Raw genomic sequence first — 71926 nt, 5'->3', positions numbered from 1 at the left:
AACCAGCCACTTATGATGGACTGTGTTTTTTCTCATTCTCCTGACAGACTCTTTAATCTGGACCTTGTTTGTTTTTCCTGAGTGTCCAATGATTGGCTTAACCTGAACTGACAGGAAAACGGTTAAAGACCAATCAGGAAGCCTCCTCCCCTCCCGCGGCCAATCCAAACAGAGTGTCAGCCGTGTGAGGGACTGCATGACGGCAGGTAGCCTAGTGGTAGAGCGTTGGGCCAGTAACGGAAAGGTTGCTAGATTGAATCCCCGAGCTGACAAGGTAAAAATCTGTTGTTCTGCCCCTGAACAAGGCAGTTAACCCACTATTCCTAGGCTGTCATTGTAAATAAGAGTTTGTTCTTAACTGACTTGCCTAGTTAAATAAAAAATGACCTGCCTTCAAACATCAATGTGAATCGAATGTAGAAATGAATCTGCCCCCTTTAACCCTCAATTAGAACMGAGGGCCTTACCCTGATGCAGAGTCTGTAACACTGAGGGGTGGGGGACATGCCCCTCTGTCTGCGTACTTTCCTTATGCACAATCATAGGCTTCATGTGAAGAATGTGGAGCTATGAGTAACAATGAAGATAATGTGACACTGAGGTGTGATAGACTAACGTCAGTCTGTCTGCACCACTTCCAATGAGCTTCAAGCCCACCCACACAGCCCAGAATGCCCTTGCTCACACCGTTACACGTCATGCCCTGCCCTTCATCCTTACAAAGAGCAGTGGAAATGTAGTCCCAACCTTCCTGGACTCCTCAACCCCTATGGTCGTTATAACATCTCAGGGAGCAGGTCCATGGGGTCCATGCCTGTGATAAAGTGCCTTGTCAGTAGTCGACACGCTCACTCATACTGGTTGGACGACCAGGGGTCATCCATCAAGTGCAGCCTGGTGCAGCCCGGATCTGTGCCGTGGGCCATTGAACCCCCAGCTACCCCCCATGGACCCCCCCTCGTTCTCGTCCTGTCTGGCTGGACCGTATATGCATTCCAGGGGCCCAAATCAGTACAGACCCAGGGACGGACTAGCACCATCTGTCATCCAGGTTAACATAGCTAAAGGTCTGGCCCACCTCCGTGATTGGGGGCTCCGATCATAAGTAGTTCACTACGTAGGGAATAGGGTGCCATGTGGGACACAGCATGGAGCCTCCATCCTCCATAGCCAGGCCCCCAGGTCTGGTCTGCCAAGGTCACAGAGCCCTGATGGCTGGTGTCTTTCTTTACGACTGACCTGCAAGTTCCTAATGACAAATGAAAAGGTACCGATCACAGGCTTTGAACGTTTTATTAATTTTCGTTCATTCAAGAACGACAACACACGTGAAAAAAATAACAGCATTCAAAAATGTTGTGTGTGTTAAAGAAAGTGTGCCATAATCGTTCAAATCATTCCATTGGTTAGGCACAAAGTTCTGATTTAAATGGGAATCCATCCGTGAACTCACAATGCTGTCAGCCATACTTGGATTCCAGACAAGGTGTGCTTATAGCCTCATATAGAGTAAACTAATGTTTAAAGTGCATGCGTCATTTACTCGGCTCATTTCCAAACCCTAGGCATGAAATTCACTTTCCTTAGGCTGATTTTCAGGAAGCCAACATAAATGACAGACTGGCTGGCCCTGAAGGTCAAAGCCAAACAAACACACCACTTTCTTTCCAGCTGCGACAGCAGACCAGAAAACCCACTCCCACAACACTTTCTCCCTACATGACTACATATTTAGTACAAGGGGGTGTCAGGGGTGCCATTTGGTAGCCATTATGGTAGATGGAGGAAATCAGGGAAGTGGTGTGGTGGAGGATAACACAGGAAGCAATGCTGGAGACTACCTCCATATGCAAACCATTACCCTGCCTGTTGTCATGACCCTGGCAAGAAATCCAGGTGAGATTTAAAAGATGTACTATGCAGAAATCGCTCCGCCATTTCCTGTTTGCACAATTTTTTATAGTTTGCTTAATTTCAGTTTATGTGACAAAACAAGCAAGTATAGTGTAGAGAATCATTGTACCATCTAAACCGCTGTGAAATATATTTTCCATAACCAAAAATATTGTATTTTCAGCTGTTTACAAAACCGAAAGTAAAAGACGCAAAAACTAAACATAATATTTTAAGTAAATAGTAGGGAAGCCAGATTTCAGACACGGCCATAGTTTTTTCAGATGTGTGTATTAAATCTCTCCTGTACTTCTTGCCAGGGTTACGATGGGACTGTCTGAAAAAAGGCAGGCAGGGTAATGGTTTTCATATGGAGGTAGTTTACTGGACTGCTTCCTGTTTCCTCCTGCCCCCCCCCCCCCCCCCCTGACTATTTAGGAATAAGTAATGGGTATTTGGACACGGCCACTGTGGATCTTTGAAACCTGTTGCTTTTTAACGAGTCAAACGTTGTGCTCAAGAGAATGAGTTATACCCCTCCTGCATGTGTGTTTAATTTCTCTCCATCCACCATTGCTGTATGCGGTCTAGGATTCAGCAAGACACAGTGACAGTGTTCGATGTAGTGTGAGAGCAATTTCTGCAGCAGTTCTGTCTGTGCTGTTACACCCTGGTCACATGCTTCAAGTGTTGCTGTAAACACTACCCCGCCCCCTCTCTAAGTGTTCAGGATACCCCAGCACATTAATACAGCCCCTGCGGTCTTCTCCACTGTCCAGATGTGTATATCTGTGTAGATGTGGGAATGTATTTATTAATACAAAAGACATTGAATGTATGAAATATGAATGAGCTTGTATGTGATGTGTAATTGATGTGTGAATAATGCATGTCCTGCCTGTATTTCAAATGTTGTGAGGTGTGGGCATGGGTAAATAACTAGTAGTCTTGGAGAGAAATACAGTGAGCACAGATAAGCCGGTTGCCTTGTGCTTCAATGACTCATACCTCATTCACTATAGTTGATGCCCAATTTCCAAGACAGCAGAAGAGCTTTTGTACAACAGAGGAAGGGACGCTCTTGAAACAGTGGTTGAGGTCTCCACGACGAGGTGTCCCTTCCCGCAAGGGACATTTAAACGACGTACCGGAGCAGACGAATCCCCTATCTCCGGGGCAKCAGCAACTGAAATGCCTCATTAGAACATGGCGCAGCCAGGGAAGCCATAGAAATTAGGCATAGAATGGAAAGAGGACAGAAATGGAAAGTTGGGAAAAAAAGAAAGAAAAAAAAACATATAGTCCACTGTTTTCCTTAGCTTCATCTGTACCTCATACATCCACCATTTCTCATGAATCAGCATTCAGGACCACGTCATGGCACCAAGCTTAAGGTTCTATCGATGACCTGCATAATAATGATTACTTGGCATTCGACTCAGCACTTAGCATCAAACATCCCCACCCTAAAAAATGTGGGTCGTTCATTTTTCAAACCTTGATTACGTTTGAAAAGTATCCTTAACTAACAAGGCCCTCCTCGGTCTCCCGCCTGGCTGGCGGCAGCCCACGCAGTGAAGTCACCGTTATTCCATAATCACCTCTGGAGCCTCCAGGCCTGAACTAATGAGATGGAGCAGTCCCATACAATGTGTCTGATATGCCGACACATAACTCTCCCAAAAGGCACCCTATTCCCTATCAATAGCTGGCTCTGGTCAAAAGTAGGGCACTTTATAGGGAATAGGGCGCCATTTGGGATGCATCAAACGAAGCAGTGACGCCACTCTCTCCCTGGGCCTGTATACATGTTGGACAGGGTGGAGGCTGGATGGAGCATCACAGTGCTGGAAGTTGAAAACAAGGAGTCAGATTTCATATTAAACTTGAAGGAATGGAGTCATTTTCTTTCTTTTGAAAGAGCTTTAAGAGGGGTTATGAAGCTGCAACTACTCATATAACACTAATGAGGCAATGTTTTTTAGGATCAGATTTGAGGAATTATCACCACATCAAAAACCTACTCATTTTACCATGGCCTGGGTTTTTTACCCAGGATCAAATTTTGTAAATGTCACAAAGCTCTAATCTCCCTCCACCAAAATATTATATTCATGGGGAAACTATAGTATTCAACTGAAWWWWWTAWATAAAAATATACATCTTCATCAGTGTATGTGGCTCTGAGGTTTATCATCKGAGACACTCATTAATTGATGAAGTGTTTGATGTTTCAAAGAAATGCTGAGGGAAATAATAATGAGTCCAATCTCCTTCATTTCAGTGAAAGTCTACTTGCTATTTTTTTYCTACATCTAATCAACACACACTGCATAAATAGGGCAACATTTGAACTGCAGAGTCTGTGTTCAACATGAACAGAATAAGTGTCTGGTCACTCAAGATTATCTTCCATTTGGTAATGCTGTTTTATAACGCAGCGATTTTCACATCATTCCTGTCCATCATAGCCAGTCTCTTCTGCTAGGACCTTATAACGGGGATGTAAGGAATGAGGATATTAGGCTTGACTCTGGCTATTCCCCCAGATACAGACATTATGGCCTCCACAATCTACAAAAACAAAGAATCACCTCTGAGATCATCACCTCTAMCACTATCAGAAAAATCCTGGCACAAGACCCCATAGCATATCTGGACAGAATAGATTCCTAGAAACTAGGTATTACATACGTCAATGTTGTTTCTCACTGCAATATGCTGTATGTCTGAGCACCAAAGAAGACTCGAAGAGGGATAGATATGTAATATGTCTCCTCTCTCAAGTCCTCTTTAAAGATATCATTTCTTTCTGTTTGTTTTCCTAGATCACAGTGGTTCCTAAGAGGATCCAACCAGAACAGCAGTATGAGAGCCTCCCAGATTTGTATGAGCCCTGACAGTGAAGTGCCGAGAGAAGATGTGAGAGAATAGAGAAAAGCAAAAGTGATTGAAAGAGTAGAAAGATGAAAAGAGAGAGGAATAGATAGAGGGACAGAGAAAAAAGAGAAAGATGAAGCGAGAGATGGAGATACAGGGCGATTCCACGCCAGCGTAGAAAGAAAAKATTTTTGGTATCTCAGATTGTTCTGGCCATTCTCACATAGAAATAATATTTTGGAATCTAGACATACTCCATATTTGAGAGCACACTATAAGGAATATAATGACTCCAAGATGTCCGTATCATGTATGTTTCACAGATCATATAGGGTCTTACCCTAAGGTATAGGTCTAAAAAGGGCCTAAAATGGCCACTTTCATCACGACTTTCTCAAAAATGGTATGTGATACAAATGTAAAAAGCATGTCAAACATTCTTACTCTCAATGAAGTTTACGTGAGAATTGCCAGAACAATCTCAGACAGCTAAAATATTTTCCACCTACGCTGGCGTGGAATCGATCTATACAGAAAGAGAGAGGAAGAGAGAGAGCGAGAGARAGCGAGAGACAGAGAGAGACTGCTATCTAAACTGGGCTCTTCCTATTAGTCTGACCGTAGCCTTGGTCCTGTGATATGGACATAACACAGATGGACAGATGTGTATTAAAGGCCTTATGATTAATGAACAGAACCCAGAGAGCAATAATAGAGAGAGAGGGAAGGAAGAAGAGACCTGGTTAGAGCACTTGTATGCATAAATTGTCATCTTTGTTGTTGCGCTCCTTAAAAGGTATTGAAGTGTAAAGTATTCCACCCCCAACCCTCTCCCCCACATTCTGTATAGCTTGTTTCTATGGCAACCTTGTCTCTCAACATTTTCAAAGGGGAAAAGTTTTACCAGATAGGATTAATAGATTCACGGTACATTTATCAGATGACACTTCAGTCTTTAGTGTGTCGCAGATACACACTGCTTATGTTTGTCAATTGTTATTTGGAGCTTTCTCTCCTCTGTTTGTTCACCTACCAGTAGGTATGTCACTGAAATGAATAGTCTGCACACAATGTGACACAGAGCCAGACAAATGAGACAGAGAAGATGGATATGGAATGGATGAATGTGAGTGTTGTCACAGAGGGATGGATGTCACCTAGAGCTCTGTGAAGGTCGGGGTTGTTAGTCCTCTGTCACCGTCTGTCGTTAAGAGGAGTCCTACTCCTGTGTCCAGTGTGGTGACTGACTTGCAAAGGATCATAAATCCATGATCTGATGTTCAGTTAAACCACTGTCTGTGACCTAAGAGGAGTTAGAAGCTGACCCCAGCACGTTGGGGTTCTCTAGTCATTCAATCACACCCGTCTGCCATACTCCCAGAGTGCACTGCTCCGACATCTTAGAGCGGGCCCCCTTCTCCCCCCTCAGTCACTCGCCCATTCTCCCTGCATCCGTCAGCTCATTTGGAAGGTAAAGAACAAGACAGTCTGAGCCGAGGGAGCTAGATCAGATCCCTATCTTAGGGCGGCCAATATGTTGCCATGACACTGGTGGAGCAGTAGATCTGGTTTAATCCTGTTTTCTGATCCTCATCAGTCCCCGGACCCCAAAGCAATATGCATCAAATTGGCCAGTAACTGGTTTTGTATCAGCGGGCCGGGCCAGCTGAATTGGCCCAGCAGACCACTCAGTCATGCATTATTCACTATGGGGAGGCATTCATCCCTTTTGAGTGAAGGTTAAATAATTAACGGCAGGAAATTTGTTTGGCTTATTTTTGTTCCATTCAGGGTGCCAGCGGCTTGTGTCTTGGCAAAATGAATGAAGTGGGAACAGCGACGGGCGCCAACAAACATTTTAATGAGGAATATCCCTTACAACTCAAACACGGGAAATCGAATCAGGGGTGATGATGGGTTGTTTGGAAGCACTTCAATTATGTCACTATCTTTCTACCGCTCTCTCCTCAATTTCTCCTCCTGTTTTACACTCTTTTCAGCCTCTCTCTTACCCTGTCACAGTGAAAATCTCTCTTAAATTCAACTGAAGAGCATCAAACACACCACCACCTAATATGTTTGTTAAGCGGTCTAATGGGAAAAACGTGGGAAAAGAGAATAATAAAAATGTCACTCTGGGGAATAAGAGTCAGGCTACACTCATCCTATCTTCCAAGATATCACCAGGAGACTTATATCCTTCCTGGTCTTCCAAGATATCACCGGAGAGATTATATCCTTCCTATCTTCCAAGATATCACCTGGAGAGATTATATCCTTCCTATCTTCCAAGATATCACCTGGAGAGATTACATCCTTCCTGTCCTCCAATATATCACCTGGAGAGATTACATCCTTCCTATCCTCCAAGATATCACCTGGAGAGATTACATCCTTCCTACTTCCAAGATATCACCTGGAGAGACTACATCCTTCCTATCCTCCAAGATATCACCTGGAAGATTACATCCTTCCTATCCTCCAAGAATCTACCTGGAGAGATTACATCCTTCCTGTCCTCCAAGATATCACCTGGAGAGATTACATCCTTCCTATCCTCCAAGATATCACCTGGAGAGATTACATCCTGCCTGTCCTCCAAGATATCACCTGGAGAGATTACATCCTGCCTGTCCTCCAAGATATCACCTGGAAGATTACATCCTTCCTATCCTCCAAGATATCACCTGGAGAGATTCATCCTTCCTATCCTCCAAGATATCACTTAGGGAGATTTGGAAAAATGCATCTACTGTGACATTAACTCACTAACACTGGCATGCAGCATGAACCATACTGTATAGGACGCAGGGCTATAGCAATAAGCAGACACATTTTAACCAATTAGGAGCTGTAGGAGAGAAGAGGGAGCCAGAGGGAGGCATAGCTACAGACTGTAACACCCGATAGTGTGATTTAACCCCACAAATATTTACCATTATACTGGTAGTTACAGGTGTGGCTATACAAAACGTTGGCTGATATTTTTCAACTAACCTGGTATTGGTGATACTATCTTCGTCTTCAGTTTGTGGAAACAGGAGTCTCAAAATGTCTGTGCAGTTRCAGGGGCTCCGTTTTGAATTTAGAAAATKCTTCGTTAAAATATATACACTACTGTTCAAAAGTTTGGGATCAATTAGAAATGTCCTTGTTTAAAATTACATAAAATTGATCAGAAATACAGTGTAGACATTGTTAATGTTGTAAATGAYTATTGTAGCTGGAAACGGCTGATTTTTAATGGAATATCTACATAGGCGTACAAATCAAATCAAATTTTATTTGTCACATACACATGGTTAGCAGATGTTAATGCGAGTGTATGCTTGTGCTTCTAGTTCCGACAGTGCAGTAATATCTAATGAGTAATCTAACAATTCCCCAACAACTACCTAATACACACAAATCTAAAGGGGTGAATGAGAATCTGTACATGTAAGTATATGGATGAGCGATGGCCGAGCGGCAAGGTGCAATAGATGGTATAAAATACAGTATATACATGTGATATGAGTAATGTAAGATATGTAAACATTATAAAAGTGGCATTATTTAGAGTGGCATTGTATAAAGTGACTAGTGATCCATTTCTTAAAGTGGCCAGTGATTGGGTCTCAATGTAGGCAGCAGTCTTTCTGAGTTAATGATTGAGATAGAAGCTGTTTTTCAGTCTCTCCATCCCAGCTTTGATGCACCTGTACTGACCTCGTCTTCTGGATGGTAACGGTGTGAACAGGCAGTGGCTCGGGTGGTTGATGTCCTTGATGATCTTTTTGGCCTTCCWGTGACATCAGGTGCTGTATGTGTCATGGATGGCAGGTAGTTTGCCCCCGGTGATGCGTTGTGCAGACCGCACCACCCTCTGGAGAGCCTTGTGGTTGAGGGCGGGGCAGTTGCCATACCAGGCGGTGATACAGCCCGAAAAGATGCTCTCGATTGTGCATCTGTAGAAGTTTGTGAGTGCTTTTGGGTGATAAGCCAAATTTCTTCAGCCTCCTGATGTTGAAGAGGCGCTGTTGTGCCTTCTTCACCACACTGTCTGTGTGGGTGGACCATTTCAGTTTGTCTGTGATCTGTACGCCGAAGAACTTAAAACGTTCCATCTTCTCCACTGCTGTCTCTTTGATGTGGTTAGGAGGGTGCTCCCTCTGCTGTTTGCTGAAGTCCACGATCATCTCCTTTGTTTTGTTGACGTTGAGTGAGAGGTTGTTTTCCTGACACCACACTCTGAGTGCCCTTACCTCCTCCCTGTAGGCTGTCTCATCGTTGTTGGTAATCAAGCCCACTACTTTTGTGTCATCTGCAAACTTGATGATTGAGTTGGAGGCGTGCATGGCCACACAGTCGTGGGTGAACAGGGAGTACAGGAGGGGGCTGAGCACGCACCCTTGTGGGGCCCCAGTGTTGAGGGTCAGCGAAGTGGAGATGTTGTTTCCTACCTTCACCACCTAGGGGCGGCCCTTCAGGAAGTCCAGGACCCAATTGCACAGGGCGGATTTGAGGCAGGGCCTCCAGCTTGATGATGAGCTTGGAGGGTACTATGGTGTTGAATGCTGAGCTGTAGTCGATGAACAGCATTCTTACATAGGTATTCATTTTGTCCAGATGGGATAGGGCAGTGTGCAGTGTGATGGCGATTGCATAGTCTGTGGACCTGTTGGGGCGGTATGCAAACTGAAGTGGGTCTAGGGTGGCCGGTAAGGTGGAGGTGATATGATCCTTGACTAGTCTCTCAAAGCACTTCATGATGACAGAAGTGAGTGCTACAGGGCGGAAGTCATTTAGTTCAGTTATCTTTGCCTTCTTGGGTACAGTAACAATGGTAGCCATCTTGAAGCATGTGGGGACAACATACTGGGATAGGGAGTGATTGAATATGTCCGTAAACACACCAGCAAGCTGGTCTGCATATGCCCTGAGGACGAGGCTAGGGATGCCGTTTGAGCCAGCAGCCTTGCGAGGGTTAACACGTTTAAATGTTTTACTCAAGTCAGCCACGGAGAAGGAGGGGAGGGCACAGTCGTTGTTAGCGGGCCGCGACGCTGGCACTGTATTATCCTCAAAGCGGGCAAAGAATGTGTTTAGTTTGTGCTTTTCTTTCAAAAACARGGACATTTCTAAGTGACCCCAATCTTTTGAACGGTAGTGTATATTTTTTATTACGGAGAGGAGATGACTGTAGAGGGAAGCGCTGTGGTGAAGAAGAATGGCGTCATGTACAACAATACTCCRGTAGCWCAGAAATTTAACCTGATGAGAGTGAGGATGAATTACCTTTGGTGGCAGGTGCCGTGAAGACCTCCGAGTTTGAGCCTCGGGATGACTAAGATGATTCTGGACCAGTGGGAGTGAGATTTAGGGAGAGAATGGATCCTTTGCTTCTGTCTGATCCATATGTGGTGTCAGGTTGGGTGGAGAAGAGGTTGGGGATTGTTGAGTTTGTGAAAGTAACTCAAAGTGGACTCGTGATGATTTTTTGCGTTTCAGTACAGAGGGAGTGCGTACTTCATACCACGTGCCTAGGGACAAGAACTATGAATTGCTGTGCTCTCTAGAGCAGGGCGCCATTGAAAGTGAGTGATAACTGGGGTGGCGTTAAGTGATGAGGAGGATCAACTGAAATGGAAGATTCCTGGTGTCTGTGACGACCGCCGTTTGGTGCGACAGAGACCCGGTGGCGAGCGTGGTGAAACAGAGAAGACATTGTCTGTCATTCTGAGTTTTGATCCGGTCTTTACCCGACAAAGTCAACCCGACAATGCACACTGTTGCAACATGACCATAAGCTTGGCACCTAACACACTAATGGGTTTGGGACAAAAGCTCTCACGGGATAACTGACACATCCCAACTTGACTTGCTGCAGGAGGGCATGAGACAAAGGAATGTGTAGTATCGGGGGAAACAGTTGTGTGTGTTAACTGTATAGGTCCTAAGAGGCTCCCTTTGAGTAGGCTGACGCCAATAGAGAGCAAAAGGAATAAAGGAATAAGGAATAAAGAAATAAAACTTGTTTAKAAAAGGGCCTTTGTAGAACTTGATTTGCACAGCTGTTTGCATAGTCCTGGATACACACGGCTGCTTTAATTTAGGCCAATTATTGTGTTTTACTTTGCTTTAGCTTTGCTGAAGATGAGAGGTACTKTAGTGTGTAAGTGCAATATGGTAATGAAGTCTACATTTGCAATCTCACAAGAGACTCACGAGGTTGGTTTCTTAGTGTTGTGGTACATCAACTGTACCACAGAAATGGAAAGTAAATCACAGAAATGAGATGTTGTGGTGGCAGCTGCAGAGAAGTACTTGGGTGTACGATATTTTACTGCAGAAGAGTTACAAGGTGTGTTGAGCGATAGTGTCCCATCCCCGGGCTGCTGGCCTGGCGTAGGATCAGATAAGTAGTGGAACAATGGTTAGGTTTTAATGGGTTTAGGGTTAGTTGGTAGGGCAATTTTTATTCCCTTCCTTTTTGTGTCACAAAGTGTAATGAATTCACACTCCAGAACAGTGAACAGAAACACAGGGCTAGATGAGAGAAATAGATCAATAGGGAGGCCGTGACCGGCCTCACACTCCAGTACAGTAGGTGGCGTTGTAACCACCTTTCAGTGTGTTGCGATCAGCCAATATACATTTAAAGAAGAAGAAGCAGCAGTTTGGTCCACTCCAAAGTGCCGCATGTCATGAGGACAGACACCTGTCTCAATGAGAGAAGACTTGAACTGCAACTGGACACAGATTTTTTGAGACTCCTGTTTCCACGAATCAAGGACAAAGATAGTATCGCCAGTACCAGGTTAGTTGATAAATCTCTGCTGACGTTATGTATAGCCATACCTGTAACTACCAGTATGATTGTACATTTTTGGGGTGTTAAATCACATTATCTGGTGTTAGTCTGTAGCAAGGGGAGGCAGGGAGTCCCTCTACCCTCTTTCTGAGGAACCTGCCTGTGGTGACCTACTGGGCTAAATCATCGAAGGATCTTTCCTCCCCATATCACTTTCCAATTATAGTAGAAGACAGTCTGCCAAGCGTAATCTTACGGTGCGGTCACAGCCTCAATGTCTCATACTGTAGATTGTCATTTACTCACTCAAGGGAGTTATCCAGGGCTGGTAGATATACGGAGACTATAGTGACAAAAGATCTTGCGAGTCTGAGGTTCTACTGGGCATTGCTTTGGGTCCTCATTGGTGTTGAACTCAATGTAGCAGCACACACGAAAGCTTGGACTACCATAGACTAGAATGRCATTTAGCTAAACCATCCAAACTTGGATAAGGAAGTCAATCTAATCGTGACTTTACCAAAAATGCATCTCTGTAGCTACTTAGCAACTGTAGCTTGTGATATGTTTTGGTACTCAGTTTTGCATGGATGCATACCTTTCTTAGGTTTGAAGAGAGTTTCACCTTAATCAGGGCTCCCGAGTGGCGCAGCGRTCTAAGGCACTGCATCTCAGTGCTAGAGGCATTATTACAGACCCTGGTTCGATTCCAGGCTGTATCMCAACCRGACGTGATTGGGAGTCCCATAAGGCGGCGCACAATTGGCCCAGCGTCGTTAGGGTTTGGCCCGGGTAGGCCGTCATTGTAAATAAGAATTTGTTCTTAACTGACTTGCCTAGTTAAATAAAGGTCAAATTATATAATACAAAAATTGTTTGGTGTGCTCACCTGTCAAGGTTTGTGAGAACCCAGGTAGAAAACAGGCACCCTTAAACCTGCTTTCTAGTGGATCATAGAGATCAATAGAGAGTGTGTCTACCACAAAGCACAGCATCCTCCTTCCATCTCCTTGTCATAGACTTGGGGAATTCAGAACATATCTATACCAYGAACCATGGAGGAACGCTAAACAACTTCTGTATTGCAGTATTCAAAAGGCCCATGTAACATGCAGTCAGTTTGTAGCTAGAGACTATACTGTACAAACTTTGTCTGTCTGCTTTAATACCCATGTCTGGTATTGATTTACAGTAAGGGTTAAGTCAGGGCGAATCAATAAATATTATAGCCTTCCGGACTTATGACATGGCATGCTGTGATTGGAGGCAAGGGTTTTCAATTATGAAACGACCCTTCCGTGTGGTTTATGAGTCCATAATAGAGACTTTGTGTGTCCAAAATGGCACTATATAGGGCTCTGGTCAAAATTTCTCCACTATGTAGGGAAAAGTGTGCCACACAATGTATTTTATGGAATTATAGCTAGAGAACTGTGCTTTGCACTGCATTTCCTATCAATTGATCAGCATTATGGGGTGTTTGTAGCCCCCTCTACACTGACGTAACAAATAGCTTAATTACCTGATTACCATTCAAGTCAAGTTTATGATGCGTAACCAAATTGCTAGGTGTGTGGGAGTACTTGATTAAGTTGGGAATAATGATAAAGCACTGCCATCTAGTGGCCTTCAGCAGTCTTTGTTTACAGTTGAGTTGTACACTGAACAGAAATATCAACACAACATGGAAAGTGCTCCTCTCATGTTTCATGAGCTGAAATAAAAGATCCCAGAAATTGTCCATAAGCACAAAAATACTATTTTGAGCAAATTTGTTTACATCCCTGTTAGTGAGCATTTCTCATTTTGCCAAGATAATCCTTCCACCTGACAGGAGTGGCATGTTAAGAAGCTAATTAAGCAGCATGATCATTACACGTGCAATAAAAGGCTACTCTAAAATGTGCAGTTTTGTCACACAACATAATGTCACAGATGTCTCAAGTTTTGAGGGAGCGTGCAATTGGCATGCTGACTGCAGGAATGTCCACCAGAGTTGTTGTCAGAGAATTGAATGCTAATTTATATATCATAAGCAGCCTCCAATGTCGTTAACGAGAATTTGGCAGTGCGTCCAACCGGACTCGCAACCGCAGACCACGTGTAACCACACCAGCCCAGAACCTCCACATCCAGCTTCTTCACCTGCAGGATTGTCTGAGACCAGACAGCTAATGAAACTGAGGACTATTTCTGTCTGTAATAAAGCCATTTTGTGGAGAAAAATGCATTTTGATTGGCTGGGCCTTGCTCCACAGTGGACCCACCAATGGCTGCACCCCTGACCAGTCATGTGAAATCCATAGATTAGTGCACAATGAATGTATTTCAATTGACTGATTTCCTTATATGCACTGTTAACTCAGTAAAATCTTTGAAATTGTTGCATGTTGCGTTTATATTTTTGTTCAGCACAGATTGTTATCACCTGCGCTGTTATCAATATTTGAATGGTGTGTATTCAGGCCTATATTTAAACACTGTGGTCAGAAAGCATACAGGTGTTTAATAAAACAATACAATGTGATATGCATTAGATGCATTTTAATGGGGTGAAATTAAGTAGGTGGGTACTCAAATACCACGATCAATGGGATTATCCATACAGTAAATTCATGATTCAGGTCATGATGACCGATTTAAAAACCCATGATTTGAAGTTTGAGCAAAAAACACCTTTAATCATATCACAAAGATGCCTGACAGAGAAATAGCCATAGTATCTCTAGATGTAAACAACTACTGTGCATTTTCATTTGTCCCCTTCTAATAGTGTTTGACTATATAACTATAAAGATCCTACTAATCAATATTATTCTAAACATAAGGCACAGCACAAGGCATTATCATGCATGTTTTTGGCCTTGTTAAACTTTATCAGTATACAAAGTTGACATGACTAATTTCACAAGACTTACAGATCAGTTTTGGTATAATATAGTGCTGCATGTCAGTGGGGTATAGATTATGGTAAATGCGGATGAATACATCATCACTAAGGTTCATTCATGTGGTACCAACTAAGTACTGAGAAACATGAGCATAGATGTATCGTAAGAGGATGGCCGTTAATGTTAAGCCTCCATCTCAGCCACGTCCTCAGTGAAGAAGGCCTTGACCTCGTTGCCCCCGGAGACATACTTGATGCACTCCACCTCCCCTCCATAGTTACTGGGCTTCTGGAAGTGAATCTCCAGGTGATCCTGCAGGTCCTCCTCATCCTGGAAGTCTGCAATCCCGTACAGGAGGATGGTGCGCTTCGGAGTGCCGCAGAACGTCTGCAACAAAGGTTAAAGTAAAACACTCACAGTTGATATGCATGTGTCAGTCAACTCTACACATAACATCTGAAACAAGACAGCAGAAAAACGTTGGTAAAGAACCATCCTGTTCATTTGTGAACACATATGTTAGCAGTCTGTCACAAGAATACCACATAGGCACATGTCAAAGTTCTGCTCCAGTAGAGACCAGAGCTAGGTGATATGGACAAAAATCCATATTGCGATAAATTGCCTGAGTTGATCTGATAACTATAAATAGAACGATATGTTTATAACAATGAACTACAGTTTGTGTTTATTATCCTTTAAAAACTCAGCAAAAAAAGTAATGTCCCTTTTTCAGGACCCTGTCTTTCAAAGATAATTCGTAAAAATCCAAATAACTTCACAGATCTTCATTGTAAAGGGTTTAAACGCTGTTTCCCATGCTTGTTCAATGAACCATAAACAATTCATGAACATGCACCTGTGGAACGGTCGTTAAGACACTAACAGCTTACAGACGGTAGGCAATTAAGGACATAGTTATGAAAATGTAGGACACTAAAGAGGCCTTTCTACTGACTCTGAAAAACACCAAAAGAAGATGCCCAGGGTCCCTGCTCATCTGTGTGAACTTGCCTTAGGCATGCTGCAAGGAGGCATGAGGACTGCAAAAGTGGCCAGGGCAATAAATTGCAATGTCCGTACTGTGAGACACCTAAGACAGCGCTACAGGGAGACAGGACGGACAGCTGATTGTCCTCGCAGTGGCAGACCACGTGTAACAACACCTGCACAGGATCGGTACATCCGGAAATCACACCTGCGGGACAGGTACAGGATGGCAACAACAACTGCCTGAGTTACACCAGGAACGCACAATCCCTCCATCAGTGCTCAGACTCTCTGCAATAGGCTGAGAGAGGCTGGACTGAGGGCTTGTAGGCCTGTTGTAAGGCAGGTCTTCACCAGACATCACCGGCAACAACGGCAACCCACCGTCGCTGGACCAGACAGGACTGGCAAAAAGTTATCTTCTCTGACGAGTCACGGTTTTGTCACACCAGGGATGATGGTCGGATTCGTGTTTATCGTCGAAGGAATAAGCGTTACACCGAGGCCTGTACTCTGGAGCGGGATAGATTTGGAGGTGGAGTGTCAATCATGGACTGGGGTGGTGTGTCACAGATTCATCGGACTGAGCTTGTCATTGCAGGCAATCTCAACGATGTGTGTTACAGGGAAGACATCCTCCTCCCTCATGTGGTACCCTTCCTGCAAGGTTATCCTGACATGACCCTCCAGCATGACAATGCCACCAGCCATACTGCTCGTTCTGTGCATGATTTCCTGCAAGACATGAATGTCAGTGTTCTGCCATGGCCAGCGAAGAGCCCGGATCTCAATCCCATTGAGCACGTCTGGGACTTGTTGGATCAGAGGGTGAGGGCTAGGGCCATTCCCCCTAGAAATGTCCAGGAACTTACAGGTGCCTTGGTGGAAGAGTGGGGTAACATCTCACAGCAAGAACTGGCAAATCTGGTGCAGTCCATGAGGAGGAGATGCACTGCAGTACTTAATGCAGCTGGTGGCTACACCCTTTGTTCAGGTACACATTATTCCATTTCTGTTAGTCACATGTCTGTGGAACTTGTTCAGTTTATGTCTCAGTTGTTGAACCTTGTTATGTTCGGACAAATATTTACACATGTTAAGTTTGCTGACAATAAACGCAGTTGACAGTGAGGACGTTTCTTTTTTTGCTGAGTTTACTACTACTACTAGTTTGTCCCATTTAACAATCCCCCATATTAGAAAACTTATTTCATTTCAAATTTCACATTTCTCTAGTATAGGCTAGAGAAATGTGTTGATCATTTTGGTTTATCGTCCCAGCTCTAGTAGAAACTATATAACCTAATACAGCAAGCTGTGGCTCCTGACTTGGAAAACCCAACATATTTGAATCTGTCATGGCAAAGTCCAGACAGCTTTGATCTGATTGGAAAGTCACAACAGGACAATGCTTAGGAAGGGCATACTGTATGTAAACAAATGACAGAGAAAAGATGAACGACTGTTTTAATCTTTGAATCTCACCTGAAACTTCTTCAGCGTGTAGTTGTAAACAAGGTCAACATTCACATTCACCTCACGGTCCATATCCACGCTGTACTTCCTTTTCAGGGCCAGCCTCTCTGCAACTAGAAACGTAGACACAAGTATTTAAAATATGAACTCTTCTCTGATTAAACATATTGAATACGGCACTTTCCAATGAAACAAATAATGTTCTGACACTGGCAAACAAACACACACAATAGATGCACTGTACCTCCAGTGTTGAGGAAGGTGATTTGTCCTTTCCCAGTGTGCTTGTCATAGTCCACCCTCTGCACCTCTCCTCCCCCTCGACTGGGCTTGGAGAAGCTGATCTCCAGGCGGTCTCTCATTCGTTCCTCTGACAGGGGGAACGGGACATTGGAGTAGCTGAGTGTCTTTGTGGAGACATCAAGGTGTATCTGCACAGCAACAGCCACATAACTTGGTTACAGGTGTGTCACCTGGGCAATAGCAATGCAGTGAATCATCAACAATACAAGCCATTATAGACACCATTGTATCAATTGAATGGTATAGTTTTCTTGAAAGAATCCCTAATTCCTTACTGAAAGTTGATTGGAACACACCTTTACACTTTGCAGTAAATAAGATGACTCTATTCTAGAAAACAGACTCCATAGTAAACTAAATCATTATCGGCTGGAGGCGGTTATCTTTAACGTTTTCAAGGTACTTAATTTAACTTGACACATTCATTGTGTAAAATGGTGTACCTCAAACTTGACAAAGGGGTCCAGTGTAAGGCTTTTGGGCTTCACATGCACCTTGTCTTTATCACAGGACACAGTACACTTGGCCATCTTCAGGATCTGGGCAGCCACTGAGAGAGAGGGAAGGAGAATCCCAATATAACACATTCAAGATAATGACTCACATTCAACATAATGACTCGCATTCAACATAATGATGAGTTATGTAGATGAATGTGCACTGTCTTTATGAAGCCACAAAGATGGACATCCTGTACCTTTCTCCTCCTCAAAAGTGATGAGAGCCTGCCCCCCCTTCAGGAGCACTGATGGTCTCTGGGCAATGGTGAACACCCCCTTGATGTGTTGACCGCTGTCATCGCTGTCCTCCTCCTTACGGGTGAACTTCACCTTCTTTTCAGGGATCTGGACATGGATCTGGAACCAGCAGTAGAGTGTGAGTGTTGTCCATGCCAGAATTGCTTTCTTTTTAGTCCTCTCAAAATATTAGAATTTCATATTTAACATCTGTTGTTACATTACCTACCTTAAACTTCTGCTGAAGTGTAGCAGACTCTGTCTTCTTAGCCTGTAGCTTAGCCTGGCTTTTCTTCAGTTTCTCCATCAGATCTTTGTTACCATTCTCAAGCATCGAGATATCATTCTGTGTAACAATACCATGCATGTGGTTACATTTGAAAAACATATTTGAATCATCCACCACAGCATCAATATCTATCTGGGTGACTATACAGATAAAACTACAGTAGTAAATGTAATATAAATATGCATTGAGTGAATGTTATTTTAAAAGGCGTTCAGCCACGGGCAGGTAAGTGACTACCTGTATCCCTTTCACAGTTTGAGAGAACTCCTCCTGACGTCGCTCCCCCTGTTGTTGAAGGGCTATCAAATCTTTTGAAGCCTCTTTCTTTGAATCTTCTGCGCTCAGTTTTGCCAACTGCAGCCTAGATTTTTCGTCCTCTGCCTTCTCAAGTTGTTTCTGCATAATAATAGGAAATAAATATTTATGTAAAAAACATTAATTTGACAGATTAATAGCTAAACTCTGCAAACAGGCCTACCGTCAATWGTTTCAGCTCTTCCTTAGCTACAGACAGTTTATGTTCTTCATCGTCGACGTTATCCATCTATTTATAAAAAGAGATGTAATGTATTTCGGAAAAAAGAATAGTCAATGGAAATTACTGTCCAATTGGCCTACATGAATTTACGCTACCTTTCCATTCACAAGCGGCTTGGCGGCGTCAGAGTCACCCATTATCTGCGTAAAAGTCTAACAATTATTATTGCGATCATGTTACGTTTTATATGACAGATTCATTCATGGTCAGTTGCAAGTAATGTTAACTTACCGAATCGGCTTGAGAAAATACGGACTGATACGGTTTCCTACAGTCAAATATCACGACGAATTGATTACCTTTTGTAAGGTTTCCTACAGTCAAATATCACGACGAATTGATTACCTTTTGTAACCTACTCAAGTTCCTCGAAGTCACATGGGGTCGAAATCAAAAGTGAAAGTTACTACAGAGAGCAACGCAATGTAATAGCAAGTGATTTTCCATAATAACCGGAAACAAAATATGTGTTTTACAACAGGAAATCGAAGTTGCTGAAAGAATTGACACATACAAATATGCTGCTTCAATCGAAGTAGGACAGTACGACAACTGTCTGAACATAATGACTGAAAAAACGCTGGTATTGGAGGGTCTGCCAGACGACATAGACAAAATCAGACCCAAGTTGGATTTGCACTTTAAAAACAAAAGAAAGTCTGGAGGAGAGACATTACAAATTCAAGACTATCCCGGGGACAAGAGGAAGGCTTTGCTCGTTTACCATGAAGATGCAGGTAATTATTCCAATTTGTCCTAATACAAAATATTTAGGCCTATGAATAAACACACATCCATAAAGGTCTATTTAMGCAATAAGGCCCGAGGAGGTGTGGTAAATGTCCAATATACCACGGGTAAGAGCTGCTCTTAAACACGACGCAACGCGCAGTGCTGTGGTATATTGGCCATATATCACAAACCCCCGAGGTGCCTTATTGCTATTATAAATTCGTTACCAACGTAATAAGAGCAGTAAAAATAAATGTTTTGTCATATCCGTGGTATATGGTCTGATATACCACGGCCTTCAGCCAATCAGTATTCAGTGCTCAAACCACCCAGTTTATAATTAAGTACAAAAGTAAAGTTATGAATTATTTCAATGTCCTTATATTAAGAAAACCAGAAGCACCATTTTCTTATTTTTWAWWWWTTTTACGGATAGATAGGGGCACGCTCCAACACTCAGACAATTTACAAACGAAGCACGTGTTAAGTGAGTCGGACAGATCAGAGGCAGTAGGGATGACCAGGGTTGTTCTCTTGTGTGAATTGGATCATTTTCCTGTCATGCTAAGCATTCATAATGTAACGAGTACTTTTGGGTGTCAGGCAAAATGTATGGAGTAAAAAGTACATTATTTTAATTAGGAATGTAGTGAAGTAAAAGTTGTCAAAAATAGAAATAGTAAAGTAAAATACAGATACCTCCAAAAAACAACTTAAGTAGTACCTTAAAGTATTTTTACTTAAGTACTTTACACCACTGTATGAGACCATATACCAGGGGTATGACAAAACATATTTTTTATGTTCTAATTATGTTTGTAACCAGTTTATAATAGCAATAAGGCACGTCCGGGGTTTGTGGTATATGGTCAATATACCACGGCTAAGGGCTGTATCCAAGCAATCCGAGTTTCGTCGTGCTTAAGAACAGCTCTTAGCATGGTATTTAAGTGATAATGCCTGAGAAGCCGGTGTTTGGAGGATATATTGGCACGGGTGTTGTTAGGCCCGAGACGAAATCGAGGGCTGGCAAACCGTGCCAATATATTCTCCAAACACCATTTTCGAGGACAGTATCACTTTTACACAACGGGTTACCAACATATTGAAATAATGATTGACTTATTTAAATTAAAAACCTTATTTGGATGAATTTATTCATACTATTTCTTCCTTCCACAAGATATAGTCCCGACACAAATCTAGGGTTGCTACCCAAGCCGGCTGGTTGTTTGTTCTATCGGTTTGGTTGCCATAGGCGTGACCCAGTCATTCAGTGATTTTGTTCTGTATCTATGGATGCGACCCAGTCGTTCGTTCTAAATGTCCCATTTCCATAATGGCTGCCAACGTTCTTATCCCTTTCTAGCCAGAATAACAACAAAGTAGCTGCATTTGCATTAGTTTAAGCTGTTTTCTAATGACATTTATTTGGATACATCCATAACAATGAGCTAATGAGGCGCGATTTCGCCTTGCATAGAAAACGTGCTCACTCTTCAGGACACTGTTGTTCAGAGGAGCTAGCCAACAACACAGCTAAAACAATCACTTCTAACTGTAGCTTGAAAGACTGCAAACTAGCTGCACTTTGTTTCACTTGACCTTTTTTCAATTGACATTTCTTTGTATATATCCATAAAAATTATGCCAGCTGATTCATAATTTCGACTGGCTGAGAAACACTGCCTGCMTGTCTGTCTCGTCCCGACTCGCGACACGTTACTATATTACTATATGACAGCTGGAGATCTAATTTAAATATTGAAACAATGTTTCAAATGTCGTAGACCGACATCAAGGTTTATACAAATCTCCGCTGTTGAAAACTAAATGTTAGTCTAAAAGAAATGTGAGATAATGTCTAGATGCTTTTTATAGTGGAGTTTATAAATTGCCTGGCTGGGTTGAGACATTGGATTGCCCAGTCAGATGGAACAGAGTAAATAGGCATTTTAACGTCACATTTAGCTGGTGTTAACTTGTGGAATAGACACCGGCTGGAATACGGTTTTAACCAATCAGCATTCAGGATTAGACCCATTTGTTGTATAAATAGGCCATATAACACTGAGCCTTGTGAGTAGGCTGTGCTGAATGGTGATAATGGTGTTAGAAACTATGCCACTGGGCACACACTGGTTGAATCAATGTTGTTTCCACGTCATTTCAATGAAGTTACGTTGAATCAACGTGAAATAGACGTTGAATTGACGTGTGTACCCGGTGGGTATAGAGCTCCAAATACAAAATGAATTTAGTTCAGTAATGTAACCTGTGTCTTAGGAGCCACATAAGTCTTTGTAAGATAAGTATGTAATGATGGTCTGTCAATTCCTCCTCAGCTCTGCAGAAAGTGTTGGCTAGAAAATGCCATAAAATTGATTTCAAAATCCCTTTTGGGGTGGTTGAGCTTCAAGTGAAACTGAAGGAAGATGGCGGTGAAACAGAAGTGAAGAAAGTTAAACCACCAGTCTTCCCTCGCCCTACAAAAGACAAACTGACTTCTCTAGGAAAGTCTTCACCTAACGTTGAAGAGAAGGTAATTCTTTATGTGTTGCTTATATTGTATCAAGTTAGAGTTGGCAATATACAGCATTACAGCATTACATCATTTGGACCTACTAATGTGTTTTCTCTCTGTCTTTGTCTGTGATGTATCAGCCAGTGTCAGAGAGTCTAGCGGGTAAGACTCATATTCATAAATATACTTAAAGTTGCACTATGCAGAATTCGCTCCGCAATTTCCTGGTTGCTAAAACTCTAATCGTTTTCCTAATTTCAGTTTATGTGACAAAATAAACTAGCATGGTGTAGAGAATAATTGTACCATCTAAACCGCTGTGGGGGGAAAAAAATCAAAAAGTTAAATATTGACATATCTTTAATAAGATATTAAATCAATAGGGAAATCACAGTAATGTTCATTCTGTGTGTCTGTTTATTTTTCAGATTCAGTGACGGATGATGACATAAAATTACTACTTGTCAGAACCACCAAGGAATGTGAAAAGGAGCTCCTTAACTTGTATTTTGAGCAGTTTGCTTCAGAAGAAGGAGAGGTCAGCATTACAAGACATGGAAAGAATAGCTGGGTCCTTAAACTGTCCTGTCAGTCAGGTAAGGAGTGTTTTCCATAGACTCATCTAATTAACATGTTCTTTCTTCAAGTGAATATTATATTGTGGATTTACTGTATGTGGGAGTTGTTAACCACTTGTATTGCTTTCAGTGGACAGTTCAACTTTGTACCTGTCAGGATAAGCACTAATTAGATCAACTATGCTCATAAGGAAATGATTCCTTCTCAGTCACTAGAACACAATAGCTGCTATTTGAAACAAGTATATGTTGATTTTTTTTCAGTGAGTCTTTGTATCTCAGATAATTTACATTGTTACATGTGATGACATTGACATTGTGACACTGTGACATGTGATGACATTGTGACGTGATGACATTGTGACATGTCATCTACTTATATCATCAAGTGAACATTACATGAGTGAATTTCTTGAGTCTGCTTGATCATTCATACCCACCAATAAATACTGTACCTACTACCTCCTCTCAGATGCAGAGAAAGTCCTTGCCAAGAAGGAGCATCAGTATGGCATTTCTGTGCAGGTGTACAATGAGACTGCTGTGGAAGGGAAACTGGACAAAAGACGCTTCATCCTGACTGGGTTCAACGAGACCTGCAAGTGCGACATTGTCTCTCTATACATCGGCAGCTGCAGCCAAGGCACTGAACATGTCTGGGAGACCCTTGACGATGGAGAAAGAGTAGTGGTCACCTTCAAACAGGACATTGGTGGGTCCACAGATACATCACAAATATGTATACGCCATATCACTATTACACCATTCAATTAAGTTGCATGACCAAACAGCGAAATACAACACTAATCTAACTATCAATCTAACTATCCATGTTCCACAGACATAAAGTCCTTCCTTAGGAAATGCTTGTCAAAGAAGTTCCAGGGCATGGAGATTGGGGCTTGCCGTTTAGAGCTGACAGACTCTGTACTTGTCCAGGGGGACATGAGCCAAATCAAAGGAGGGGTGGAGGAGGCCCTGAATCTCTACTTCTCCAGCAGGAGGAGCAAAGGAGGGGCTATCAGGTCCCAGATTTGGGTTACAAAGGGCAAGAGCATGGTCATCACCTTTGAAGACTGTCATGGTAGGGCCCTTTTCAATTACATTATGCTCTAGAAATGATGTTGTGTGTAGGCCTACAGTTGTATCAATAGTTGTACATGCACATTGTATATTATGCATTTCAAAGCGTAATGCGTTACATCCGTGTGCTATCCTGGTATTTCCAAACAGTTACAATTGATGAGCTTGGAAATACAATATAGTGTTCAAGTCCTCCTCCAGTCTCATTTTCACCTAATTTAACACCTGATTTCCTTAAAGGGCTAGGCTTCTTTTTTCTCAATTTCCGCCTGACTGACATGCCTTAAGTAATCTGCCTGTTGCACAGGCCCTGAAGCCAAGATATGCATATAATTGGTACCATTGGAAAGGAAATACTTAGAAGTTTGTAGAAATGTTAACAATGTAGGAGACTATAACACAATAGATATGGTAGGAGAAAATCCAAAGAAAAACAAAGCAGAATTCTTTGGGGGGAGGGCCCATGCTCTTACAATGGAAAGTATAGGAGCATACTGAATTCTAGCTCCCAGGATGCAATTCCTATGGCATCCACAGGGTGTCAGCAGTCTATGTTCAAGGTTTCAGGCTTGTAACTTCCAAAACAAATAAGAAATATGAGTTTTAGTAGAGGGACACAGTCTTGGAAATTCGTGTTTGGGACCGCGATGAAGACAAGACGCACCTGCTAAAATCGATTTCCTATTGAACATACTTCTTTCTGTAAAAAATATTATAGTTTGATTACATTCTAGGGTATCTGAGGAGTCAATAGTTGTTGAAACAAAGTGGTATATTTTCGGATTCCTTTTTCTGCATGTTGAACAAGTGGATTACTCAAATCGATGGCGCCAACTAAACAGACTTTTTGGGATATAAAGAAGGATTTTATCTAACAAAACGACACCAGATGTTATAGCTGGGACCCTTTGGATGACAAATCAGAGGAAGGTTTTCAAAAAGTAATTGAATATTTAATCGCTATTTGTGAATTTATGAAACCTGTGCCGGTGGAATTTTTTTTGATGTGGGGCGCCGTCCTCAAACAATCGCATGGCGTGCATTTGCTGTAATGACTACTGTAAATCGCACAGTGCAGTTAGATTAACAAGAATTTAAGCTTTCAACCGATGTAAAACACTTGTATGCACCTAAATGTTTAATATCCATAATTTTTATGATTTATTTATTTGAATTGCGCGCCCTCCAGTTTCACCGGAAGTTGTCCCGCTAGTGGAACGCCTAGTCCAAAGAGGTTTTAACAAAATGCACATCTCAATAGGTGGTCCCAGTATGACATGAAATGGCACAAGTGAGGGAGGAGGACTTTCTTCTTCTGTTCTCTATTGCTCCTATTGTTCCTCAAGTGAGGAGGGAGGCTGATGACATCACATCTGACCATCAGACCTACTCCTTGAAGATTGAAGTTGTCAAAAAAAAACACAATTTTGCTCAAAACATAGAATACCAGTCAAAAGTTTGAACACACCTACTCATTCCAGGGTTTTTCATTATTTTTACTATTTTCTACAATGTAGAATAATAGTGAAGACATGAGAGCTGTGAAATAACACATACAGTTGATGTCGGACGTTTACATACACCTTAGTCAAATACATTTTAAACTCAGTTATTCACAATTCCTGATATTTAACCCAAGTAAAAATTCCCTGTTTTAGGTCAGTTAGGATCACCACTTCACTTTAAGAATGAGAAATGTCAGAATAATAGTAGAGCGAATGATTTCTTTCATCACATTCCCAGTGGATCAGAAGTTTACATACACTCAATTAGTATTTGGTAGCATTGCCTTTAAATTGTTTATCTTGGGTCAAACGTTTCGGGTAGCCTTCCACAAGCTTCCCACAATAAGTTGGGTGAATTTTGGCCCATTCCTCCTGACAGAGCTGGTGTAACTGAGTCAGGTTTGTAGGCCTCCTTGCTCGCACACGCTTTTACAGTTATGCCCACATTTTCTATAGGATTGAGGTCAGGGCTTTGTGATGGCCACTCCAACACCTTGACTTTGTTGTCCTTAAGCCATTTTGCCACAACTTTGGAAGTATGCTTAGGGTCATTGTCCATTTGGAAGACCTATTTGCGACCAAGCTTTAACTTCCTGACCGATGTCTTGAGATTCTGCTTCAATATATCCACATAATTTTCCTACCTCCATGAAGCCATCTATTTTGTGAAGTGCACCAGTCCCTCCCGCAGCAAAGCAACCCCACAAAATGATGCTGCCACCTACGTGCTTCATGGTTGGGATGGTGTTCTTCAGCTTGCAAGCATCCCCCTTTTTCCTCCAAACATAATGATGGTCATTATGGCCAAACAGTTATATTTTTGTTTCCTCCAGCATCTTCACAAGGTCTTTTGCTGTTGTTCTGGGATTGATTTGCACTTTTCGCACCAAAGTACGTTCATCTCTAGGAGACAGAATGCGTCTCCTTCTTGAGCGGTATGACGGCTGCATGGTCCCATGGTGTTGATACTTGCATACTATTTTTTGTACAGATGAACGTGGTACCTTCAGGCGTTTGGAAATTGCTCCCAAGGATGAACTTGTGGAGGTCTACAATTATTTTTCTGAGGTGTTGGCTGATTTCATTAGATTTTCCCATGATGTCAAGCAAAGAGGCACTGAGTTTGAAGGCAGGCCTTGAAATACAGCCACAGGTACACCTCAAATTGACTCAAATGATGTCAATTAGCCTTTCAGAAGTTTCCAAAGCCATGACACAATCTTCTGGAATTTTTCAAGCTGTTTAAAGGCACAGTCAACTTAGTGTATGTAAACTTCTGAACCACTAGAATTGTGATACAGTGAAATAATCTGTCTGTAAACAATTGTTGGAACAATTACTTGTGTCATGCACAAAGTAGTTATGTCCTAACCGACTTGCCAAAATTATAGTTTGTTAACAAGAAATTTGTGGAGTGGTTGAAACACTTAGGTTGGAGTCATTAAAACTCGTTTATGTAAACTTCTGACTTCAACTGTATGGAATCATGTAGTAACCAAAAACGTGTTCAACAAATCAAAATATATTTTATAGTTTAGATTCTTCAAAGTAGCCACCCATTGCACTATCTTGGCATTCTCTCAACCAGCTTCATGAGGTAGTCACCTGGAATGCATTTAAATTAAGAGGTGTGCCTTGTTAATTTGTGACATTTCTTTCACTCTTAATGTGTTTAAGTTGTGTTGTGACAAGGTAGCGGTGGTATACAGAAGATAGCCCTATTTGGTAAAAGACTAAGTCCATATTATGGCATGTACAGCTCAAATAAGCAAAGAGAAACGACAGTCCATCATTACTTTCAGACACGAAGGTCAGTCAATCTGCAAAATTTCAAGAACTTTGCATGTTTCTTAAAGTGCAGTCGCAAAAACCATCAAGCGCTATGATGAAACTGGCTCTCATGAGGACCACCACAGGAAAGGAAGAACCAAAGTTACCTCTGCTGCAGATGAGAAGTTCATTAGAGTTACCGGCTTCAGAAATTGCAGCCCAAATAAATGCTTCAGAGTTCAAGTAACAGACACATCTAAACATCAACTGTTCAGAGGAGACTGCGTGAATCAGGCCATCATGGTCGAATTGCTGCAAGGACACCAGTAAGAAGAAGAGACTTGCTTGGGCCAAGAAACACGAACAATGGACATTAGACCGGTGGAAGTMTGTCCTTTGGTCTGAGGAGTCCAAATTTGGTTCCAACCGCTGTGACTTTGTGAAATGCAGAATAGGTGAACGGATGATCTCCGCATGTGTTGTTTCCACCGTGAAGCATGGTTTGATGGTGTGGGGGGGGCTTTGCTGATGACACTCATGATGTATTTTGAATTCAAGGCACACTTAACCAGCATGGCTACCACAGCATTCTGCAGCGATACGCCATCCCATCTGGTTTGCGCTTAGTGGGACTGTCATTTGTTNAGGTTGAACACCAGACGGGCTGCGGCGTTCTGGATGATATATGGTCAATATACCACGGCTAAGGGCTGTATCCAAGCAATCCGAGTTTCGTCGTGCTTAAGAACAGCTCTTAGCATGGTATTTAAGTGATAATGCCTGAGAAGCCGGTGTTTGGAGGATATATTGGCACGGGTGTTGTTAGGCCCGAGACGAAATCGAGGGCTGGCAAACCGTGCCAATATATTCTCCAAACACCATTTGAGGACAGTATCACTTTTACACAACGGGTTACCAACATATTGAAATAATGATTGACTTATTTAAATTAAAAACCTTATTTGGATGAATTTATTCATACTATTTCTTCCTTCCACAAGATATAGTCCCGACACAAATCTAGGGTTGCTACCCAAGCCGGCTGGTTGTTTGTTCTATCGGTTTGGTTGCCATAGGCGTGACCCAGTCATTCAGTGATTTTGTTCTGTATCTATGGATGCGACCCAGTCGTTCGTTCTAAATGTCCCATTTCCATAATGGCTGCCAACGTTCTTATCCCTTTCTAGCCAGAATAACAACAAAGTAGCTGCATTTGCATTAGTTTAAGCTGTTTTCTAATGACATTTATTTGGATACATCCATAACAATGAGCTAATGAGGCGCGATTTCGCCTTGCATAGAAAACGTGCTCACTCTTCAGGACACTGTTGTTCAGAGGAGCTAGCCAACAACACAGCTAAAACAATCACTTCTAACTGTAGCTTGAAAGACTGCAAACTAGCTGCACTTTGTTTCACTTGACCTTTTTTCAATTGACATTTCTTTGTATATATCCATAAAAATTATGCCAGCTGATTCATAATTTCGACTGGCTGAGAAACACTGCCTGCMTGTCTGTCTCGTCCCGACTCGCGACACGTTACTATATTACTATATGACAGCTGGAGATCTAATTTAAATATTGAAACAATGTTTCAAATGTCGTAGACCGACATCAAGGTTTATACAAATCTCCGCTGTTGAAAACTAAATGTTAGTCTAAAAGAAATGTGAGATAATGTCTAGATGCTTTTTATAGTGGAGTTTATAAATTGCCTGGCTGGGTTGAGACATTGGATTGCCCAGTCAGATGGAACAGAGTAAATAGGCATTTTAACGTCACATTTAGCTGGTGTTAACTTGTGGAATAGACACCGGCTGGAATACGGTTTTAACCAATCAGCATTCAGGATTAGACCCATTTGTTGTATAAATAGGCCATATAACACTGAGCCTTGTGAGTAGGCTGTGCTGAATGGTGATAATGGTGTTAGAAACTATGCCACTGGGCACACACTGGTTGAATCAATGTTGTTTCCACGTCATTTCAATGAAGTTACGTTGAATCAACGTGAAATAGACGTTGAATTGACGTGTGTACCCGGTGGGTATAGAGCTCCAAATACAAAATGAATTTAGTTCAGTAATGTAACCTGTGTCTTAGGAGCCACATAAGTCTTTGTAAGATAAGTATGTAATGATGGTCTGTCAATTCCTCCTCAGCTCTGCAGAAAGTGTTGGCTAGAAAATGCCATAAAATTGATTTCAAAATCCCTTTTGGGGTGGTTGAGCTTCAAGTGAAACTGAAGGAAGATGGCGGTGAAACAGAAGTGAAGAAAGTTAAACCACCAGTCTTCCCTCGCCCTACAAAAGACAAACTGACTTCTCTAGGAAAGTCTTCACCTAACGTTGAAGAGAAGGTAATTCTTTATGTGTTGCTTATATTGTATCAAGTTAGAGTTGGCAATATACAGCATTACAGCATTACATCATTTGGACCTACTAATGTGTTTTCTCTCTGTCTTTGTCTGTGATGTATCAGCCAGTGTCAGAGAGTCTAGCGGGTAAGACTCATATTCATAAATATACTTAAAGTTGCACTATGCAGAATTCGCTCCGCAATTTCCTGGTTGCTAAAACTCTAATCGTTTTCCTAATTTCAGTTTATGTGACAAAATAAACTAGCATGGTGTAGAGAATAATTGTACCATCTAAACCGCTGTGGGGGGAAAAAAATCAAAAAGTTAAATATTGACATATCTTTAATAAGATATTAAATCAATAGGGAAATCACAGTAATGTTCATTCTGTGTGTCTGTTTATTTTTCAGATTCAGTGACGGATGATGACATAAAATTACTACTTGTCAGAACCACCAAGGAATGTGAAAAGGAGCTCCTTAACTTGTATTTTGAGCAGTTTGCTTCAGAAGAAGGAGAGGTCAGCATTACAAGACATGGAAAGAATAGCTGGGTCCTTAAACTGTCCTGTCAGTCAGGTAAGGAGTGTTTTCCATAGACTCATCTAATTAACATGTTCTTTCTTCAAGTGAATATTATATTGTGGATTTACTGTATGTGGGAGTTGTTAACCACTTGTATTGCTTTCAGTGGACAGTTCAACTTTGTACCTGTCAGGATAAGCACTAATTAGATCAACTATGCTCATAAGGAAATGATTCCTTCTCAGTCACTAGAACACAATAGCTGCTATTTGAAACAAGTATATGTTGATTTTTTTTCAGTGAGTCTTTGTATCTCAGATAATTTACATTGTTACATGTGATGACATTGACATTGTGACACTGTGACATGTGATGACATTGTGACGTGATGACATTGTGACATGTCATCTACTTATATCATCAAGTGAACATTACATGAGTGAATTTCTTGAGTCTGCTTGATCATTCATACCCACCAATAAATACTGTACCTACTACCTCCTCTCAGATGCAGAGAAAGTCCTTGCCAAGAAGGAGCATCAGTATGGCATTTCTGTGCAGGTGTACAATGAGACTGCTGTGGAAGGGAAACTGGACAAAAGACGCTTCATCCTGACTGGGTTCAACGAGACCTGCAAGTGCGACATTGTCTCTCTATACATCGGCAGCTGCAGCCAAGGCACTGAACATGTCTGGGAGACCCTTGACGATGGAGAAAGAGTAGTGGTCACCTTCAAACAGGACATTGGTGGGTCCACAGATACATCACAAATATGTATACGCCATATCACTATTACACCATTCAATTAAGTTGCATGACCAAACAGCGAAATACAACACTAATCTAACTATCAATCTAACTATCCATGTTCCACAGACATAAAGTCCTTCCTTAGGAAATGCTTGTCAAAGAAGTTCCAGGGCATGGAGATTGGGGCTTGCCGTTTAGAGCTGACAGACTCTGTACTTGTCCAGGGGGACATGAGCCAAATCAAAGGAGGGGTGGAGGAGGCCCTGAATCTCTACTTCTCCAGCAGGAGGAGCAAAGGAGGGGCTATCAGGTCCCAGATTTGGGTTACAAAGGGCAAGAGCATGGTCATCACCTTTGAAGACTGTCATGGTAGGGCCCTTTTCAATTACATTATGCTCTAGAAATGATGTTGTGTGTAGGCCTACAGTTGTATCAATAGTTGTACATGCACATTGTATATTATGCATTTCAAAGCGTAATGCGTTACATCCGTGTGCTATCCTGGTATTTCCAAACAGTTACAATTGATGAGCTTGGAAATACAATATAGTGTTCAAGTCCTCCTCCAGTCTCATTTTCACCTAATTTAACACCTGATTTCCTTAAAGGGCTAGGCTTCTTTTTTCTCAATTTCCGCCTGACTGACATGCCTTAAGTAATCTGCCTGTTGCACAGGCCCTGAAGCCAAGATATGCATATAATTGGTACCATTGGAAAGGAAATACTTAGAAGTTTGTAGAAATGTTAACAATGTAGGAGACTATAACACAATAGATATGGTAGGAGAAAATCCAAAGAAAAACAAAGCAGAATTCTTTGGGGGGAGGGCCCATGCTCTTACAATGGAAAGTATAGGAGCATACTGAATTCTAGCTCCCAGGATGCAATTCCTATGGCATCCACAGGGTGTCAGCAGTCTATGTTCAAGGTTTCAGGCTTGTAACTTCCAAAACAAATAAGAAATATGAGTTTTAGTAGAGGGACACAGTCTTGGAAATTCGTGTTTGGGACCGCGATGAAGACAAGACGCACCTGCTAAAATCGATTTCCTATTGAACATACTTCTTTCTGTAAAAAATATTATAGTTTGATTACATTCTAGGGTATCTGAGGAGTCAATAGTTGTTGAAACAAAGTGGTATATTTTCGGATTCCTTTTTCTGCATGTTGAACAAGTGGATTACTCAAATCGATGGCGCCAACTAAACAGACTTTTTGGGATATAAAGAAGGATTTTATCTAACAAAACGACACCAGATGTTATAGCTGGGACCCTTTGGATGACAAATCAGAGGAAGGTTTTCAAAAAGTAATTGAATATTTAATCGCTATTTGTGAATTTATGAAACCTGTGCCGGTGGAATTTTTTTTGATGTGGGGCGCCGTCCTCAAACAATCGCATGGCGTGCATTTGCTGTAATGACTACTGTAAATCGCACAGTGCAGTTAGATTAACAAGAATTTAAGCTTTCAACCGATGTAAAACACTTGTATGCACCTAAATGTTTAATATCCATAATTTTTATGATTTATTTATTTGAATTGCGCGCCCTCCAGTTTCACCGGAAGTTGTCCCGCTAGTGGAACGCCTAGTCCAAAGAGGTTTTAACAAAATGCACATCTCAATAGGTGGTCCCAGTATGACATGAAATGGCACAAGTGAGGGAGGAGGACTTTCTTCTTCTGTTCTCTATTGCTCCTATTGTTCCTCAAGTGAGGAGGGAGGCTGATGACATCACATCTGACCATCAGACCTACTCCTTGAAGATTGAAGTTGTCAAAAAAAAACACAATTTTGCTCAAAACATAGAATACCAGTCAAAAGTTTGAACACACCTACTCATTCCAGGGTTTTTCATTATTTTTACTATTTTCTACAATGTAGAATAATAGTGAAGACATGAGAGCTGTGAAATAACACATACAGTTGATGTCGGACGTTTACATACACCTTAGTCAAATACATTTTAAACTCAGTTATTCACAATTCCTGATATTTAACCCAAGTAAAAATTCCCTGTTTTAGGTCAGTTAGGATCACCACTTCACTTTAAGAATGAGAAATGTCAGAATAATAGTAGAGCGAATGATTTCTTTCATCACATTCCCAGTGGATCAGAAGTTTACATACACTCAATTAGTATTTGGTAGCATTGCCTTTAAATTGTTTATCTTGGGTCAAACGTTTCGGGTAGCCTTCCACAAGCTTCCCACAATAAGTTGGGTGAATTTTGGCCCATTCCTCCTGACAGAGCTGGTGTAACTGAGTCAGGTTTGTAGGCCTCCTTGCTCGCACACGCTTTTACAGTTATGCCCACATTTTCTATAGGATTGAGGTCAGGGCTTTGTGATGGCCACTCCAACACCTTGACTTTGTTGTCCTTAAGCCATTTTGCCACAACTTTGGAAGTATGCTTAGGGTCATTGTCCATTTGGAAGACCTATTTGCGACCAAGCTTTAACTTCCTGACCGATGTCTTGAGATTCTGCTTCAATATATCCACATAATTTTCCTACCTCCATGAAGCCATCTATTTTGTGAAGTGCACCAGTCCCTCCCGCAGCAAAGCAACCCCACAAAATGATGCTGCCACCTACGTGCTTCATGGTTGGGATGGTGTTCTTCAGCTTGCAAGCATCCCCCTTTTTCCTCCAAACATAATGATGGTCATTATGGCCAAACAGTTATATTTTTGTTTCCTCCAGCATCTTCACAAGGTCTTTTGCTGTTGTTCTGGGATTGATTTGCACTTTTCGCACCAAAGTACGTTCATCTCTAGGAGACAGAATGCGTCTCCTTCTTGAGCGGTATGACGGCTGCATGGTCCCATGGTGTTGATACTTGCATACTATTTTTTGTACAGATGAACGTGGTACCTTCAGGCGTTTGGAAATTGCTCCCAAGGATGAACTTGTGGAGGTCTACAATTATTTTTCTGAGGTGTTGGCTGATTTCATTAGATTTTCCCATGATGTCAAGCAAAGAGGCACTGAGTTTGAAGGCAGGCCTTGAAATACAGCCACAGGTACACCTCAAATTGACTCAAATGATGTCAATTAGCCTTTCAGAAGTTTCCAAAGCCATGACACAATCTTCTGGAATTTTTCAAGCTGTTTAAAGGCACAGTCAACTTAGTGTATGTAAACTTCTGAACCACTAGAATTGTGATACAGTGAAATAATCTGTCTGTAAACAATTGTTGGAACAATTACTTGTGTCATGCACAAAGTAGTTATGTCCTAACCGACTTGCCAAAATTATAGTTTGTTAACAAGAAATTTGTGGAGTGGTTGAAACACTTAGGTTGGAGTCATTAAAACTCGTTTATGTAAACTTCTGACTTCAACTGTATGGAATCATGTAGTAACCAAAAACGTGTTCAACAAATCAAAATATATTTTATAGTTTAGATTCTTCAAAGTAGCCACCCATTGCACTATCTTGGCATTCTCTCAACCAGCTTCATGAGGTAGTCACCTGGAATGCATTTAAATTAAGAGGTGTGCCTTGTTAATTTGTGACATTTCTTTCACTCTTAATGTGTTTAAGTTGTGTTGTGACAAGGTAGCGGTGGTATACAGAAGATAGCCCTATTTGGTAAAAGACTAAGTCCATATTATGGCATGTACAGCTCAAATAAGCAAAGAGAAACGACAGTCCATCATTACTTTCAGACACGAAGGTCAGTCAATCTGCAAAATTTCAAGAACTTTGCATGTTTCTTAAAGTGCAGTCGCAAAAACCATCAAGCGCTATGATGAAACTGGCTCTCATGAGGACCACCACAGGAAAGGAAGAACCAAAGTTACCTCTGCTGCAGATGAGAAGTTCATTAGAGTTACCGGCTTCAGAAATTGCAGCCCAAATAAATGCTTCAGAGTTCAAGTAACAGACACATCTAAACATCAACTGTTCAGAGGAGACTGCGTGAATCAGGCCATCATGGTCGAATTGCTGCAAGGACACCAGTAAGAAGAAGAGACTTGCTTGGGCCAAGAAACACGAACAATGGACATTAGACCGGTGGAAGTMTGTCCTTTGGTCTGAGGAGTCCAAATTTGGTTCCAACCGCTGTGACTTTGTGAAATGCAGAATAGGTGAACGGATGATCTCCGCATGTGTTGTTTCCACCGTGAAGCATGGTTTGATGGTGTGGGGGGGGCTTTGCTGATGACACTCATGATGTATTTTGAATTCAAGGCACACTTAACCAGCATGGCTACCACAGCATTCTGCAGCGATACGCCATCCCATCTGGTTTGCGCTTAGTGGGACTGTCATTTGTTTTTCAACGAGACAATGACCTAACACCTCCAGGCTGTGTAAGGGCCATTTGACCAAGAAGGAGAGTGATGTGCTACATCAGATGACCTGGCTTCCACAATCACCCGACCTCAACCCAATTGAGGTAGTTTGAGATGAGTTGGACCGCAGAGTGAAGGAAAATCAGCCAACAAGTTCTCAGTATATGTGCGAAGTCCTTCAAGACTGTTGGAAAAGCATTCCAGGGTAGGCTGGTTGAGAGAATGCCAAGAGTGTGCAAAGCTGTCATCAAGGCAAAGGGTGGCTACTTTAAAGAGTATAAAATATTTCTTTATCACTTTTTTGGTTACTACATGATTCCATATGTGTTATTTCATAGTCTTGATATCTTGACTATAATTCTACAATGTAGAAAATAGTAAAAATAAAGAAAAACCCTTGAATAAGTAGGTTAGTCCAAACTTTTGACTGACACTGTATATTGTTTTAGCTTTAGTGTGTGTACTGTATTTCTACTTGGGATATCACTTTTCAACAGGAGAAATGGATGATGTCTTTAAGGCAATTCAGTAGTCATTCATTCTGTCCCCTGTTTTCCTTGTTCCAGTTGCCCATCAGGTGTCAGAACACAAGCATCATTTTGGTGGGATCGACCTCATAGCTCAGCTGTTCTACTCCAGCCTGCAGAAGGCTTTGACGGGACAAACAGCCCTCCTCCCAGACATCCCCACTAAAGTGACCCTTCCACTCAGTGTGGAACTCCTTGACTTCATTAACCATGACGAGACCCGCAAGCAGGAAATTACAACTGTACTCCTTAGGGTCCATGCTAGAGTTTCCTTCAACATGAGTACAGAACCCCCTCAGATGGAACTGGACATGACCATGGAGAATGAGTCTTTGGGCATGCTCAGATTGTTCCCTACATGGGAGAGGAAAGCCCGGAGAGAGGCTCTGGCCTTGCTAGAGAAATATAAAGAGGTTCAGCTGCCCATAGAGGTGGAGGTCTGGGAAAGGATCGAGAGCGGTTGCCTTGGCCTCAAATCCCCTGGCGCTAGCATCTCTTACAGGATCACCAGTGCTGAGATAGTGGTGGTGTGTGTGCAGAATGAGGTGAAGACCCTAGTGGAGAAGATTGAGCAAATGGTGAAAAATGCTAGTGATGAGCTCGAGAGGGAGAGGAACACGGTATTAAGAAAAATCCCACTGGACTCTAAGGAAAAGCTGGATTTCATTTGTGATCTTGTCTCTGGTAAAATAGTGGACGTAGGGTTTTCTAAAGATGAAGAAAGCTTTATCATCTGCCTAAAGGGTTTGGAAAACCAGGTGAGCACAGCAGAAGGTGCTGTGAAAGAGGCCCTGGGGAACGTTGAAGCCAAACTCCTTGACATATCAATGCCTCTGATGGAGTTCCTAAAGTCTGTGGACCTGAAGAAGATTGAGAAGAACCACTTTGCCCAGAACAACATATCATCTGTGTTCCTCCTTGGTAATGATTCCATCCAGATCCTGGCAGATAGAACTGACATCCAGAGAGCTGAAGACAAACTACACGAGGTCATCAAAGAGGAAGTCATCAAACTCACACCAGACCAAACCCACGTGACAAAAGGCGAACAATGGCTGCAGTTCTTTGCCGGACTCGAAGGTGAGCTCAAATCCACCAAGAACAACCACAATGTCAGCATCTCAGTTTCGCAGGAGAAGATCGGTGTCTGTGGTTTCTCCAATGTTGTAGCAGATGTGTCAGGGAAGTTAAGGGGATACCTGGATAACAAGAAGCCAGAAACAGCGGACGTCCCTCTCAAATCAGTGCAGGAAGTACAGTATGTGGCCTCTTGTATGAAACTCTCAGAGGTCCCTGAAATKAAGGCCCTTGGTGTGACTATACTGCCATGCAAAACACAAGGATCCCCTTGCCTGAAGATCACTGCAGCGAGCGATAAAATCAAAGAGGCCTTAGATGCAGTGAAACAGCAGGTCAGTACAATAACGACGGAGAAGTACACATACTCCGAAGCCGGCAAGTCCAAAGTCCTGGAGAAGAACCGAGTTGCTCTGCAGGCTAAGGCCAAGGATTTAGGGTGTAAGCTCTACCTATCACCATTGATTACCCACTGCCAGGAATACAGCTACGACATAGAAGGGTGCATCACTTTAACTGTGGGTCAGGGTAACATCTCCCAACATGCTGCAGATGCTCTGATCTTCCCTCTGAGCAGCAGCCTGGCCTTCGATACTCCGATCGCCAAACAATTCCTTCAGATGGGTGGGCCTGAGATCAGGAAGGTGTGTGACAAGTTCCTGAAGGAAAGGCAAACTCTACAGGCGGGAGATGTGGCCTTGTCCAACCCAGGAACCCTTGGAGCTAAACACCTCATCTATGCAGGCATTCCTGTATTGGGGAAGGCTTCCACACCTCTCAACACTGTCTATCTGCAGTCTGCTGTCAAGGACAGTTTATTGGGAGCAGAAAAAAAGAAGTGTGTCTCCATAGGCATGCCAGTGATGGGGTATGGCACCTTTGGTTTTTCTGTCAAAGAAAGCTGTGTAGCAGTTATCAAGGGAATCGTAGATTTCATCTACGCTGATCAGAAACCCCCCCAACTGAGGAGCATATTTGTGATCGACTCTGATGCCAAGCTAGTGGGGGAGTTCCAATCAGCCATTGAAGGAAAGGTAAGTCTGCTTCTCCACATAGCATTCCATGTTGATCTAGTTGGACAGGTTTTTTTGTTTCKTATGCAACCCGGCTCTACCTTAGATTTAACATACCAAGTCAAACCACGGTACATTCATGGGTGTGATTGAAGAGGAAATGTACAGTGGCATTTGTAAATGGGGTCAAGTATTCCTGTTGAAAGTGAAACCTCTTTTGTCCTGCTTAATTTAACAGGGTTATCGTCGTCAACAAAAAACCAGCAAACCAGCAACAGGCACAACTCCAACTTCTCCCTCTGCAGCCAACGCCTCACAAAGCACACCWCCACCACCACCCCTAGCGGCTAAACCAGGTTCAGACATCAAAGGTTATTTCCTTCATTTTTGTGTTACCATAAAGATAAATACTATAATACTAAATACTACAACCTATAGCATGCCGTGTCCTCACTCAGACTTCTCTCCTCTATTAACAGTGATTATAGGTGGCGTGTCAGTGATCCTGAAGAAGGGCGACATCACCAAAGAGACAGTGGATGTCATAGTGAATTCCAACAACCAAAATCTGAATCTGAACTCTGGTAAGTGTCAGTTTCAATGTTTACAATTAGGCAAATTATCTCACTTTAGACGTTTAGGTTTTAGTTCAGGTTAGTCGCAAGTCTTTAGAGGGTTGCTGAACTTACTGATTTAGCCTCGGTTTCAATCGTCYTCATTAGGAAACACACCTGAGAAAGAGATTTGGGTCTTGGAGCCGTGCTTTGATGTGGGTGTCTCTTGTATGTGTTCGCACATGGGAAGAGTTCCTACATTCACTCTGACAAAAACAGTACACAGTTACAGTCACTCACCCTTCTAGATAACTTTAAAACAGTCTAACCAGGTCTTGTGTCTGGAAGTAGCCTAGGTTAGCTAGCAAACTTCTTTCGCCAATTAGCTTCAGCCGGCTGGTGCACGACTTTGGAAAAGTTGGTTTGACTTTGGATAGCCTATCTGTGGGGCTAGTCAATATATTACACAATATAAATGGGAGAATATTTTCATGTTACACACACCTTTTTAGTTTTCTCATTAAATTATTTCAATATTTGTATATTAATTTCTACAAATACTAGTTGGTTTGAGGTTTTTATGTCATTGCAATTTGGACCTATTGAAATTTACAAATATTGTCCAATGTACAGTTGAAGTTGGAAGTTTATATACACTTAGGTTGGAGTCATTAAAACTCGTTTTGCAACCACCACAAATTTCTTGTTAACAAACTATAGTTTTGGCAAGTCGGTTACGACATCTACTGTGTGCATGACACAAGTAATTTTTCCAACAATTGTTTACAGACAGATTATTTCACTTATAATTAACTCTATCACAATTCCAGTGGGTCAGAAGTTAACATACACTAAGCTGACTGTGCCTTTAAACAGCTTGGAAAATTCCAGAAAATTATGTCATGGCTTTAGAATCTTCTGATAGGCTAATTGACATAATTTGAGTCAATTTGAGGTGTACCTGTGGATGTATTTCAAGGCCTACCTTCAAAMTCARTGCCTCTTTGCTTGACATCATGGGAAAATCAAAAGAAATCAGCCAACACCTCAGAAAAATAATTGTAGACCTCCACAAGTTCATCCTTGGGAGCAATTTGCAAACACCTGAAGGTACCATGTTCATCTGTACAAACAATAGTACGCAAGTATCAACACCATGGGACCACGCAGCCGTCATACCGCTCAAGAAGGAGACGCGTTCTGTCTCCTGGAGATGAACGTACTTTTGTGCGAAAAGTGCAAATCAATCCCAGAACAACAGCAAAGGACCTTGTGAAGATGATGGAGGAAACAGGTACAAAAGTATCTATATCCACAGTAAAACGAGTCCTATATCGACATAACCTGAAAAGCTGCTCAGCAAGGAAGAAGCCACTGCTCCAAAACCGCCATAAAGGCCAGACTACGGTTTGCAACTGCACATGGGGACAAAGATCATACTTTTTGGAGAAATGTCCTCTGGTCTGATGAAACAAAATATAACTGTTTGGCCATAATGACCATTGTTATGTTTGGAGGAAAAAGGGGGAGGCTTGCAAGCCGAAGAACACCATCCCAACCATGAAGCACGGGGATGGCAGCATCATGTTGTGGGGGTGCTTTGCTGCAGGAGGGACTGGTGCACTTTACAAAATAGATGGCATCATGAGGTAGGAAAATTATGTGGATATATTGAAGCAACATKTCTCAAGACATCAGTCAGGAAGTTAAAGCTTGGTCGCAAATGGGTCTTCCAAATGGACAATGACCCCAAGCATACTTCCAAAGTTGTAGCAAAATGGCTTAAGGACAACAAGTCAAGGTATTGGAGTGGCCATCACAAAGCCCTGACCTCAATCCCATAGAAAATGTGTGTGCAGAACTGAAAAAGCGTGTGCGAGCAAGGAGGCCTGCAAACCTGACTCAGTTACACCAGCTCTGTCAGGAGGAATGGGCCAAAATTCACCCAACTTATTGTGGGAAGCTTGTGGAAGGCTACCTGAAACATTTGACCCAAGTTAAACAATTTAAAGGCAATGCTACCAAATACYAATTGAGTGTATGTAAACTTCTGACCCACTAGGAATGTGATGAAAGAAATAAAAGCTAAAATAAATAATTCTCTCTACTATTATTCTGACATTTCACATTCTTAAAATAAAGTGGTGATCCTAACTGACCTAAGACAGGGAATTTTTACTCWGATTAAATTGCCAGGAATTGTGAAAAACTGAGTTTAAATGTATTTGACTACGGTATTGGTAAACTTCCGACTTCAACTGTACATTGTGTAATTTACTGATGGTCCCTAACTAGCCCCGTAGGGATATCCAAAGTTAAACCAATTTGTCCATGGTCAGTGTGCTGGGCATTATGATCAGTCGTGTTCAGCTGCCACTCCGAATTGTTGATTACTTGTGGGCATGTGGGCAGGATTGAAATAAAACCAATCCAAGGAAAACTGTTACGTACCCTTCATTCCGTGACATACCCTTTTTGTTCTTAATAACCTCTAGGGCCGGGATGATACCAGTATCGCAATACTCGTTAGGATCGTGGCAAAGAAACAAAACACTAAGCAAATTTAACTTTGTTAGGAAAACAGCCCTGATGTTTCAAACAAACATTATGTTGTCATCCAGAGTCACATGTGTTCTTCAGCTTGGAAAATAAATACAACATTTTAAATACAGCAGGTTTTTAAAGGAACACATTTTGGTCTGCTTCATGTTTTCATTTTTGGCATGGAAAAAATGTCAGAATAAATGTTTCCACAAAGGCTGTTTTCAAAAACATTTTTGATTGTCGCTCTTTAACATATCTCATACTCAATGACTTGACAGGGGTTTCTGGAGCCATCCTGAAAGCGGCTGGGAAATCTGTAGCAGATGAATGCAAAATAATTGGTTGAGTATTATTATATTAAGTCTTTATTTGTCCAGAAATTGAAGTGCATTGAGGTTTGTAGAATTTACTTTGTGTCCCAATTTCCCCAGGTATGCTGAAGGCCGATGGTGTTGTGCTCACATGTGGTGGGAACCTAAACTGTAAAAACATAGCTCAGATGGTTGGGCCCAAGAATTCTGCAGATATCATCACCTCCATAGAGAAGGTCCTACAGCTGTGTGAGAGCCAGAATGCAGCCACAGTGTCCATGCCTACTATTGGCACAGGTGATTCAACTGAAATGTAGTGTAAAACTAAAAGTTCCGTTCCGGTGTCACTTGTATTGATTAATCAATACATTTATTGGTTTCAAATGATCTATTCATCACTTTGGATGGTGATGTCTTTTGCTTTAGGGCAAGGTGGCATTGAACCCAAAGATTGCATCAAGGCCATTCTAAAAGGACTGGAGAGCCACACGTCACAGATGACCTCATCCAGCATCAAAATCATTTTCATAGTGGCCTTTGAGCAGAAGATCTTTGACTCCTTGAGAAATTACTTTAACAAAAGTAACCTGCGCCCACACAAAATCAAGCAGGTAGATTTAGTTTCACTAAGGCTCAGTTGGACATGTTCTGTGGTTTTGATTGGTTGATGCGTGTAATAACTTAAGGTTATGGGTTTTATCTAGGCTGCATCCACACCTTCTCAGTCCAGTCTTCCCCCAAATCAAGGTTGGATTTTGATACATCTTTGTTTACATTTTAAATTCATTTCTGTTGTTCTATTTCAACATTTGCGTTGGTTGTCATCATCACAATAATGTTTGYCGCTGAAATGTTGACCTTTTCCGACCCCTAGTTAAGATCCATGGTGTCAGAATTGAATTGAGGAAAGGCAACATTACTCAAGAAACTGTCAGAGGCATTGTGAATAGCACCAACGCTGATATCAGCTTAACAGGAGGTCTGTATATGGGGGRAAAAAACATAAAATGGTACATTGTTAGCGCACTACAGAAAATACATTATTAGCTATTCTGTGAATATAACTTTCTCCATTCAGTCTTTTTAAAAATAGATTTTAAGGATATGACCTCATTTTAAACATGTTATTTTCAGGAGTTAGTGCGGCGATTGTCAAAGCAGCTGGGAGCGCAGTTGAACAGGAGTGCAAAACCATTTGTGAGTGTCTCCCATCTCCCATAATAATTCACCTGTGGTGGCTCACAGCCATTCAGTCTGACTCTCACTCGCACTCTCTCTCTCTCTTGCTCGCTCTCTCGCCTGCTCGCTCTCTGTGTGTGACATCTGCTTTATCCAGGCCCTCTGAGGGCTGATGCAGCAGGGGTGACCAGTGGCGGGGCCCTTCAGTGTGACTTCATCATCCACATACTGGGGCCCCACTCTGTGGCTGACGCTACACAACGAGTCACCAARGTCCTGGAGTGCTGTGAGGACAAACAGATCACCACCTTGTCCTTCCCTGCTGTTGGCACTGGTGGGCAATGGTTTATTAGTCATTCAGTGTTGTTACAGGTTCTTAAAAAAAACTGTTGTTATTAAAAACTCTGAATTACCCCATCAAATAATTTTTTTAGGCTACCACCATGCTGCCATTTTTAATTGTCACATTCAAAATCTAGTCATCCATTGGTTCTTGTTCTATTTTTTCAGCTCCACCTAATGCAGGTAATTTTGTATGATTCCCATTGTAGGTGGTGGTGGCCTTAGCGGCACAGATTCTATTGGCGCCATCCTCCAGGGCATCCAGGATCATCTATCACTGTGCTCCTCTACCATCATTAAACTGATCTACATCGTCATCTATGAGGACAAGATCCTGCAGGAGTTTCAGCTGGGGCTCAACCAGTGGAAGACAAGCCAGATGGTACAGTATGTTGAGGAAATACAAATCTGATGTACTAACCTTTCCTTACCAACTAAATGCAAACATTGTGATTCCAAAACCAGGTTGAAGACAACAGTGACGATGATCTTGAGGATGATCTTTATGGTGATGAAGATGACAGTGATATGTGGAACACCAACTCTGAGGAAGAAGATGACACCAGTGTTCAGACAGGTTCGTACAAATCCAGTCTGTTGCAAAATGTGTTCTACTGCTAAATGCCTGCTACTTACCCTTTTCTCTGTGAATCCCTTCATCCAGGAAACACAATTGAAGCAATAATTGGGCCAGTGAAGGTCAAGGTAGTATGTGGTGACATCACTAAGGAGAAAACGGACGCCATCGTCAGCAGTACAAACACGAGCCTCGATCTGAACTGTGGTAAGATCCTCCTCCCCCAATTCCAACTTTCGAATCAGCCAAACATACCTGATATTATTGCATCATACAGGTCTTCAGCTGAAGGTTAAACTCATGTCCTATCTCACTCTGCAGGTGTATCAGGAGCCATTCTAAAAGCAGCTGGACAGACAGTCGTGGACGAGTGCAAAGCCTTAGGTATGAGTCTTGATGTACATTAAGGATGTAACGGATTTATCGATATGCATCGGTCCCCGGTTCAATTGTTTAAGATATGAGTGCATCGGTCTGTGGAAACCCAAACCAATCCAAATTCAGGCTGTAACGCAACAAAATGTGGAAAAAGTCAAGAGGTGTGAGTACTTTGAAGGCACTGTACATTTTCAACCTCATACAGAGATAAACCAGGTGACGTCACTTCCTGCTGAGTGAGGGAGTGCTCTGTTTGTTGTTTTGAAAGTCTCTGAAAAAGTGTTATATTGAAAACGTTTAGTTACTAGCTAGCCACCTTTTGAGTTTGGATCCCGCAACGCGGTTGGCATCAGTTGCTGGGATTGCTAATATCTGTCCAGGGATCCTGCCGACCAAGGCTGGGTCTGGGGAGCTGTTTGGCCTAGCAGCTAGGTGGAGCATGTCCACAGGCTTGGAAAACCCAGCACCGGCCCAGATGACAGGTCCAGGCCGATAGTGGTCAAGTTCCTGAGGTTCAAGGACAAGGTAGCTGTTCTGGAAACAAACACTAGGAACAGGATCATCCACATGTATTGATCACATTTTCACTAATACTGTAGAACTTTGTTCTAAAGCTGTATCTGTACCCATTGGATGCAGTGTTCACAATATAGTGGCTATATCCAGAAAAGCCCAAGCTCCAAAAGCTGGGCCTAAAATAATGTATAAGAGATCATACAAAATATTTTGCTTTGACTCCTATGTGGATGGTGTTAAACACATTTGTTGATCTGATGTGATTAATTAGATGCGGCACTTGATGAATTTATGAAATTGCTTCTTCCAATTATTCATAAACATGCACCTGTTAAGAAACTGATTGCTAGAACTGTTACGGCTCCATGGATTGTTGAGGAATTGAAAAACTGCATGGTTGAAAGAGATGGGGCAAAAGGAGTGGCTAATAAGTCTGGCTGCACATCTGACTTTATGTGACTAAACTCAACAAAAGAAGAAGAAACTGTATTATGAAGCCAAGATCAATGATATAAAGTATGATTGAAAAAAACTTTGGACTACATTAAATGACTATGGGCAGAAAGACATTCAACGCCATCTTTCATCGACTCAGATGGCTTATTCATCACAAAACCATTTAATGTTGCCAATTATTTTAATGATTACTTCATTGGCAAAGTGGGCAAACTTAGGCAGGAAATGCCAACAACGAACAGTGAGCCTTCGTATTCATGCATAAAAAAACTAATAATGAAAGAAAAGCATTGTACATTTWAATTTTCTAAAGTTAGTGTGGGAGAGGTGGAAAAATTGTTATCAATCAATAATGACAAACCTCATTGACAACTTCAAATCAAATGTTATTGGTCACATACACATTTTTAGCAGATGTTATTGCTGGTGTAGTGAAATGCTTGTGTTTCTAGCTCCAACAGTRCAGTAGTATCTAACAATTCACAACAATACACACATCTTAAAGTAAAATAATGGATTTAAATTATATATAAATATTAGGACGAGCAATGTTGGAATGGCATTGACTACAATAAAGTAGAATAGAATACAGTATATACATATGATATGAGTAAAGCATATGATATGAGTAAAGCAGTATGTAAAAATTATTTAAGTGACGAGTGTTCCATTATTAAAGTGGCCAGTGATTCCATGTCTATGTAWATAGGGCAGCAGCCTCTAAGGTGCGGGGTTGAGTAACCCGGTGGTAGCCGGCTAGTGATGGCCATTTAACAGTCTGATGGCCTTGAGATAGAAGCTGTTTATCAGTTTCTCGGTCCCAGCTTTGATGCACCTGTACTGACCTCACCTTCTGGATGATAGCGGGGTGAACAGACAGTGGCTCGTGTGGTTGATGTCCTTGATCTTTTTGGTCTTCATGTGACATCGGGTGCTGTAGGTGTCCTGGAGGGCAGGCAGTGTGCCCCCGGTGATGCGTTGTGCAGACCACACCACCCCCTGGAGAGCCCTGTGGTTGCGGGTGGTGTAGTTGCCATACCAGGCAGTGATATAGCCCGACAGGATGCTCTCAATTGTGCATCTGTAAAAGTTTGTGAGGGTCTTAGGGGCCAAGCCAAATTTCTTCAGCCACCTGAGGTTGAAGAGTAGCTGTTGCTCCTTCTTCACCACCCTGTCTGTTTGAGTGGACCATTTCAGATTGTCAGTGATGTGTATGCCAAGGCACTTGAAGCTTTCCACCTTCTCCACTGTGGTCCCGTCGATGTGGATAGGTCCGGGCTCCTTTTGCTTTTTCCTGAACTCCACGATCAGCTCCTTCGTTTTGTTGACGTTGAGGGAGAGGTTATTTTCCTGGCATCACTCCACCAGGGCCCTCACCTCCTTCCTGTAGGCTTTTTTGTCATTGTTGGTMATCAGGCCTACTACTGTTGTGTCATGATTGAGTTGGAGGTGTGCATGGCCATGCAGTCATGGGTGAACAGGGAGTACAGGAGGGGGCTGAGCATGCACCCTTGTGGGGCCCCAGTGTTGAGGATCAGCGAAGTGGAGGTGTTGTTTCCTACCTTCACCACCTGGGGGCAGCCCGTTAGGAAGTCCAGGACCCAGTTGCACAGGGCGGGGTCGAGACCCAGGGTCTCAAGCTTAATGATAAGCTTGGAGGGTACTATGGTGTTAAATGCTGAGCTATAGTCAATGAACAGCATTCTTACGTACAGTTGAAGTCAGAAGTTTACATACACCTTAGCCAAATACATTTAAACTCAGTTTTTCACAATTCCTGACATTTAATCCTAGTAAAAATTCCCTGTTTTAGGTCAGTTAGGATCACCACTTTATTAAGAATGTGAAATGTAAGAATAATAGTAGAGCGAATGCTTTTATTTCTTTCATCACATTCCCAGTGGGTCAGAAGTTTACATACACTCAATTAGTATTTGGTAGCATTGGCTTTAAATTGTTTAACTTGGGTCAAAYGTTTTGGATAGCCTTCCACAAGCTTCCCACAATAAGTTGGGTGAATTTTGGCCCATTCCTCCTGACAGAGCCGGTTGTAACTGAGTCAGGTTTRTAGACCTCCTTGCTCGCACACACTTTTTCAGTTCTGCCCATACATTTTCTATAGGTTTGAGGTCAGGGCTTTGTGATGGCCACTGCCAACACCTTGACTTTGGTTTCCTTAAGCCATTTTGCCACAACTTTGGAAGTATGCTTGGGGTCATTGTTCATTTGGAAGACCCATTTGCGACCAAGCTTTAACTTCTTGACTGATGTCTTGAGATGTTGCTTCAATATATCCACATATAAAGCCTTCCTCTTTTTCCTCCAAACATAACGATGGTCATTACGGCCAAACAGTTATATTTTTGTTTCATCAGACCAGAGGACATTTCTGCAAAAAGTACGATCTTTGTCCCCATGTGCAGTTGCAAACCATAGTCTGTTTTTATGSCGGTTTTGAAGCGGTGGCTTCTTCCTTGCTGAGCGGCCTTTCAGGTTATGTCGATATAGGACTTGTTTTACTGTGGATATAGATACTTTTGTACCTGTTTCCTCCATCATCTTCACAAGGTCCTTTGCTATTGTTCTGGGATTGATTTGCACTTTACGCACCAAAGTACGTTCATCTCCAGGAGACAGAACACTTCTTCTTGCTGGTCCCATGGTGTTTATACTTGCGTACTATTGTTTGTACAGATGAACCTGGTACCTTCAGGCGTTTGGAAATTGCTCCCAAGGATGAACCAGACTTGTGGAGGTCTACAGTTTTTTTCTGAGGTCTTGGCTGATTTCTTTAGATTTTCCCATGATGTCAAGCAAAGAGGCACTGAGTTTGAAGATAGGCCTTGAAATACATCCACAGGTACACCTGCAATTGACTCAAATTATGTCAATTAGCCTATCAGAAGCTTCTAAAGCCATGACATCATAATCTGGAATTTTCCAAGCTGTTTAAAGGCAATGTCAACTTAATGTACAGTGGGGAGAACAAGTATTTGATACACTGCCGATTTTGCAGGTTTTCCTACTTATAAAGCATGTAGAGGTCTGTAATTTTTATCATAGGTACACTTCAACTGTGAGAGACGGAATCTAAAACAAAAATTCAGAAAATCACATTGTATGATTTTTAAGTAATTAATTTGCATTTTATTGCATGACATAAGTATTTGATCACCTACCAACCAGTAAGAATTCCGGCTCTCACGACCTGTTCGTTTTTCTTTAAGAAGCCCTCCTGTTCTCCACTCATTACCTGTATTAACTGTACCTGTTTGAACTCGTTACCTGTATAAAAAGACACCTGTCCACACACTCAATCAAACAGACTCCAACCTCTCCACAATGGCCAAGACCAGAGAGCTGTGTAAGGACATCAGGGATAAAATTGTAGACCTGCACAAGGCTGGGATGGGCTACAGGACAATAGGCAATCAGCTTGGTGAGAAGGCAACAACTGTTGGCGCAATTATTAGAAAATGGAAGAAGTTCAAGATGACGGTCAATCACCCTCGGTCTGGGGCTCCATGCAAGATCTCACCTCGTGGGACATCAATGATCATGAGGAAGGTGAGGGATCAGCCCAGAACTACACGGCAGGACCGTGTCAATGACCTGAAGAGAGCTGGGACCACAGTCTCAAAGAAAACCATTAGTAACACACTACGCGTCATGGATTAAAATCCTGCAGCGCACGCAATGTCCCCCTGATCAAGCCAGCGCATGTCCAGGCCCGTCTGAAGTTTGCCAATGACCATCTGGATGATCCAGAGGAGGAATGGGAGAAGGTCACGTGGTCTGATGAGACAAAAATAGAGCTTTTGGTCTAAACTCCACTCGCCGTGTTTGGAGGAAGAAGAAGGTGAGTAAACCCCAAGAACACCATCCCAACCGTGAAGCATGGCGGTGGAAACATCATTCTTGTGGGGATGCTTTTCTGCAAAGGGGACAGGACGACTGCACCGTATTGAGGGGAGGATGGATGGGGCCATGTATCGCGAGATCTTGGCCAACAACCTCCTTCCCTCAGTAAGAGCATTGAAGATGGGTCGTGGCTGGGTCTTCCAGCATGACAACGACCCGAAACACACAGCCAGGGCAACTAAGGAGTGGCTCCGTAAGAAGCATCTCAAGGTCCTGGAGTGGCCTAGCCAGTCTCCAGACCTGAACCCAATAGAAAATCTTTGGAGGGAGCTGAAAGTCCGTATTGCCCAGCGACAGCCCCGAAACCTGAAGGACCTGGAGAAAGTCTGTATGGAGGAGTGGGCCAAAATCCCTGCTGCAGTGTGTGCAAACCTGGTCAAGAACTACAGGAAACGTATGATCTCTGTAATTGCAAACAAAGGTTTCTGTACCAAATATTAAGTTCTGCTTTTCTGATGTATCAAATACTTATGTCATGCAATAAAATGCAAATTAATTACTTAAAAATCATACAATGTGATTTTCTGGATTTTTGTTTTAGATTCCGTCTCTCACAGTTGAAGTGTACCTATGGTAAAAATTACAGACCTCGACATGCTTTGTAAGTAGGAAAACCTGCAAAATCGGCAGTGTATCAAATACTTGTTCTCCCCACTGTATGTAATCTTCTGACCCACTGGAATTGTGATACATTGAATTATAATAATCTGTCTGTAAACAATTGTTGGAAAAATTACTTGTGTCAAGCACAAAGTAGATGTCCTAACCGACTTGCCAAAACTATAGTTTGTTAACAAGAAATGTGTGGAGTGGTTGAAAAACAAGTTTTAATGACTCCAACCTATGTGTATGTAAACTTCCGACTTCAACTGTAGGTATTCCTTTTGTCCAGATGGGATAAGGCAGCGTGCAGTGCGATGGCGGTAAGCAAATGAAGTGGGTCTAGGGTGTCAGGTAAGGTAGAGGTGATATGATCCTTAACTAGCCTCTCAAAGCACTTCATGATGACAAAAGTGAGTGCTACAGGATGATGGTCATTTAGTTCAGTTACCTTTGCTTTTCTCGGTACAGGAACAATGGTGGAGATCTTGAAGCAAGTGGGGACAGCAGACTGGGATAGGGAGTGATTGAATATGTCCGTAAACACTCCAGCCAGCTGGTCTGCGCATGTTCTGAGGACGCCGCCTAGGGATGCTGTCTGGGCCGGCAGCCATGCAAGGGTTAACATGCTTAAATGTCTTACTCACGTCAGCAACAGAGAACGAGAGCCCACAATCAAAAGTGGGTGAAGAAGGTGTTAAGCTTGTCCAGGAGCAAGACGTCGGTGTCCGTGACGTGGCTGGTTTTCCCTTTGTAATTCATGATTGTCTGGAGTCCCTGCCACATACATCTTGTGTCTGGGCTGTTGAATTGCGACTCCACTTTCTCTTTGTACTGACGTTTTGCCTGTTTGATTGCCTTACGGAGGGAATAACTACACTGTTTGTATTCAACCATATTCCCAGTCACCTTGCCATGGTTAAAGGCAGTGGTTCATGCTTTCAGTTTTGCGCGTCTGCTGCCATCTATCCACGGTTTCTGGTTTGGGTAGGTTTTAATAGTCACAGTGGGAACAACATCCCCTATACACTTCCTGATTAACTTAATCACCGTGTCTGTCTATACGTCAATGTTATTCTCAGAGGCTACCCGGAACAAAATAATCTTGAAGCATGGATTCCAATTGGTCAGACCAGCTTTGAATAGACCTTAGCATGGGTGCTTCCTGTTTTAAGTTTCTGCCTATAGGAAGGAAGGAGCTAAATGGAGTCATGATCTGAAGGAGAGCTACTGAGGATGGTCACTGACTCCTGTCTGTCATATCGTTAACCTGAGTCTAGAGGAAGTTGTTTGTCCTCATGCCTGGAGGGAAGCCAAAGTCATTCCGTTACCCAAGAGTGGTAAAGTGGCCTTTACTGGTTGTAACAGCAGACCTATCAGCTTGTTGCCAGCTGTTAGGTTCTTATTTTTCAGAGTAAATAACTCGCAGACACTAGAGAAGCTTAACCTAGTTTAATTCTTCTCAAAGGGTCGACACAGCTGTATTCAGACAAAAAAAACATTTCACACAAGCACTGATATTTAACCCTTTCTCCTAGGCTGAGTCCCCTCCTCCACAACCGAACAGTCAATGCATCTCTGCTGCTAGACAGAACCTTAGTGATATCTGTTCTTCCTCACTTCATCTAACCTGACCTCTACACCAAAGTGTTCACTCCTCCCCAACTCAAGGCTGTCATGGTTATTGATACCAGACTGTGTCTCTTCTCCTCCCAGAGGGTCCCTGATGGCTAACAATAACATATCCTGACATAATATAAATGTTATACATGACCCTCTCTCCCACAGTGACATTTGTTAGTTTCTAAGATCTCCACCCGTCTCCCCTTATCAATGCCTGCCACATGTAACCGCTTCCCTGCACTCAACACATTCCAAGCTAAGCTGCATCCACTAAATACCTTCCTCCTGTAACCCTTAATTTCTGTTGTAGACCCTCAACCTTAGCACTCCATCAGTGACATGTGTAGTGGAAATGTCAGTACTGAGAGAGACTTGGACAATTATTCAAGCAATCATCTTTATTCAACATCGATTAATTATTGCAATAATGAAACCGTCGAGCGCACACTCTAGGTTGTGTTGCCGAGAGCTTATTAACTGATAATGAAAAAACGTCTTATATAGGCCCTAAATGCTCAGTCAGTCTTTTCTACCCTTCCCATAAGCCACCTTGGTCCATCTCCTGGTTATCTGCACGGGATGTTGTTTTACTTCCAACCCGGCTTAGTTTCCCAGATGCAAGAAAAATGAGACAATGAGACATTGTTCTAAACTCTTCCAGGCTATCTCTACCTCGGGTCACACACACCACATCTTGTCTATAGAATGCCAGCTTTTAGAATTTTATCACCAAGTCATTGTCAGCTCAAGCTATCCTTAGCAAAACCCATTTCCTTAACCAGATGCCCAGACTAACTGCAGGAAGCTAGAGTGGACACCATAAAAACTCAGCATTAGCAGGCCAGTCTTACGCTTGGTTAAATATATAACCGTTTACTATTAATATCAAACAAGTCAGGTAAGTATGTAATTTTTCCCTGACACATGAATAAGTAACATTTCATATTCTCAGAACCCAACACAGCTCTTAGCAAACTGTTGGAAAAATTGTGTTTGACCAAATACAATGCTATTTCTCTGCAAACAAATTGACTTTCGGCATGCTTATAGAGAAGGGAACTCAACATATACTGCACTGACAAATGACTGATGATTGGTTGAAAGATTGATAATAAGATGGTTGTGGGAACTGTATTGTTGGATTTCAGTGCAGCCTTTGATATTATTGACCATGACCTGTGTTATGGCTTTTCAATCTCTGCCATACAGTGGATTCAGAGCTATCTATCTAATAGAACTCAGGGGGTTCTCTTTAATGGAAGCCTCTATAATGTCAAACATGTAAAGTGTGGTGTACCGCAGGGCAGCTTTCTAGGCCCTCTACTCTTTTCTATTTTTACCAATGACCTGCCACTGGCATTAAACAAAGCCTGTGTGTCCATGTATGCTGATGATTCAACCATATACGTGTCAGCCACCACAGCTAATGAAGTCACTGAAACTCTTAACAAGGAGTTGCAGTCAGTTTTGAAATTGGTGGGCAATAATAAACTGGTCCTGAACATCTCTTAAACTAAGAGCATTGTTTTTGATACAAATCATTCCCTAAACACTAGACCGCAGCTTAATCTGGTAATGAATGGTATGGCTGTTGAACAAGTTGACTAAATTACTTGTTACCTTAGATTGTAAACTGTCATGGTCAAAACATAGATGCAATGGTTATAAAGATGGGGAGAAGTCTGTCCATAATAAAGAGATGCTCTGCTTTTTTGACAACACACTCCAAAAAGTTGTCTTATCTTAATTATTGTCCAGTCATGTGGTCAAGTGCTGCAAAGAAATACCTAGCTAGTGAAGTTGTAGCTGAACCAGAACAGAGCAGCACGTCTTGCTCTTCATTGCAATCAGAGGGCTAATATAAATACTATGCATGCCAGTCTCTCTTGGCTAAGAGTTGAGGAGAGATTGACTGCAGGACATCTTCCTTTTATAAGAAACAATGTGTTGAAAATTACCTCACTAGATGTGCCATCAGCGGTCTTTTCACAGTCCCCAAATCCAGAACAAAATCATGAAAGCATACAGCATTATACTTTGCCTTAAGGAAAGTATTCAGACACCTTGACTTTCCACATTTTGTTAGGTTACAGCCTAATTATAAAATGTATTAAATCGTTTTTTCCCCTCAATCTACACACAACAGCCCATAATGCAAAAACAGGTTTTTAGAAATGTTTGCTAGTTTATTAAAAATTAAAAACGGAAATATCAAATTTACGTAAGTATTCAGACCCTTTACTCATTACTTTGTTGAATCACCTTTGTCAGCGATTACAGCCTCGAGTCTTCTTGGGTATGACACTACAAGCTTGGCACACCTGCAATTAGGGAGTTTCTCCCATTCTTCTCTGCAGATCCTCTCAAGTTCTGTCAGGTTGGATGGGGAGCGTTGCTGCACAACTATTTTCAGGTCTCTTCAGAGATGTTCGATCGGGTTCAAGCCCGGGCTCTGGCTGGGCCCTCAAGGACATTCAGAGACTTGTCCCGAAGTCACTCCCACGTTGTCCTGTTGGAAGGTTGAACCTTCGCCCAGAGGTTTCATCAGACTAGAGAATATTGTGTCTCATGGTCTGAGTTTTTTTTAAGTGCATTTTGGCAAACTCCAAGCGGGCTGTCATGTGCCTTTTACTGAAGAGTGGCTTCCATCTGGCCACTCTACCATAAAGGCCTGATTGGTGGAGTACTGCAGAGATGGTTGTCCTTCTGGAAGGTTCTACCATCTCCATAGAGGCTGCAGAAATTTTTTGGTACCCTTCCCCAGATCTGTGCCTCAACACAATCCTATCTTGGAGCTCTACAGACATTTCCTTCGACCTCATAGCTTGGTTTTTGCTCTGACATGAACTGTCAACTGTGGGACCTTATATAGACAGGTGTGCGCCTTTCCAAATCACCTCCAATCAATTACATTTACCACAGGTGGAATCCAATCAAGTTGTAGAAACATCTTAAGGATGATCGATGGAAACAGGATGCACCTGAGCTCAATTTCGAGTCTCATAGCAAAGGGTCTGAATACTTATGTAAATAAGGTATATCTGTTTTTTGTTTTCAATAAATTTGCAAACATTTCCAAAAATACTTTTCACTGTGTCATTATGGGTTTATTGTATGTAGATTTGCTGAGRATTTTTATTTTATTTAATCYGTTTTAGAATAAGACTAACATAAATAATTGTTAAATAAATAAAAAGTCAAGGGGTCTGAATACTTTCCGAAGGCACTGTATAGAGCCATTATTGCATGGAACTCCCATCTCATATTGCTCAAATGAACAGCAAACCTGCTTTTAAAAAACAACAACAGAGAAAGCAACACCTCACGGCACAACGCCTCTCCCCTCTTTAACCTAGATATTTGTGTGWATGTATTGATATGTAGGCTACGAGTGCCGTTTTCAAATGTATGTAGTTCTGTCCTTGAGCTGTCCTTGTCTATTAATGTTCTGTATTATTTCATGTTTTGTGTGGACCCCTGGAAGAGTAGCTACTGCTTTCGCAACAGCTCATGGGGATCCTAATAAAATAACAAATACTCTAATCTGGTAGTGGGGTGGTACTTGTTCACTTAGTCTGACCAATGGCTCAGCTTAGTTGCCTATACACACCATTGACAGACACTAACAGAGGGCCACTCAGAGATGTCATCTCAGACAGATCCAGCTCAGAGAGGCCCAGCTCCTGAGCTCCCATCAGCAGCAGATTTTAATTTCAAATGGAAAATGAATGTGTTCATGCAACAACAACAATAACGTGAGTCAAATTGAAACCAAAGCGCATCAATTCGTTCCCCTAATCAAACAAATCTATTCCTGTATTGTATCGGAGCTCTAGATACGTATCGAATCGTAAACTGCCCTAATATACATTCATTCTAACACAGTAAAAAATKACTTGCTAATCCTTTTTTTCCGTTCTGATCCCAGGGACCCAACCCAGTGATGGTGTTGTCATGACCAAGCCTGGGAATCTCAAGACCAAGCACATCATCCACATGGTGGGACAGACCAAGGAGAAGGAGATCACCAGCTCCATGCTTAAAGTGTTAAAGATGTGTGAAGACCAGAAAATACAATCTGTCTCTTTCCCAGCGCTCGGTACAGGTAGGCATAATAACAATCTAGTATTATTGTTGAAAACCTTACAGTGACGTGTATTATTTGCTGTCCATGTACTGTATGAAGATATAACAAATAAATACACTGGACACTAAAGACACAAGTGTCTGTTCTAACAGATGTGGTATTGTTTGTGGCCTTGTACAGGTGCTGGTAACTTGGGAGCAGTGCAGGTCGGGAATGCAATGATGGCCGCGATAGCTGATTTACTGATAAGCATCAGAACTCCGTCAGTTACAACGATTCACATTGTTATATTCCAAGCCAAGATGATAAAGGACTTTGAGGAGGTTATGAAAAGGTTCAAGAAGGTGATCCCCAAGCCTGCAGGTAGGTGTCAGGGTTTTAAGACCAGAGTTGAAGCTGCAACCTTTAACTTAAAGTCCCACAGTAAAGTAAACACACTTAAGGGCACAAAAATATGTGCCTTTTGTTTAGTCAATCCGGTGGATAAATGAGGTTCTAAGGAGGTGGGAGTGGGACTTTAATCATCAATATACCTTTAAGAATTTGGCTGTATACAGAATTAGATCATGTTCTTTTTCTGTTTCATTAATACAAAACCAAAGCATACAATGTTGTTATTTTTGAAAGTCTTGTAAGGTTCCTCACAGCACTCTTTGTTTTTTAATTCACTCCCATAGCCCAAAAGTTATCAAAAACTGCCAAAACAACCAGACCAACCCAGCCCACCCCTACCAAACCAGCCCTGTTTTTGGCCAGTGCCACAGCAGCCGTGGTCTTCCCCGGTATGGAGGCTGTGGTGTATGGGCCCTCCCCTGCCAGCCTGACCAAGGTGAAGAAACTCCTGGACGAGCTGATCTCTGAGGAGTGCATTAGCCAGGACCTTCTCTCCAGCCACCTGCCCCTGCTCCTGGAGGCCCAGAAGGAGGCCATCGTGGCTCTGAGCCAGAAGAACCAGGTCCATGTCCTGGTGGCGYCCCCAGACAAGATGACCATCTCTGGGAAGAAAGACGACGTTCTCTCCGCCGTCCTCCAGATTAAGGACTATCTGCAGGGGGCAAGGGACAGGGAGAGCCGGGAGGGAGAGGAGAAGAGGCTGAGGGAGACGGTGCGCTGGGAAGCGGGGGAGGGAGAGACCTGGGGAGAGCTGGACTGTAGTCTAAGCTATGATCTGGAGCTGGCCTTCCACAGGAAAGAGAAGCGTTTTAAATATAACCACCAGGGGGAGACATTCACTGTGGACCTGAAGGACATGCAGCAGACCGACAGCAAAGGGACCATCACCAGGGTCAAAAGGAGCCTTGTGGCGGACTCTGAAACAGGTAATGCCTCGGTTTTAATGTTTAGGAAAAGGTTTTATATGAAAGTATAGTTTTTAGTTCATACAAATGTATAGTTTTATACAGTGTCCAATACAGAATATTAAGAGAATTTTCCTGTCAAACTTCGGTGATAACGCTCATGGTCGTGTTTTTACATTGATGATCTGTTCAATTATTTTCTGTTTTTCAGCCGTCATTCAGTTCCCACAGAGCTGGACTAGAATGGAGGGCAAGGATCTGGAGATCGTCACACTGGCTCCCAATTCAGGAGAGTACCAGAGAATTGAGAATGAGTTCATTGCAACCAGCAAGAACCCAAGTACTAATACGCAGCCAACCATTCAAATTGTCCAGGTAAATCAAATCACATTTTATTTGTCACATACACATGGTTAGCAGATGTTAATGCGAGTGTAGATAAATGCTTGTGCTTCTAGTTCCGACCATGCAGTAATATCTAACAAGTAATCTAACAATTTCACATCAACTACCTTATATACACAAGTGTAAAGGAATGAATTAGAATATGTCCCAGCTTTGATGCACCTGTACTGACCTCACCCTCTGGATGATAGCGGGGTGAACAGGCAGTGGCTCGGGTGGTTGTTGTCCTTGATGATCTTTTTGGCCTTCCTGTGACATCGGGTGGTGTAGGTGTCCTGGAGGGCAGGTAGTTTGCCCCCGGTGATGCGTTGTGCAGACCTCACTACCCTCTGGAGAGCCTTACGGTTGTGGGCGGAGCAGTTGCCGTACCAGGCGGTGATACAGCCCGACAGGATGCTCTCGATTGTGCATCTGTAAAAGTTTGTGAGTGATTTTGGTGACAAGCTGAATTTTTTCAGCCTCTGGAGGTTGAAGAGGCGCTGTTGCGCCTTCTTCACCACGCTGTCTGTGTGGGTGGACCATTTCAGTTTGTCCGTGATGTGTACGCCGAGGAACTTAAAACTTTCCACCTTCTCCACTACTGTCCTGTCGATGTGGATAGGGGGATGCTCCCTCTGCTGTTTCCTGAAGTCCACGATCATCTCCTTTGTTTTGTTGACGTTGAGTGTGAGGTTATTTTCCTGATACCACACTCACCAAGGGTGCGTTCTCAGCCCTCTCCTGTACTTCCTGTTCACCCATGACTGCGTGGCCCTCACCTCCTCCCTGTAGGCCGTCTCGTCGTTGTTGGTAATCAAGCCTACCACTGTAGTGTCGTCTGCAAACTTGATGATTGAGTTGGAGGCGTGCATGGCCACGCAGTCGTGGGTGAACACGGAGTACAGGAGAGGGCTCAGAACGCACCCTTGTGGGGCCCCAGTGTTGAGGATCAGCTGGGTGGAGATGTTGTTTCCTACCCTCACCACCTTGGGGGCGGCCTGTCAGGAAGTCCATGACCCAGTTGCACAGGGCGGGGTCGAGACCCAGGGTCTCGAGCTGAATGACAAGTTTGGAGGGTACTATGGTGTTAAATGCTGAGCTGTAGTCGATGAACAACATTCTTACATAGGTATTCCTCTTGTCCAGATGGGTTAGGGCAGTGTGCAGTGTGATTGCGTCGTCTGTGGACCTATTGGGACGGTAAGCAAATTGGAGTGGGTCTAGGGTGTCAGGTAGGGTGGAGGTGATATGATCCTTGACTAGTCTCTCAAAGCACTTCATGATGACGGAGGTGAGTGCTACGGGGCAATAGTCATTTAGCTCAGTTACCTTCGCTTTCTTGGGAACAGGAACAATGGTGGCCCTCTTGAAGCATGTGGGAACAGCAGACTGGGATAAGGATAGATTGAATATGTCCGTAACACACCAGCCAGCTAGTCTGCGCATGCTCTGAGGACGCGGCTAGGGATGCCGTCTGGGGCGGCAGCCTTGCGAGGGTTAACACATTTAAATGCTTTAGTCACATTGGCTGCGGTGAAGGAGAGTCTGCAGGTTTTGGTAGCGGGCCGTGTCGTTGGTACTGTATTGTCCTCAAAGCGAGCAAAGAAGTTGTTTAGTTTGTCTGGGAGAAGGACATCCTGGTCCGCGACGGGGCTGGTTTTCTTTTTGTAGTCCGTGATAGACTGTAGACCCTGCCACATACCTCTCGTGTCTGAGCCGTTGAAATGCGACTCTACTTTGTCTCTATACTGACGCTTAGCTTGTTTGATTGCCTTGCGGAGGGAATAGCTACACTGTTTGTATTCGGTCATGTTTGCAGTCGTCTTGCCCTGATTAAAAGCAGTGGTTCGCGCTTTCAGTGAGGTGTTACTGTTGTGATGTATAGATTACATATATAACCAGAATATTTTTTTTCTTCTTCTCAATTACCACTGACAGATCCAGAGGATTCAGAGCAAAGACCAGTGGCAGAGGTACGCAGTGAAAAAACAGGCGATGGATAAGAAGTATCCCAAAAACAAGAACGAGCTGAACCTTTACCACGGAACAACCAAAGACATCTGTCAGAAAATCAACACCTGTGGTTTCAACAGGAGCTTCTGTGGGAGAAACGGTACGGAACAATCTATAGCCTCGTTACTGCTCTCTTCAGGTAGATACTGACAGTGCTCTTAGGAGGAGCTTAATCAAAGATTTAGCAAACAATTTAAAGTTCTTATCACAGCAAAAACAGTCTTGTGGTTTGACTAGATTCCTGAAGATGAAGCCCTCCATTTTCATTCAGTGTTTAATTAACCTTGAATCTGTTTTCCTCTTAGCTACTGCATACGGCGACGGGACTTACTTTGCCAAAGAGATGTGGTACTCGTGCCACGATACATACTCCAAACCAGATGCCAGTGGGCTGAAGTACATGTACCGTGCCAGGGCGCTGGTGGGTTCACCCTGCCTGGGGGGGAAAGGCATGAAGGAGCCAAACCCCCTGAACCCCGCTGACCTCCGCCTGGGGCTACATGACTGTGCCGTCAATGATCTGCAGAATCCGTTTATCTATGTGGTGTTCTGTGATGCAGGTGCCTATCCAGACTACCTCATCAGCTTCAAGACCATCTGAGAGATGGAAATCTTATTTTAAGGACTGAAACAACAATTAAAAACTTGTCAAATACTTAGGAGGCAAGTAGACCTAATGCCTTAAAGTAGAGTATTGATATTTTCCTAGGTATGAGGCTCTTTAACCAGGTCGAAGGTGGGAAATTCTGCGTTTTAGTTTGGCACAGAGAAGCTGTGACATGTTTAGTTTATTAGAATCCCCATTAGCTACTGCACATGCAGCAGCTACTCTTCCTGGGATCCACATAAAACGTACAAATACATGACAAAGTACAGATAAGAACATAAGATATTAAAATAAGTTATAGTTGAAGTCAGAAGTTTACATACACCTTAGCCAAATACATTTAAACATAGTTTTTCACAATTCCTGACATTTAATCGTAGTAAAAATTCCCTGTCTTAGGTCAGTTAGGATCACCACTTTATTTTAAGAATGTGAAATGTCAGAATAATAGTAGAGAATTATTTATTTTAGCTTTAATCACATTCCTAGTGGGTCAGAAGTTTACATGCTACTAAATACTAATTGAGTGTATGGCCTTTAAATTGTTTAACTTGGGTCAAACGTTTCAGGTAGCCTTCCACAAGCTTCCCACATTAAGTTGGGTGAATTTTGGCCCCTTCTTGACAGAGCTGGTGTAACTGAGTCATGTTTGTAGGCCTCCTTGCTCGCACATGCTTTTTCAGTTCTGCCTACAAATTTTCTATGGGATTGAGGTCAGGGCTTTGTGATGGCCACTCCAATACCTTGACTTTGTTGTTCTAAAGCCATTTTGCACAACTTCGGAAGTATGTTTGGGGTCATTGTCCATTTGGAAGACCCATTTGCGACCAAGCTTTAACTTCCTGACCGATGTCTTGAGATGTTGCTTCAATATATCTACATAATTTTCCTACCTCATGATGCCATCTATTTTGTGAAGTGCACCAGTCCCTCCTGCAGCAAAGCACCCCCACATCATGATGCTGCCACCTTCGTGCTTCAAGTTTGGGATGGTGTTCTTCGGCTTGCAAGCATCCCCTTTTTTCCTCCAAACATAACAATGGTCATTATGGCCAAACAGTTCTACTTTTGTTTCATCAGACCAGAGGACATTTCTCCAAAAAGTACGATCTTTGTCCCCATGTGCAGTTGCAAACCGTAGTCTGGCTTTTTTTATGGCGGTTTTGGAGCAGTGGCTTCTTCCTTGCTGAGGGGCCTTATGTCAATATAGTCAGGTTATGTTGATATAGAACTCATTTTTACTGTGGATAGATACTTTTGTACCTGTTTCCTCCAGCATCTTCACAAGGTCCTTTGCTTTTGTTCTGGGATTGATTTGCACATTTCGCACCAAAGTACGTTCATCTCTAGGAGACAGAACGGGTCTCCTTCCTGAGCGGTATGACGGCTGCGTGGTCCCAATACTTGCGTACTATTGTTTGTACAGATGAATGTGGTACCTTCAGGTGTTTGGAAATTGCTCCCAAGGATGAACCAGACTGGTGGCGGTCTAAAAAAAAATCTGAGGTCTTGACTGATTTCTTTTGATTTTCCCATGATTTCAAGCAAAGAGGCACTGAGTTTGAAGGTAGGTTTTGAAATACATCCACAGGTACACCTTCAATTGACTCAAATGATGTCAATTAGCCTATCAGAAGCTTCTAAAGCCATGACATAATCTGGAATTTTCCAAGCTGTTTATAGGCAGTCAATTTAGTGTATGTAAACTTCTGACCCACTGGAATTGTGATAGTGAAATAATCTGTGGACAATTGTGTCATGAAAAAAGTAGATGTCCTAACCGACTTGCCAAAACTATAGTTTGTTAATAAGAAATTTGTGGAGTGGTTGAAAAACGAGTTTTAATGACTCCAAACTAAGGGTATGTAAACTTCCGACTTCAACTGTATATATAGAGAAGACAACAAAGATACTATTCTTGTATACAGCCTCAATGGCTATGTGTAGTTTGTTTTTTAAATTATCATGACAATGCTAGCTGAGTCGTTCCACCAATTCAGTGCCTTTTGAGAAGTGTAACGTCACCTAATTTTAACATGATCATAAGAGCACATGCATGTTCAATTTTTTTTCTTCTCCCCATTTCAAGGGGTTAAATAAAAGACTATAGTAATCTTAAATCAGCCATGAAAATGGAAGCTTGTGTTCAACGGAGGGGCAATTGAATGCAAGCTTACATTTCTAGCCAGTCTCTGGGTAACAGGGTAGACGTGTTATGCTCGACCTGCTCAGTTTTCTACCAGAAAGGACCTAAAACAGAACCAGCTCACCTGATTTGACTGTTTCTTTTGAAAATAAATAGTTTGACCATATTAAAACGAGAGTTCCGATAACAGGGTGACCTTAAAATTAGGGACAGACGTAAATTAATCACTATCCTGTGATATATACACACAACTTTAGGTCATAATTACCATTTTATAAAGCAAGAATCTCAAATCAATTGTATTTTGCACATCTGAACCAATAAAGACCTGATTGTTTCACAGCTCATTAGATGACATTGCAAACCAAAAAAAGTATTACGGTAAGGCTTGATTTATGATTGTTTATTGAAAAACATGTATTTTTATTCCCATAGTTAAATGAGAGCAGTACAGTGGTTTCCCATGTTCAACTGGTAGTAGAAACACATTCTACTAACGAGGGAGGTAGTCTATACCAAGGGGCCACAGCCTTGGTTAAACACTGCTACACACACAGCCCCCTCTGCCAGACCAGAGGCCTCATATCATACATCATTAAACAGCGTTTTATCTGGTTATTGAATGTTAAATAAAACACAAAAGTTCTCATTTAGACAAGGCCATCAATCAACACCTGTCTCAGCCCTTCATCAGACATGTCAGGATACTGAAGGTCCCCCCCAGGCTGGTTGTATTCTGTAAGAGGCTGAATGAATCAAGTAACAGTTTCAACACAAAGGGGGTCTTCTCTGTTCAAGCCCAACGGTCAGGAGGTAAACTTGATTACATCTACCCATGCAGGGAAGGAGCAGAGTACAGGCTTAGACAAGATAAACATAAAACAAACAGCCCTAATATTAGCAGGAGGGGGGGAAAGGGAGAGATGGGAGGAGGGAGGGCGAGAGTGTTATTGCACTACATCTGCTGGGTAGAGTTTCCGTTCCAAGTGTTATTTTCATCCTCACTGTCCTGGTGATTCCGTAGCCTGTGGATTTTGCCGTCTCGTTTGAAGTCTACTGGTTGCTTCTCCAGTGTGCGTTTGCGAAGGGTTTCTCTGAAGATGTGAAACAAACCAATTAGGCTTTAGAACACCCAATCTTACACAACCACACTATTCAATCAAACCCCGAGATTCATTCTCAGAATTCTTTGCCCTCTGGCTACAACAACAAAGCATGTTTGTGTTATGACCTCTGATAATGATTACCCTGGACGAGTCTAACCATTCCATTACAATGTAATTGTACATTGTAGCAATCGGGCAAAGTCTTGTCACCTGAACTCCTAACCATAATGTACCATCACAACAATCTCAGCTACTCCTAAACATAAGAGTGTACATCGAAGAGCCTGCTGGATGGGGCCTCACCTCTTCGGTTCAGCAGATGAGGAGGAACCAGAGCCTGAGTTAGTGTTGGGCTGCTGGGCTGGGCCTCTGGGGCCTGCTGCTCCGGGGGTGGGGGGGCTGGTGAAGAGGAAGCCGCTCAGGAACCTCCACACAGCCAGCAGGGGGTAGAGGATGGTACCCAACACAGCCCAGATACCCCCTCCAGAGGACGACTGCACCACCGTGTTATTGGGCCGTCCTGTTTGCTGGAAGCGGTTAGGAAGGATATAAAACACATTATACTCAGTGTAGTCATTTTACCAGGGAAAACAAGCAAAAAGTCCCTAAAACAAACATGGGAAACTAGACCAATGTACACAAAGAAACCTAAACCTTACATAAAGTCAACCATACATGCATGGTCGAGGACTACATCTAACTGTGCAGTGATACTATGACACTGTCTTGTTGTGAATTCACAAATGACAAAGTGGAAAATGGGAGATGTATTTGGTTTCCAGGCACTCACAGGCAGCAGGACTATGGAGGCACCGGGAGTCAGCTCCAACTCCAGTAGAGTCTTACCCAGGTCGTCAGCCGTAAACTCCCTGCGAGGGAACATAGTCGCCAGGGAGAAGTTGCCATATCGATTTCCCACTTCCTGAAAGGAGAAATACAAACTCTTTTGTGACAGCCGGCATGATGATATTTAATATCATATTCCACCAGAGAGAATGAACATGTTCTTAATATTCACTTGTCTAACTTGAGTTGGGACAAGTCTTACATTGACAGCAAACTGCCGAGCCTCATTCAGTCTGGCCTCTGAGGAGAACTGCCTGGTGAAGAAAGAACCATCTGGGAGACGGAACTGTATTCTTGCTATGGCGCTGGAGGAAAATAACACAGTTTTTAAAATGTTATTCTATGATTAAATTAGTGTTGACATACAACATAGAACTTCTTGGGTGTAAAAAAAAAAATTACTGTTTAAAGTGAATCTACATTTTCTCCTGTGACTAAAGTAGCTTTATACCTCCTCTCCCTGTGTGCGATATCCTTCTTGGCCTCCGCCTCTGCTTGTCTGGCCTGCAGTGCTGCCAGCCGGGCTGCCTCCACCTCCTCCTGGTTATTGGCATAGCGGGCAGCTCTGTCAGCACGGTCCTGTGGGGACAAACTTGCATCAGCCAGCCACTATACTCATTCCACACCACCACAACAAACAATGTCTATTTCATCACCAAACCCTGCAGTGTTCACTCAGGCCACTAGAGGGAGTTATTAATGAGTGAAAGTTTAATCAGAGAGGCCCAACAAGGGATTATTATTTTAGTTCAAAGTCTGGTGGGTTTTGAAGCTGAGGGGTGAGAGTTTGATGCATTTGTTTACCAGGGCGATCTGTGCTTTGACACGCTCCCTGGCAGCCTTCTCCTCTGCCTTCTCTCTGCTCCTCTCATCCATAATGCGCTTGGTCTTCTCATCCTCGTTCTTCCTCTTGAAGTCCAGCATCTCCTTCCCCATCTTCCTTCTCTCCATCTCCTTCTTTATTTCGCCCTGACCATCATCACACAGAAATAGATACAGGCGCACACAAGTATCAATAGGCCATCCATTCTATGTATACACATTTAGATTAGCCAAAATGTGCATTTTATAGTATTAAAGGAGCAGTATGGGCCACCAGCAGAGGTGTCAGTAGAGGAGGTGCCAGTAGGGGACACCAGCAATGTGTCAGTAGGGTACACCAGCGGAGGTGTCAGTAGGGTACACCAGCGGAGGTGTCAGTAGGGTACACCAGCGGAGGTGTCAGTAGGGTACACCAGCGGAGGTGTCAGTTGGGACACTAGAGGAGGTGTCAGTTGGGGAGGTGTCAGTAGGGGACACCAGCGGAGGTGTCAGTAGGGGGGGGTGTCAGTAGGGGACACCAGCGAGGTGTCAGTATTCTTTACCTCCTCATCTTTTTTTTTCTGATCCCGTCTCTCCTCCAGTTTCTTTGTTAACCTACAGAAAGGAAGGTTTCAAAAGATAAAGCATATTTCAACCCTCCATCCCTGCTCCTCTGTTGTGTGTCCTTCCTACCTCTCCACCTTAGCATCAAGGCCCCCGTCAGGCTGAGAGCTGGTTGATGCGTCGTCTGACAATGCGCTCCTGTCTTTCCCGGGGGTGACCACTGAGGCTGATGCTCCGCCTTCCTCTGCTGCCCTGGACAGGGATTCTGAGCAGAACCACAAGTGGATTACAGAAATCATTATCAGTGCGTGTTTCTCAATATGCATACTACCGTGCTCGATGCGCGGCGTGCATTCCTCGACACCGTTCTCTTGAGTATGGTTCTTGTGAGGACGAGTGTGGAGAATATTGTTTTACATGGTTGTTTCAGATTTAAGTGCATAGTTTCAGTTGAAGCTTGCATTGATGCATACTTCAAAATATGTACAAACGGAGTACGCATTCAAGAAGTGCCCTCCGTGCTCCGTTTTGCATACTTTGATTTGAATCCATACTCCAACACTCCCGTGCTTGGAGCACGTCAGCATACATTTTGAGAAACACCAAGTGTATCAATTAACAGCAATCATGTCAGTGTCTCTATTTAAGTCTACACATTGTTGTTCATATCAACAGGACACTATATACAAAGGTATGGGGACACCCCTTCAAATGAGTGGATTCGGCTATTTCAGCCACACCTGATGCTGACAGGTGTATAAAATCGAGCACACAGCCATGCCATCTCCATAGACAAACGTTGGCAGTAGAATGGTCTTACTGAAGAGCTCAGTGACTTTCAACATGGCACTGTCATAGGAGGCCTCCTTCCAACAAGTCAGTTCATCAAATCTCTGCCCTGCTAGAGCTGCCCCGGTCAACTCTAAGTGGTGTTATTATGAAGTAGAAACGGCTCAGCCGCGAAGTGGTAGGCCACACAAGCTCACAGAACTGGACCGCCGAGTGCTGAAACGCATAGCATATACAAATCATCTGTCCTCGGTTGCAACACTCACTACCAAGTTCCAAACTGCCCCTGGAAGCAACGTCAGCACAAGTCTTCGTCAGGAGCTTCATGAAATGGGTTTCCATGGCCGAGCACAAGCCTAAGATCATCATGTGCAATGCCGAGCCTCGGCTAGAGTGGTGTAAATCACACCGCCATTGGACTCTGGAGCAGTGAAAACGCACTCTCTGGATTGATGAATCACGTTTCAGCATCTGGCAGTCCGACAGAAGAATCTGGGTTGGGCGGATGCCAGGAGAACGCTACCTGCCCCAATGCATAGTGCCAACTGTAAAGTTTGGTGGCGGAGGAATAATGGTCTGGGGCTGTTTTTCATGGTTCGGGCTAGGCCCTTAGTTCCAGTGAAGGGGAATCTTAATGCTACAGCATACAATTACATTCCAGACGATTCTGTGCTTCCAACTTTTTGGCAAGAGTTTGGGGAAGGCCCTTTCCTGTTTCAGCATGACAATGTCCCCTGCACAAAGCGAGGTCCATACAGCAATGGTTTGTCAAGATCCGTGTGGAAGAACTTGACTGGCCTGCACAGAGGCCTGACCTCAACCCCATCAAACACCTTCGGTATGAATTGTTACGCCGACTGCGAGCCAGGCTTAATCGCCCAACATCAGTGCCCGACCTCACGAATACTCGTGGCTGAATGGAAGCAAGTCCCTGCAGCAGTGTTCCATCATATAGTGGAAGAGTGAAGGCTGTTATAGCAGCAAAGGGGGGGCCCAACTCCATATTAATGCCCATGATTTTGGAATGAGATGTTCGACGAGCAGCTGTCCACATAATTTTAGTCATGTAGCGTATCTAGTAACACACACAGAATCACATTTCTGTATAGCGCAACTGCTCGTATTTTGTTGCATTGTTATGCAGCAAAACGACAGTGGTGAACCATCATTAATCAGCATCGTAAACGGTGGTCTGAGACACAAACACACCTTTAGATGTGGATGGCGCTGCAGGTGGTGCGTGGCTGGGCTGGAGCTCCAGTGGGGGTGAGGGGGGCTGTGCTGGGGCTGGCTCTGAGGCTACCCTGGCTGGTGGGCAAGCCTCCACGGGAGTCCCTGCTTCCGCTCCCTCGCCTGCCATCTGCTGGGCGTGCATCTGTAAGGCACAAGAGATGCATGTTCAGTGTGACACCCTCAGCGCTCTTGGAAACAATTTACTGTTATTATTTGTCTTTTCTATTTAAGTCTTACCTGTTTGACTTTGTCGATTCTTTTCATGAGTTCCTCTGCAGAGACACTCCCGGCAACAACTTCCAGGGGGATTCCATTCTCTCCGATAAAGAAACTGGACGGGATGCACACCACTGGGTCTTCAAGGGGAAGTTAAGGGCAAACAAACATAATAATAATAACAATAATAAAAGGGATTGGACTTGATTGCATAGTCTAGAATATGTCTGAAAGAATATGGTTGGTGAATAATCACAGGTATTAGAAGAGATGCAACATCTTCTACACAAAATAATGACTGAGGGATGAGAAACACAACAGTCCAAATATAGGGGTAATAAAAACCCTTTGGAGAAGGATACAGATTTGAGAGAACTGAGAGCATGTCTCGCTAGAAGAAAAAAAAATTAAACATAAGACATAACATTTATGTTAGTATTACAAACGTCATTTGAAAATAATGTAAGGAATCAGTGTGTATCATATCCACACAAGTGTAGGATTGCATTATAGGCTACCTCTTGGCATCCACCTTGATTGCGACACAGCAGTTACGGGAGACCTCGGCCACTCTGTCGTCCTCCCAACTGGACATCATTTGTGCTGACACCTCATCGTCGCCTGGTAGAAGACAATAGTGTCAGAAGTGGTGAATAATTCGCATCACACGCACTGCCCACAAGACAAGTATGTTGGTGATGACAGTCGCTGGTTCTACTGAAATTAGGCAAGGAACGAACGGTGAATAATGACGAGCCAAACGCTATCTATGTTTCTGTTGTATGTAAACAAACGGGTCAGCAAGCTAGCCAGACAGTTTGGTTGTCATTAGCGGCTAGAACTAACCAGTTAACTAACAATTAACTAACTAGCTAAATCGTATTATTTAACGTTAGCTGATATTTGACAGCTGTCATTCCTTTCCGTTTCGACCCGTTGGCTAACGTTACGTCATGTTGTTGATATTCATAGCTAGTTTACTGACAATGACAGAGCTCGTTTGGTCTCAGTTTTCTAGCTACATTAGCGAATCATTCAACTCAACTGGTTTGCTAGCAAATCTGCGCTGGCAAGCTACCGCAATCTACAAAACAATACCTGTTATTACGACGGCGAAGATGGAGCTCTGTTCTTTGGCGGAGATGATGGCTGCTGGAATAGAGCCTTCAAACCAAAGCATTTTAATAAAATGTTGGCTTTTTCTGTTTTGTAATGGTGTCCAGTCGTTTCTATTCTGAAAGTATTAGAAACTGTGCTAGAACGTTCAATCTCATCGCTGAACTAAATTAGCATGGGTGTAGTAGTCCATACGCACGAACGCTTGCTTATGGGACTTGTAGTCCACAATTATGTCAACCGATTAACAGCAGATAGCGCTGTGGTATTGATTAAATATTTGTTGCAGATAACTAGAAAGAGTTGTGAATGTGATTAACGAGACCCTCTGAAAAACCAACGGGTGTGGTAGCTAAGAAAGCATAATAAATATTTGTGATGAGTTATGAGAACTAGAACATTGCATTTGATTAACGTGCTAATAGATCGGCCTCCACTACATTACTTTGTAATGCCAAATTAAAATATAATCTGTAGCCTCAAGGGTTGAATTACATTGTACTATTTGTATTCTAGCCCTTTATGGAAGTATTTTTATTTCACAAGGCAAATAGCCACGTCTATTTTAGCATGTCAAACATCCCAGTGCTTTTTATATAGATTATTTCCCCTCACTCTAATAGTACTCCTAACTAGAGCCCCGATAGCGATACAATGCAGTCTGAAAGTATTTAGACTCCTCAACTTTTTCTATTTATTCACGTTACAGCCCTATTCTAAAATCCTCAATCTACACACAATACCCCATCATGACAACACGAAAACAGTTTTTGTAGAGCGGCCAGACGGAAGTCACTCCTCAGTAAAAGGCACGACAGCCGGCTTGGAGTGACTCAGACCATGAGAAACAAGATTCTCTGGTCTGATGAAACCAAGATTGAACACTTTGGCCTGAATGCCAAGCGTCACGTCTGGAGGAAACCTGGCACCATCCCTAGGGTGAAGCATGGTGCTGGCAGCATTATGCTCTGGGAATGTTTTTCAGCGGCAGGAACTGGGAGACTAGTCATGATCGACAGAAAGATGAAAGAGAGCAAAGTACAGGGAGATCCTTGATGAAAACCTGTTCCAGAGTGCTCAGGACCTCAGACTGGGGCGAAGGTTCACCTTCCAACAGGACAACGACCCTAAGTACACAGCCAAGACAATACAGGAGTGGATGCAGGACAAGTCTCTGAATGGCCTTGAGTGGCCCAGGCAGAGCCTGGACTTGAACCCAATCGAACATCTCTGTAGAGACCTGAACATAGCTCTGCAGTGAAGAATGGGAGAAAATCCCCAAATACAGGTGTGCCAAGTTTGTAGCGTCATAGCATAAAAGATTCGAGGCTGTAATCTCTGCYTAAAGTGCTTCAACAAAGTAATGAGTAAAGAGTCTGAATATGTAAATGTGAAATTACAGTTGAAGTCGGAAGTTTACATACACTTAGATTGGAGTCATTAAACTCGTTTTTCAACCACTCCACAAATTTCTTGTTAACAAACTATAGTTTTGGCAAGTCAGTTAGGACATTACTTTGTGCATGACACAAGTATTTATTCTAACAATTGTTTAGACCGATTATTTCACTTAATCACAATTCCAATGGGTCAGAAGTTTACATACACTTTTTTTTATTTCACCTTTATTTAACCAGGATGGCCAGTTGAGAACAAGTTCTCATTTACAACTGCGACCTGGCCAAGATAAAGCAAAGCAGTGCAACAAAAAACAGCACAGAGTTACCCATAGGATAAACAAAAGTACAATCAATAACACAATAGAGAAATCTATATACAGTGTGTGCAAATGGAGTAAGGAGGGGAGGCAATAAATAGGCCATAGTAGCGAAGCAATTACAAATTAGAAAATTAACACTGAAGTGATAGATGTGCCGATGATGATGTGCAAGTAGAAATACTGGTGTGCAAAAAAGTAAATAAAAACAATATGGGGATATGGTAGGTAGTTGGGTGGGCTATTTACAGATGGGCTGTGTACAGCTGCAGCGATCAGTAAGCTGCTCAGATAGCTGATGCTTAAAGTTAGTGAGGGAGATATAAGTCTCCAACTTCAGCGATTTTTGCAATTTGTTCCAGTCATTGGCAGCAGAGAACTGGAAGGAAAGGCGGCCAAAGTGGGTGTTGGCTTTGGGGATGACTAGTGAGATATACCTGCTGGAGCGCGTGCTACGAGTGGGTGTTGTTATGGTGACCAGTGAGCTGAGATAAGGCGGAGCTTTACCTAGCAGAGACTTATAGATGACCTGGACGAATATGTAGCGAGGGCCAGCCGACGAGAGCATACAGGTCGCAGTGGTGGGTGCTATATGGGGCTTTGGTGACAAAACGGATGGCACTGTGATAGACTGCATCCAGTTTGCTGAGTAGAGTGTTGGAGGCTATTTTGTAAATGACATCGCCGAAGTCGAGGATCGGTAGGATAGTCAGTTTTACGAGGGTATGTTTGGCAGCGTGAGTGAAGGAGGCTTTGTTGCAAAAAGGAAGCCGATTCTAGATTTAATTTTGGATTGGAGATGCTTAATATGAGTCTGGAAGGAGAGTTTACAGTCTAACCAGACACCTAGCTATTTGAAGTTGTCCACATATTCTATGTCAGAACCGTCCAGAGTAGTGATGCTAGTCGGGCTGGCGGGTGCGGCAGCGATCGGTTGAAGAGCATGCATTTAGTTTTACTAGCGTTTAAGAGCAGTTGGAGGCCACGGAAGGAGTGTTGTATGGCATTGAAGCTCGTTTGGAGGTTTGTTAACACAGTGTCCAAAGAAGGGCCAGATGTATACAGAATGGTGTCGTCTGCGTGGAGGTGAATCAAGGAATCACCTGCAGCAAGAGCGACATCATTGATATATACAGAGGAAAGAGTCAGCCCGAGAATTGAACCCGGTGGTACCCCCATAGAGCCTGCCAGAGGTCCGGACAACAGGCCCTCCAATTTGATACACTGAACTCTGAGAAGTAGTTGATGAACCAGGTGAGGCAGTCATTTGAGAAATCAAGGCTGTTGAGTCTGCCGATAAGAATACGGTGATTGACAGAGTCGAAAGCCTTGGCCAGGTCGATGAAGACGGCTGCACAGTACTGTCTTTTATTGATGGCGGTTATGATATTGTTTAGTACCTTGAGCGTGGCTGAGGTACACCCGTGACCAGCTCGGAAACCGGATTGCACAGCGGAGAAGGTACGTGGGATTCGAAATGGTCAGTGATCTGTTTGTTAACTTGGCTTTCAAAGACTTTAGAAAGGCAGGGCAGAATGGATATAGCTCTGTAACAGTTTGAAGGGGGATGACCGTGGCAGCATTCCAATCTTTAGGAATCTCGGACGATACGAAAGAGAGGTTGAACAGACTAGTAATAGGGGTTGCAACAATGATGGTGAATAATTTTAGAAAGCAAGGGTCCAGATTGTCTGGCCCAGATTGTTTTGCAGCTTTTTCAGAACATCTGCTATCTGGATTTGGGTGAAGGAGAAGCTGGGAGGCTTGGGCAAGTAGCTGTGGGGGGTGCAGAGCTGTTAGCCGGTGTTGGGGTAGCCAGGAGGAAAGCATGGCCAGCCGAAGAGAAATGCTTATTGAAATGCTCGATTATCGGTGGTGAGTGTTCCCTAGTCTCAGTGCAGTTGGCAGCTGGGACGAGGTGCTTTTCTTCTCCATGGACTTTAGTGTCCCAGAACTTTTTGGAGTTAGTACTACAGGAAGAAAATTTCTGTTTAAACAAGCTAGCATTTGCTTTCCTAACTGACTGTGTGTATTGGTTCCTGACTTCCCTGTAAAGTTGCATATCGCAGGCACTATTCGATGCTAGTGCAGTACGCCACAGGATGTTTTTGTGCTGGTCAAGGGCAGTCAGATCTGGAGTGAACCAAGGGCTATATCTGTTCTTAGTTCTAAATATTTTGAAAGGGGCATGCTTATTTAAGATGGTGAGGAAATTACTTTTAAAGAACAACCAAGCATCTTCAACTGACCGGATGAGGTCAATATCCTTCCAGGATACCCGGGCCAGGTTGATTAGAAAGGCCTGCTCGCAGAAGTGTTTTAGGGAGCGTTTGACAGTGATGAGGGGTGGTCGTTTGACCGCGGACCCATAACGGATGCAGGCAATGAGGCAGTGATCGCTGAGATCCTGATTGAAAACAGCAGAGGTGTATTTGGAGGGTAAGTTGGTCAGGATAATATCTA

At 42.8% G+C, this 71926-nt stretch overlaps 3 protein-coding genes across 5 annotated transcripts; 1 reads left to right on the top strand and 2 right to left on the bottom strand.

Annotated features, from left to right (window-relative positions):
* Positions 1 to 14093: 14093 nt before the first annotated feature.
* LOC111959771 (N-myc (and STAT) interactor) lies at positions 14094 to 19228 on the bottom strand. Of its 2 annotated transcripts, none has more exons than XM_023981566.2 (11): positions 19136 to 19228; positions 19022 to 19089; positions 18886 to 18942; positions 18731 to 18796; positions 18490 to 18648; positions 18193 to 18309; positions 17924 to 18083; positions 17670 to 17776; positions 17168 to 17354; positions 16933 to 17036; positions 14094 to 14844 (listed from the first exon to the last, which is right to left on the bottom strand). In XM_023981566.2, exons 3-11 carry the CDS (start codon positions 18925 to 18927, stop codon positions 14641 to 14643), a joined length of 1146 nt encoding a protein of 381 aa, XP_023837334.1. In that variant the 5' UTR covers positions 18928 to 18942; positions 19022 to 19089; positions 19136 to 19228; the 3' UTR covers positions 14094 to 14640. The 2 variants fall into 2 exon arrangements, with proteins under 2 accessions (XP_023837334.1, XP_023837336.1); XM_023981568.2 differs by having other exon boundaries at positions 18886 to 18930.
* A 6-nt stretch (positions 19229 to 19234) lies between these two features.
* Positions 19235 to 61412, top strand: LOC111959810 (protein mono-ADP-ribosyltransferase PARP14). The gene is made up of 31 exons (XM_023981605.2): positions 19235 to 19527; positions 21868 to 22064; positions 22187 to 22208; positions 22475 to 22642; positions 23097 to 23336; positions 23466 to 23708; positions 29146 to 29342; positions 29465 to 29486; positions 29753 to 29920; positions 30375 to 30614; positions 30744 to 30986; positions 35489 to 37560; positions 37778 to 37910; positions 38019 to 38123; positions 40916 to 40978; positions 41069 to 41245; positions 41375 to 41559; positions 41653 to 41695; positions 41823 to 41927; positions 42083 to 42145; positions 42285 to 42461; positions 42679 to 42851; positions 42935 to 43046; positions 43134 to 43253; positions 43368 to 43430; positions 54469 to 54645; positions 54808 to 54990; positions 55305 to 55946; positions 56137 to 56300; positions 58248 to 58422; positions 58628 to 61412. The coding sequence occupies exons 1-31, from the start codon at positions 19356 to 19358 to the stop codon at positions 58921 to 58923; spliced, it is 7140 nt and encodes a 2379-aa protein (XP_023837373.2). The 5' UTR covers positions 19235 to 19355; the 3' UTR covers positions 58924 to 61412.
* A 51-nt stretch (positions 61413 to 61463) lies between these two features.
* Positions 61464 to 67948, bottom strand: LOC111959741 (UBX domain-containing protein 4). Of its 2 annotated transcripts, none has more exons than XM_023981529.2 (13): positions 67729 to 67948; positions 67149 to 67251; positions 66993 to 67021; positions 66652 to 66770; positions 66391 to 66556; positions 64522 to 64657; positions 64392 to 64443; positions 63832 to 63996; positions 63479 to 63606; positions 63230 to 63332; positions 62972 to 63103; positions 62485 to 62708; positions 61464 to 62169 (listed from the first exon to the last, which is right to left on the bottom strand). In XM_023981529.2, exons 1-13 carry the CDS (start codon positions 67808 to 67810, stop codon positions 62031 to 62033), a joined length of 1578 nt encoding a protein of 525 aa, XP_023837297.1. In that variant the 5' UTR covers positions 67811 to 67948; the 3' UTR covers positions 61464 to 62030. The 2 variants fall into 2 exon arrangements, with proteins under 2 accessions (XP_023837297.1, XP_023837298.1); XM_023981530.2 differs by having other exon boundaries at positions 63832 to 63984.
* Between the last annotated feature and the right edge of the window lie 3978 nt (positions 67949 to 71926).

The sequence above is a fragment of the Salvelinus sp. IW2-2015 genome, linkage group LG36 (assembly GCF_002910315.2).
Source record: "Salvelinus sp. IW2-2015 linkage group LG36, ASM291031v2, whole genome shotgun sequence".
NCBI classification, from domain to species: domain Eukaryota; kingdom Metazoa; phylum Chordata; class Actinopteri; order Salmoniformes; family Salmonidae; genus Salvelinus; species Salvelinus sp. IW2-2015.
Note: the sequence above shows the minus strand (reverse complement) of the source record. Positions and strands in the feature narration are given on the sequence as shown.

What these genes read in the sequence shown, in the direction of transcription:
- LOC111959741 (XM_023981529.2), bottom strand. Translation starts at nt 67,810, where the DNA reads ATGCTTTGGTTTGAAGGCTCTATTCCAGCAGCCATCATCTCCGCCAAA. An exon ending in TCAAAGCACAGATCGCCCTG is followed by an intron (nt 63,607 to 63,831) that starts GTAAACAAATGC and finishes TTGTCCCCACAG; the next exon opens with GACCGTGCTGACAGAGCTGC. An exon ending in TCATCTGCTGAACCGAAGAG is followed by an intron (nt 62,170 to 62,484) that starts GTGAGGCCCCAT and finishes TCACATCTTCAG; the next exon opens with AGAAACCCTTCGCAAACGCA.